We start from the raw sequence: 72,089 nt of genomic DNA on the forward strand, positions 1-72,089 counted from the left end.
TTCACGCTCTGTTCTAAGAGTCCAAGGTACATAATTAGAGGTGAGTGCGGGTAAGCAAACTTAGATCCGCACCCGCACAGTACCCGCGCGTGTGTGACCCGTACCCACAAGAATTTAATCTGGGCGACCCGCACCCGCAGTGCTGTCTGTATACCCGCATACCCGCATTAGGACCCGCATGGGGAAGTGAGCGGTATACACGCTCTCGTCCGCCAGCTCGAACCCCCGTTTTCTTGTTCACCCTCTGGGTGATGAAGATGACGATGCGGGCACACTACACCAGCCTTACCCCAAATCAATGGATGCGTTCCTTCTGTTCGTTATTGACATGGGTGTTGGGGATTGAATATCCCACTGAATTACAATTTCCTGGAACGTGTTGGCTACGTGTCTCGGACGACTTCAATCGTATGCCAATAAAGCTGCAATTCAACAGAGAGCCATATACAGGGTGTTTCACCTAAGGTGATAAAAAATTCTAACTGGCTACGTACTCGCCCGAGGATTGCCGGACAATTACGTTCGGCAATTACGTTCTGGAAACTTTTGCCACCATTGAGGAAGGCTTTGGACAATTTTTAATTGCGGGAAATTTATTTTTTTCAATTGAACTTTGAAAATTACCAAGCGAACCTCACTTTTTTTTGCAAAAATATGAAGTCCTCCACGGATAAACACACTCCCAACCGAAACTATGCACAGTATCGCAACAGAAATACAGTAGTCTTAAAAAATTAGTAAAAATTCGGCTTTAGCCCAGCCTGCTTGATTGTCGCAAAGAAAAGCGCACGGTATTTGTGGGGGGAGGGAAGTGTTCCTGCCTCTTGTTTTACCTTTCTTTGCGCCGCGTTGACCTTGATGCTGGTGACAACCGACTTATCACAAAGAAAACAAAACGACCGTCTTATCACAAAGAAGCCAAGACAAATGAAGGCGGGGACACTTTCTCGTCTACAGGTTTTCTCGCCCATTTTAGTCCATGTGCCACCTGATTTAATCCAGGTGTCATGTGAAATAATCCAGGCGTCATCTAGTTTAATCCGGGTGCCATCTGAAATAATCCATGGCATTGTTAAGCAACATAACCGTACATTCACACGAGGAGCATCATCGCATAATATTCTGGTAAAAAAAACTTGAAAAAGAAAAGAAAAAACTGCTGATATGACTGAAGTTCTGCCACGTCTTAGGCTGAGCATTCGCACGGCACCAAGGTATTGACGGTTGGAGCACGTGTACAGCGAACGACACCATTGGTGCTGTCGTCTGCTACAGAATGCCTTCTGACTGAGCTGCAGGATATTCCGCACGGTTAGAAGAGCAAGAGCGCGAAAGGACATGACGCGCATAGCAGACGGCACCATTGGCCCTGTCGTCTGCTACGGAATATTTTCTAACTGAGCTGCAGGATATTCGCCGCGGGCAGAAGAGCGCGAAAGGTCATGACGCACATAGCAGATGAAACCATTGGTCCTGTCGTCTGCTACGGAATATTTTGTAACTGAGCTGCAGGGTGTTCCGCGCGGTTAGAAGAGCGCGAGAAGACATGACACACATACCAAACGACACCGTTGGTCCTGTCGTCTGTTATGGAATATCTTGTGGTTGATCTGCAGGATATTCCACACTGCTAGAAGAGCACGAAAAGACATGACGCGTAATAGCAGGAGACACCATTCGTCCTGTCGGCTGCTACGGAATATCTTCTGACTCAGCTGAAGGTCATGTCTTTCCGTGTTCTAACCGCCGGGAATATTGTGCCGTTCAGATACAACATATTCCGTAGCAGACGACATGACCAATTGTGTCCTCTGCTATACTTCCGCTCCAACTCCCGATACCTCGGCGCCGTGCAAATGCTCTGCATAAGACGCAGCAGAACTTCAGTCCCGTCAGCAGGTTTTTACTTTTCCTTCCACTAGATGACTGTAGAATATTTCGCGGGGATGTCCCTCGTGTGAATACAAGGTCATGGTGCTTAAAAACACCATAGATTAATTCAGATGGCACCCAGATTAAATTGAATAGCACCTGGATCATTTCAGATGGCACCCGGATTATATTGAATGGCGCCTGTATTATTTCAAATGGCACCTGGACTAATTCAGATCGCGCTTGAACTATTATGGGCGGGAAAACCTGTAGACGCAGATTTCGCACGCGCTTCTCTGCGAACGTTAAGCAGGAGGGGCTAAAGCGTAGTTTTTAGTAATTTTTTTCGACTATTTCTGTTGCGATACTGTGCATAGTTTTTGTTGGGTCTGCGGTTTCCCGTGGAGGACATCATGTTTCGGTAAAAAAAAGTGAGGTTCGCTTGGCAATTTTCAAAGTTCAATTGAAAAAAATAAATTTACCGCAATTAAAAATTGTCCAAAGCCTTCCTCAGTGATGGCAAAAGTTTCCAGTGACAATTTGCAATCCTGGGGACGAGTATATGTCGGGGTTAAAGGATTAAAATGGGGAGTACTTGCAGTCTAGGGGACAAAAAGCTGCAATTACTCCCCATTTTACTCCTTTTTTCCTCTCCTTTTTTGAGTGTATTCGCTGGACTTTCTACCTGTTAGTATGTGAGCTTTTTATCAGGACACCACATCGTAATATTACATTCCGAGAAGACGTTCTGCAGGGCGCTCCGAGTTGTTTTCTTTGCACTACGAGACGTTGATTTATGAATACATCTATGACTGTCAAGGGCCGTCAGCCACGGATCTACCTGAGCGTCGAGGCTCGTGAAGCAGTAAATTGTGTGCATGTGACAGATGGTGAGTGACTAAGCCAGGTAGAACTGGTCCCTGGAACAATGCGGCTAGAGGAGACGCGCGATCGTCGACAGGGTGAAATCCAACATCGCGTTCTGTTAATGAAACGCGCGTACATCCACTGATTGTTCTTGAGCCATCTGAGCCTTACTTGTCAGGCACTGTCGCTGTATCATTGGGTTGCTGTGGGACCCACGTACTACCGGCAGTAGCGTGGTAGATGTGGACGTACACGATGGAACGTAAACTACTATAAAGTGTGTTTCTTCTTCAGCTGCACAATATTCGTTTCAAAAAGTTAACGTTGCTCTCATAATACCGCTTTTGCAGTTAAGCTATACGGCCAGGCGCACGTCCTCTCGAAGAGAGTATGTAACTACTGATTGACTAATGGCTTAAAATTAATTAATTAACTCTTCAATTGGGGGCTTTACGAGATAGCAGAATGGGAGGAGAATCCTTGTTGAAAGCCATTCTATTTTTAAAACCCTGAAACGAGCACGTGCGTTGCACCCAGAGTGGGTGTGATCAACTGGCCAGATCAACCGCTTTGCGGCCCAGATAAGCCGACGACTATGCCGACACACTAAACCTGATACCTTCTAGTAAAGGGTAAAAATTTCAAAATTTCAACATTTTTACCTTCTATTTCAGAAGTTACCTTGTAACCTATGGGCAATACTCTCTATAACCGTTACACTGATCACCTATAAATAGAGGTTACTGTCTCCTAACCGCCACACCGACGTAAAAGTTACAGTTACAGATGCTCGCCTCTTCACAGACGCTACAGAACAAATGGTGCTCAAAATGGGCTCTCATCAGTGCAGAACGCATACTGTTATTCGGAACATGTTGCTATAATATACGTAATTCATCTAAGGGCATCCAGTGGCGAAAAGTGAGTGATCACTACATGTACAGATTCACGTGCACAACAAAGGTAAGAAAGAAATAATTGAAACTGGAGCACATGTATTATTTAATTGGGGGGGGGGGGGCAAACCTGGAACTACAGTTGAGGCAAGAGCACGAGGACGTCTCAATACCAACACTTCAGCTGTGGTGAACGACATTCAGTTTCAAGGAGGTATAATCTTTGCAGTCCTCACGTTGTTGCAACTTCCTCTCCAGTACGCCGAAAACATTTATATTCCTTACTGATATGTCAGAATGACACATCAGCAACGCAGCTATGGTGAATCAGAAGCACATGAAGAAGTAAAACACAAGAATGACAAATGACTAAGCAAATAACGGACGTAAGACACACACGTACACACTGTGTTGAACCGTTCAACAGTGTTCGAGGGACAGACTGTGCTGTGATTAGTGTTCCTAGACTGTCCAGCAAAAACGTAACCACGTAAACTATGTAGTGAACATACCGTAGAAATACCCTGATAAAGTTCCGTCACTTGACACTTGTGCTTTCTTCACAGTTCTGAACACGATCCGCAGTTCGTACAGACGCAGAGACACAATAATGTAACGCACACTGATCCGACACTCGCGTACTGAATGATTGAATGTGCGGCTTGAACGAGAACACAGTGACTTTTGAGCAGTGCCTTTTATACAGGTTACCCTGCAAACAAACAAGAGAAACAAACGAAGTAAATTCAAACGTGGAATTCGTTTAGAAGTTACAACGTTCCTATAAAGGGTACATTTATAAGTTACGACGATTGCATTTCCGTTGAACACCGAAGTAACCTCTAGTGCTCCTCCAGTGTCTCGTTACAAGTCATGTTTAACCTCTAAATAAATGTATCGGTTGTGTAACCTCTACGATATTTGGAAATCTACGTCTATATAAAGGTTACACATTGCTAAAAGTTACAATAAAGGGTACCGAGTTAAGAATGTACCATTCAGTTATCTGATAACGAAGCGAAGGAGTGTCAGGTGTATCTCGTTCTTCCTTTTGCACTGGATCCATTGTACTCGGACAAAATAACACATGCGAATTAACCCAAGCTCGCGTTACTATCATCATCTAGATGTATTGCCAAGACGCGGAAGCGCTGAACACGCCAATGTGATAAGAAAGCGGAACTGGTTTGCCCGATAGCTCTATGAGTGCTGCTGCTGCATACCTTTCGTGTGGGACGCCTGTCTTTCCTGGTTGCAATTGCAGACCGGCGAAGTAGTGAGGGTGGACGTTACTATTGGTGAATTCCACTGGTCGTTTTCGTGCAGCGCAGTGTATAGTGTGCTGGTGTGGGTTCAGTGTAGAAACGAACGAAAGAGCGTGTGGAAGGACCAATAAAGCGCGAGGCACGTTGCACTGAAGGGATCAGTGTAGTGGGCTCTCTCCGACCTCCTTTTTTACTTGTTCACATAACAGCACCTCTAATCGCACGTCGCCTCCGAACGTTCCATACGAGGCCTATGAATCACAAGGCCCCGTGCTTTCCGTGCAGACGACTTCGACTCATTGAAAATAATCGTGGCATCAGAATTACGTATTAAAACTTTATGAAACAGTCTTCGAATAAAAGAGAACTCCTCTATTGATTTCACCCCGAATTAAAGCTGACAAAATAGCACCTATTTTCGCGCCTCGAATTTGTGAAATACATTAAACACGAAGTATGAGTAGAGATGCAAAATTTCCGGAAATTTTGAATCGCTCGAAAAAAAAAACTGCGTCTTTTTTTTTCCGAAAAATTGGAAAAATGGAAACAAACGCAGTTACTGCCGAGTCGAAGCATTGCCGGCCAAGCCACAACGTACAATGAGCTAGAAACTTTAGTAGTGTTCACAACCTAGGCATAAATGCAGAGCAGAGCATCCCGTGAGACTGCTGTCTACTCAGCGATAGGTAATTGGAACAACCCGCCCACCCCGACCAGAACTCCGACATATGTGAGCGCGACGGCGATCGCTTGGAGCAGCCAGACGGAGCTTTAAGTTGGTGGTTGTTGGCGGATTAGACGCACCCAAGGCACTGGTGGTGGGTTGGAACGCATCGAAGGCACGAAAATTTAAATTTTTGAATTTTGTCGCCTCGAAATTTTGGGCAATTTTTCTGGAGACGAGGAAAAAACTGAAAAAAAAAAACTTTTTTTTTGCAAACATTTCCAGGTTTTTTCCGGGGCTTCGCATCTCTAAGTATGAGACCCTAACAGCAGGGTATATGAGGTGAAGCAAGAATGAAACAATAGAGAGCTCTAGTGCATCGTGAGCCGTCAAATCAAAGATCACTTGATGTCTGCCATTTCGAACAAAGGAATAATGTGACTGGCTTGCCCTGTTTTCGGAATCGTTACAGTGATCGCCTTCCGATCTACGAAAACCCCTCTCATGTCACTTTCACAAAACTTTGTGACGCATAATGACTGTGTGAGCTTGATGTGAACGCACGATGTGACGCATCATATCGTTGCTCCCACTTAAACCGTGCGAACTTCGTAAACAGTTTACTGCACGTGAGTCTCCTCATCAGTGTGTACGCTGATGCTTGCACGGCTATAGCTTAGCATACGGTTTAGTGTTATGCATAGCTGGTCTCAACTCATATTGTGACTTTTATGCCTTGTGCAATGACATTATCCGACCATGAAGGGTTCCTGTGGCGGCTGTTGGGTTAGTGCCATGGATGTTACGAAACATGCGTACAATGACACAAGGACTTGGGTCATTATTTACCCATCATATCTCTTCATTTCATATCGCAGATTTCATTTGCTGACCACCCTGGGGTAGAGAGCCACAAACAGCCAAGGGAATAGCCAACAGGATCATCATCATCTAATTAAGCGGCAAATTCCCTCATTCATCGTCACTTCATGTGCATGTTGTTGTTGTTGCATGGCGCGTGTGTATTACCGTAGTATTTGTGTGCAAAACACCTTATCGAACGAAGACAGTGATTTTCAAGTGATGTCTGGTCAAGCGTGCAATCCTTACGTATAGAGAATAAGAAACTGAACAAAGCAGCAGCAAAGCAAGCGGTGAATCACCCCAGGCTATAGTCATGATTTATTTGTTGTTGTTGTTGTTGAACAAAGCACAATCGATTCCATTACGCACGTGCAGAACATTCTCTTGGTTTGTTTCAGATTTCCCGATATTGAATCTAGAAAGTATACATATGCATATTTAGGGTGTCCCACGGAACTTGAACCAAGGTTTTAAAATAATAACGACACTTCGAACGCGAATGGAAACCGGCCACACATTGTTAGATGTTGCCGTACGCAAGTCAGGATATTCTTCTATTGCCTTTAACATATTGAACAATCGATATCAATTATATAATCTTCCGGATATCAATTTTGGAAGCGAGTACATGCGAAAAGTCGCGCTATAGGCCATCTTCAAAAGCCCCAGATTCAGTTTCTTTTTTTTTTTTTTAAATCAAATACTGCCTACGTGGTTCTTTTTCTCAGACTACAACGAAAGTCTGTAAAATCTGAAAGAATACCACGTGATGAGGTGTCCACCCGCTGCGACAGTGGAGGTTCCGGAGGTTCCGCCGCGTCTTATGTTGGGCATTCACACGGCATCAGATTAACGGGATCGGCGTACTGGGAGCATAGCAGACGACTCTGTCGTCTTCCACAGGATATTCCGTAGCAGACGACTCTGTCATCTGCTACGGAATATCTTGTGGCTGCGCCGGAATGCGAAAGCTATGACGTTTTGTGCATCTTCCACTGCAGTATTCCGGGGATTGTCGCTCGTGTGTGTGTGTGGTGTGATATGTGAATACGGTGTAGCGCTCTCGTACACACTGATGAGAATGAACGAAAGGTGTACCTATACCTTCATTCCATTTTGACGGAGCAATATCTGAGTAAGACAAGGAGCGGACTTTATCCATGCACGATTGCTACAATTTGTATTTATTTACGCATATTGACGATAATAATAATGCGAGACGTCGCAATGGCAATTAAGAGCGGCGCCGCAGTGGTCGGTCGGTAAATTAATTTTGGTTACAAACATACAAAGATTTGGATGTTTTGGATGGAGCTGGGATCTTCGTCGCTTTCATACTCTGCGACTGTACTCCTCCGTGGAATCGTGTGTGTTCAGTATGCAACAAAAGAAGCGTCAACTGCTACGCACCTGCGTAAACCTATCCCTAGAGATCTTTCATTACGGCAAATTCAACGAGCACGTAGAGGATATTAGCTATGCACGGGCGATCAAGAAGGCTTTGTGCGGGAGCGTGGCTCACACTGAGGTCTGCAGTTCTGCACTAGTGACCTGTTATATTATACCCATGTAGTAGCTTTCATATTTTTTCTAGGCCAGGGACAGACACCAGGGACACGGCGCCGCTTGATATGGTATTGGGATGCTCGGAAATCGTGAGGCCGACCGGTAAACCATCCGCTCACACCAACAGTAAGCCGATAAAAACTATACGGTCCCGTATGAGGATGCAAATGTGTTGCACCCCGGTGCAGGAAAAAATGATGACCTTATGATGATGATGATGATGATAGGAGAAAAAAATGGAGATGTGAGCTCGCTCACTGCGGGACAAGCTACTCCAGGTCTAGTAAAGAAAAAAAAAACGTCTAAAAAGACGAGAGCTCTGCGATGCTCTTATGAGCGCTGTGCACCCTGACGATAAATCGCAAGTCATTCGCCCAGCACTTTCACGACGTCAAAGGGTCGGCTATCAAAACGGTCCGGGATCTCTGATCCCGTGCTCCCCGATGGTGCCTCCTGCGTTTATTGGAATATATGTGGGATAAAAAGAGTGGGAGGACAGCGAAGCTCATTTTAGAAGTTTCTAAGCTAATAGCCAAAATACAAATAAACCATGTCAAGTACCACGAAGGAGGTATACTCCGAATAAAACGCTGAATCTGCACTTCACCTGATGAAGTGGAGACTCTACACGAAAGCTGATTAAAACTAGGAGCTCCTAACCTTTTGAATTTTATTTCTAAGTTTGCGAGCTTCGTATTATAAAACACTACTACTGCACAGTTCACATTGTCCCAGAAGGACTCCGTCGGTAATATCTATACGGTAACTATATTTTAAATATTAAAAACGAATGAGCAAATTGCGAAATTTTTGTTTAATTTGGTGGGTGACTGCCCCATGGATGGCCTTAGAAAATTTTAGGTTCAGTACTGCTAAAAAAAAAAAAAAGCGTCGCCATACCTATAAACTGGGAAAAAAGCTGATATCAAAGTATCGTTCATTGAAGTCGTTACCTGTGACATGGAAAAACGAAGCTTCATGTGAACGGGACGGTTACGTCATAAATGTTGCTAAAAATGATTGGATTCGCCAGCATACGCCACCAAAAACCCAGACTTAAACAACAAAATTTATTGTATTTAAGAATTGTATGATACGCGTATGTTCCTTTATTACATATATGTATTGGTGCGTAGTACCATACAAAGCCATATATATGTTCTTATATATATTTCAGTTATTTCATTGCAATCAAAAATATTATTGTAGTAAATTTAGTAAATTTAGCCATTTTCAGTGGTAGCAGAAAAATGTGTGCTTGTCGTGGTGGGCTGTTGCTAGTTGAGGGGGGGGGGGGGGGGGGGCGAGTCCTCCGGTACGAAACAACCGGCTCATCTCCACCGCCCCCAATTCACCCGTCGCGTTTCACCCACCTTAGTGCAGTTACCCGCAAAGATCACAACACAAGAATGGCTTGGGAGGCTAAACGCTTTTTTCACCCATTGTTTTTAATTGGCGAGACTAAAGCGTGTCTAATTATTTTTTCTTTGCAAACAGGGGAAACTTCATTCAAGTCGGTTTTAAGAGGTAAGTGGAATGCATCCGTATAAAAAATAACATGTTTCGCACGAAATAAAAAGCGATTCGATGAAACGGTGGTCACCGATTAGACGAAGCGGCGTTCTTTGAAACGAATTTAATTTATTTATGTTTTGTGTACGGAATGTTCCTGGTGTACCAGTCGTTCGAACTTCGTCTCGCCCCGCGTTGTCTACATGGGCGCTCGCCACATGTCTACATGGAAGCGTTTACATGAACGAAATACAGTTCGCTCCAGTTTCCGGAAACACGTTCTCGAAAGCTCACAGGCCCTTGCCTCACATGCAAGGTGTTGTTCAGTCGTAAACACTTCACGATCCCGTACCTTGCAAACACAACCGAATGGAAAGTTGTTTAAACAGCCTCAGTTTTACGAGATGGACACGGTGCAGTGGCGATGCAAAGCGCCCGTTTTCGTTGGAAAGCTAAATGTTTCAAACAGTGTACGCGCAGGCAGAGCTAGATGTCTGACGTTTTCAGTCTAATAAATTTACGATGTCCCCGAAAAAATGTCAACGTTCCCAGACCCTCAGGTAGGATTATAGCGCAAAACAATGCACCGACTTTGATTTGATCATACCAAAGAAGGTATTTAAAATTCAACTACATACCTGCAACAGCGGGTGGAATAGAGTAAGTTACAAGAGCGAATAAAGGCATTCTCAATAGGCACGAAACAATGGTGAGGCGAGTAGAAGGAAATGCCGCCCATTATATTTTTTTTTCTGCAATTCTATATTTATTCACGTACTTCCTGATCCACATGTGTTCGACTGATGTTAAAACCGTATTTTTATGACGTTAAAACCGCATTAAAACCGTGTACTGCATACAAAGATTCCGATGCCGCACTTGCAGATTCACTGCCGTCAGCTTTACACGCTTTTTCGGCGGTATTCCTATTGCTTCTTCGTGAATTAAAGCAGACTTGTGAGTACCACCATGTAAATGCGACAGTAAATGAATCCTTAGACGGTAATTGTGAACACGTTGGCCCTTACTTGTCAGCACGTTGACCCCCATTTGACAGCACAGAATAACCATTAACAATGACAGGATGCTCAGACGTGCTGCAACAAACTGCCGTCTAAATACCATGCGATCCTAACCTCAACACTCTTATTTTGTTTCTTTCGGGAACTCCCGGTAGCCTTTGGACAGGGGACATTTTTTTCCGGGGACATTCTTTCCGGGGACATTTTTCCGGCTTCCCTTGTGGGTGATTGTCCCTTCTATGTTGTTCCAGCCTCGGAACATCAGTTGTCTCATAATAAATTTAGTTTAATCTGATCTTGCATAAAAGTAATCCAATCTATGTCAAGGGTAGCACATATTCTCGGAATACGCACTGGAACTCGACAAAAGAAAGGCACAGGGGATCTTCGAATTCTTCACGAATACCCAGAGCAGATGACCTTCAAAACAAAGGAAGCGACCTGTATATAATCCTCAGAGATCTCGTTTCGAGGTCAGATGCAAAGAATGACCGGGTGACCATAAAGACCACAGATAATTCTGTGTATGAACTTCGGGAAATCTAGGAGAGGGGAGAAGAGAACGATTGACAAGAGGATTACTAACAGGATTGCCCGTTTCCTCCTTTCCCTGCGATTTGTCGATATAGCTGTGCTGCTGTCGATGGACATGTTTACCATTTTTATGTTTATGCTGTACAAACATGAATAATGTGGGTAATCAGCAGCCACCAAATAAGCATATGTAAAAAAAAAAAAAAAAAAGAAGAGAGAGAGAAAGAAAAGAACGGAGGGGGCAAATATTACAGGCGGAACAATAAAATCCGCTAAAATTTTTGTATCCGGTCATGATCTTGTAGACAACGACGAAAGGTGCAAGAAACCATTTTTATTTGCACACAAGTATGTTGCGACTGCTTGAGCATCTCTTGAACTTTTGCAAACTGAACGATCTTAAATTTTGTATCAAGGATACAATACGATTCAAACACGGGAGTTGTATGCATTTCATACTAGACGTTACTAGTTTGACACAGAGAATACTGTGCTGAAATGAGTTTCCATGTTAACGAAATGCTCTTTGGTTACCTTGAAATTACTTTGCTACGAGACACACCGCAGTGCAAAATACAGCACTTCAGTTACGACGTAAAACAGCACTGAGCCCTGCTTCTCAACGTTTTCGTTCATTATGTTAACCTTTCGAACGCTTTCGTGTCACTGTGTTCAAATTCAAATAGAACCGCTGCAACCTGGCGCCACAACATTCAAATAATCGCTTTTCAGGCACATGCGTCATGCGCCACACAGTGAACCGAGGAACCGGCTTTCCCTAGCGTACTATCGATAGGGACAAATATAGGGAACAACAGGCACTCCGCGATTCCCCATGACGCGAACGCCGTCTGACTCAGGCAACACCCCCTCTGCTTTTTCGTTAGAGAGAAAGGAAAGGCGCCAGAATCGGCGCTGACGCTTCACACAGGGCGTACGCACGGATGTAGGTACGACGTACTGTCAAGATTCAAGAAATGTCCGAAGACGCAGGATGGGAGCCCATGCCTTCATATTTCGATGTGCTACGGGGCATGTACGGTATTTGCAAATATAGTGCTCAGTCGTACGCTTCGAACCAGAACTACAGTTTTCCCAAAGACGTGCTTGTGGATGTTAGCAACTTTTGTCAGATTCCCCTCGAGGATATCACAGTGGTGCTGGCATTCGCCGTTCTCTGGACTGTCATCAGGCAGCTACTCACAGACAATGTGTTTAAGGTAATATATGGCTTCGTATGTTTTCTATCAGGTGGAGTGCAGTGCAACGGCGTGTGGTTCCAGCGGTGGCATACCCACGGAGACGCCGCGACGACCCAGGATGACCCCCCCGGCGCTCGTGTGGTACAGAGCAGTGCCTGTGTGTGCGTGCGTCGTATTGCGAGCACGAGTGTCGTTTTGTGACGCTCAGGAATGTTACATGCTGTGTCTGTTTTCTCTAGACCGCATCGCGGGGTATATTTCTACGGAATCCCTTCCCTCTCAAAAGTGCATGGACGCCGTCGGTCATGACGGTAGTGGAGAGTGCAGGGTATCATGCACGCGACCAGTGGAGCGAAACCGCTCGGGAACTATCAATCCTAACGGCCTTTTCTTGTTATCTTATCAATTTCTAGAAACTCGCGACTTGACAGTGTGTAGATGGGCGTAAAATGAATCATTGTCAGTCCGATCTCGGGTTCTTGCGTGCCGGTGCAGTGTGGGATGTCGTGATGGCTACCGCACGCTATTTCAAAAGCTTCTGTGGGCGTTGGCATTCCCGATCTTTTATCATATTTCTCGCGAGTTTACTGAAATAGTTTCGGCCATTCCTTGGGGTATTAAATGTCCGTCGTCATGCAGCGTCTTATTGCTGCACACAGTTTCCCCCTTTGTGTGCGCGACACCCAGTACTTGATTGGGGAGCGCAGACACTACGATTAATCGGTGTAGCTGTGTAGTCATGCATGTGAGACCACGTGTGCGTCATTAACGCGGAACGTTATATGATACTTCTCACTTACATATTTCAGTTCCCATGCGAGGGATACAACCATGCCAGTCTGTGTAATGAGCATGATGCAGGCTGTTAACACTTGTTCTTATTTTTTTGTGTAGGTTTCTCCTAGTACTTTTACAAATTCATATTTGTCAAGAGAGTGGATTCTATGAAATTATAGCATTCAAAACATCATGTTCAGCCCGAGAACAACACGTTCTAGTATTTGCGCGTAGCAAGTCCTTATGCAAATCACACTTGCACAGCGTAAGCTAAGCACGACTAGACGTCACGTAGCAAATTTCTTTAAATATGCTGTTTTTCACGTGTTACGTATTGAACACTAGAAGGACGACTGCAGTGCTATTCTTAGGTTTAAAGGGCACTAGAGTAAAAAAATTTCTCTGTCTTATAAAAGATCCCGTCACCATGACAGTAACGCAAAGGAACGAGGTTCATCTGTTGTGCCATTTGTAATTGAAACATGATGAAAGGTGCCATTTTGGAGGTCACCCTTTCGTTCCTCTGAATCAACGAAAAACGTCAATGGTACGTCACCACATACAAACGTATTAAGAAATGTGTTGTGGGAACATCCCCTTCTCGTATTTCTTTGTTCAATCAACTCCGTAGGAGGGGAGCTCCGACTTGATTGACGCGTAGAGATACACCTCGCTGAGACGCATATTCTGTAGTAGCTGCAGCCAGAGCTCCTACCGTGGTCCTTTGATACCTGCTGGTCGTGCGGCTCTGCGTAAAAGCTTGCCTAGGGACACCAGGCCCTGCATGGTGGCACTGCAACTTGTTTGTGGGATAAAGTTTGGTTGACTTCTGCCTACCAATGGGCATTGAGATTTGTGTTTTTCATGAATCTGCTAAAGGTAGAAGATGCGTTCCTGTTTGCGTTATATTCCTGCACGGTACCTATGTACTCCATAACTTTATTTTTTTGCCTTGTGTGGGAGATCTCCTGCTGATCTCCATCTCTTCCCTGATCTGAAGTGATAATCGTTGTTTTGTGAAGGCAGGTGGTAAATGTAGCATCAGTTCCTAGCCATGAAACACTTTTAGTATTTTTTTTTCGCTGGTGGAAAAGCGCAGCCGGGTGACTGGCTATTCTATCAATCTCTCAGTATGTGTGTCCCCTCCAGTTTGCTGTGAGGGTGTTGCTACAATAGAGAAATGCGACACCGTGAGGCGTTATGTAAACTTTTATTCCAAGCCGTACATGCCCCTTCCTACCTAGTTGAGTGAGCAAGTGGAGGAAAAAACTTTTCTTACCTAGTGTGACCACCACATGCGAATTGACACAGTTTGTGCTTGCACCTATAGCATCTGAGCCACTGCCTGGGATATAAAAGCAAGAGTTGAGTGTGTTGTTTGCACGTAACCATCCCTACTCTTAAGTAGTGATATTCAAGCACGGTATGTATAGGATCAGACACATCCCCCATGCATCCGTCTCTGTGCCATGGATAGCTCGCACAAATTCAATAGGTGCTACCGCGTGGCTGCTCCAGGCCCTAGACGAAGCTCTCCCATAGAGTGACAGAGGAGCTGCATGACCAATAGTTACTGTAAAAGTAGAAATTTTTGCGATCAAACTTTTATCGAGAAATTAAGGTTCCGCGACATATAGGTAGCGGGGATGAAAAAGTATGGGCACTGGAGTTGGTGACGATATGAGCTCCACAAAGACAAATGGACTTACTTGACGACCTTCATTCTCACGAGTTTGTTCTTGTCAAACATTTCTATAATTGAAACGCCACTTCTGCATCAGTAGTTTATTCGCATACTGTGTCACTTGGCACTGCAGATACCTCCTTTCGCAAAACCAGTGTGCATGTCATTGTCACATGATTGGAGTTTGCGGCAAGCTTCTACAAGCCAACCGGCATCTAGAGGCTTCATGACAAGGTCGGCAGCCTTGCCTGTCCAAACCACCCTGTTGTCGTCACCTGTTCTACTGTAAAATATTGCTGTGTATCAACTAAACCCCCGCTTGTTCCATTAGTACTGATGGCAGTGTCGTGAACCCCCGACCTCCCTTATACCGTGATTTCCACTTTCGTCCGCTTCCACACGACTTCATGAAATTAAGGTGTGTTTCCACACGAACGTGTTTTTTTTCCAAAACGTGTTTCCACACGAATTCACGGATTTTTAAGACCACGAAATTAAACCACTTTTTTTCAGTCTCAAGGGACCATGCTACTACCCACGGGTGGGGCAGTATAAAGCCCGAATCCCATAACAAGCGACACGCGGCAGATACACGCGAGAAGCGACAAAATCGACGTCACTGCCGCCACACGAGCGTCAAAAAAGCTCAGTCGCGGCTGAATATTTCTGCATCTACTCCCAGTAGATATTTGTAGCATGTCGCTGAATTCGTTGCTTGTTGTTTGACAAAACCAGCTAGATTTGACGGCGTGAAACAAGAACTGAACGCGTAGCAGACAAAGTAGCAGACGAAGAAGTGGGCGGGGCGTTGGGAACTTCAACCGCAGCGCCACTGCGTTACGGTGAATATTACATAGCATCTTCATTACAAGTTCTCCTCGTTTTGACGAATGAAATACTATTTTTGGTATATTTATGGCAATTTACAACTTAGCTCGAATAAAATAAGCAATGCTTCTCCAAAAACATCATTTCTCGGCGACGAAATGTCGCTGCTCAAATGGACCAGGAAGTCGCGCCATGACCAGACGCGACAGCGACAAATTCTGCAGCGCGTCGCGTGTCGCTTGTTATGGGGTCCGCGCTTAAGTCAGATTTTTGGTGCATGTGCACAAGTAGCTAGAGCAGTTTTTGGACTGTTATAGTAGTGCTCTTGTGTGATTGCGAAGTCCATCTCTTGTATTGTATAGTTCTACAACGCTCTTCCTGACAAAAACAGAATTTAAAGTGGAACAATTCTCCATACGTCATCTTCATTGGCAGACAGGATATTTCGTCATTCTGACATATTCATTCATCATTTTGACATGCAACTCCTCGTTCCACACACAAAAGCAGGGTCTGCAAAGACAACAAAAGTAGACTACATGGCGTTATAAATGGAAACTCTGTGTAATAGTGGCTGCATTAGAGAGATCCCCGTGTTGTTCAGAATGTGCTCATGTCTGCTACTGTAACTAGATGTAGGTGTCGCACACAGTGCATATTAGCATTACTTTGGTTGTTTATATGAGGTTTGATCCACGATTTTTGGGACTAGCGTTGCCATTTGAACGCTAGTTGTAATAGCAGAATGCAATGCTAGATGGCAGCACTAGCTTAAGTTAAAAGTCATCCTGGAAAACCTGCACCCTGCTGAGCGGTGCGTTCACATGATACGTCTGTTTGTCGTACCGTGTACTCGACACTCAGCGTTTTTCATAATTGACATGAAGACTGAACAGAGAGTGCGCATCAAATTTTGTACAAAGCTAGGCAAACACGATATAGAGACCTTGGAGGTGACCCAGCAAGTGTTCAGGAAAGAGCTTATGAGCCGTACATGGGTGTTTGCATGGCACGCTCGGTTCAAGGCCGGCCGGACTTCTGTTGAGGACGACGAGCACGCAGGGAGGCCCCTCAGCTTCAGTATGTTGACGTCTGCACGGAACCTAGTTGGATCGTCTCAGAAGATGCAACCTTCTTGTCGAGAGCTATCCCTGGTGCCGAAACTTAGTGTTATGGGCATGACCCTAAGACAAAGCGACAATCCTCCCAATGAAAAACTCCAACCTCACCAAGACTGAAAAAGGTCGAGATGAGTGAAGAGCGAGTTAGGTGCATGGTCATCATTTTCTTCGATGTCAAGGGAATGGTCCGCAAAGAATTCATTCCGGCAGGCAAACCGTCAATTCCACGTGCTATTATGATGTTTTGTTGCCACAAAACATCATAATAGGCAGGCTGTGCGAAGGCTGTGTGAAGACATCATCCCAAACTTTGACGACAGCAGAACTGGCAGCTGGACTACAACAATGCACTGTCTTGCAAGTAATTGGTTGTGTTAAGTAGGCGCCCCACTTTTGGTGCGCTCAAATCGGGAGCATGAGATACTCGGAGCGGCCACTAAACAGCAAAAAGCAACTTTGGAGTGCTATACTGCTCGCTCACTGATGCTGCTTCCTGTTGTCTGCTCATGCAGTGCACAAACGGAGGACACGTTGCCTTAGTTTGAGCCTATAGCAACGTTGGAAGAGACGACGGTGGTGGTGAAGACTTTTTCTTGTAACCACGAACGAAATGGAGAAGATAGGTATTTGTAACAGACTCCATAGGAGCTGTTTAGTGTGAAGATGACTGCATGGCGTGAAGGTGTCTGCATTAAGGCACTGCATTTCACGCGAATAACCGCCGATATCCGTGTGGAAGTTGTCCACTAATAAGAAGGCATGATAACAGTTATAGAAATACTACACTTTACTGAAATCGAAGCATCGGGTAACATAATAAGTCCGTATTTTGCTTCCAAGCCCACACTTCGAAGGTCATCCTGTCAGTGCTCAACAAGAAGTACGTCACGAAAAATCTCTAGCACCCTGGCGCTTGTTGTCTGCTTCAAGGCCCCCATTTCAAAACTAGTGCGCGGGGAGCAGCTTGGAGTCTTGCACTGCTGGGTGCAAGAGAGGTGCTTGTGTCATGTTAAGTGAGTGCAGTCTGAAACAGTCGCCTACTTAACGCAACCATTGTTCACCAGGGACTTTTTCACCAGAAACAATATGAGCGTCGTCCTGCATCATCACACTTGCCTGACATGGCTCCCTGTGACTTTTCTGTATTCCCCCGACTAAAGTTGAAGATGAATGGCCCCAGTTTCGACACGAATGAGATGATTCATGCAGAAACGCAGGCAGCACTCTACACCCTCACCGAACATGACTTTCAGAACAAGTTCCAATAATGGCAGACACACTGTGACCAGTGTATGCACTGGTCACAGTGTGTCTGCCATTATTGGAACTTGTGCGGATGAGGCCTACTTCGAAGGTGGTGGCCACCAATAGGCAGAAGCTAGTATTTTGTAGAAGTGACTGTGCCAGTCCCAGAAATTTTTGATGCTGCCTTGTACATCCGACATTCCAAATGAACAGGAGCTGAACATGCTTATCCTCGAGGTGCTAGCTGTTGCTGATCATATTTAGTTTGCTTTATAATGTCTTCATGTGACCTCCTGTAACAGCAACAGATGTGTCTGTTACGAGGGACATAAGGTAACAGATTTCAATCCCTAGTGTTGCTGTTTGAAGCTACTTGGACAAGGTTAGTGACTTTTTAAAGCGAGGCTTCAAACCAAACTTTTTGCAGGATCTGTTCAGTCTTGGGGGATCAGCTGTTGTTTATAATGGTCAACCCATATTGTATTTATTCATTTTCAGTTCCTCTTGTCTTTATGTAGAACATTTTGGTTACTTTGTATTACCGTCAGATGTCACATTGAAATTCTAACGAAAGTTTCTCTCAGAGCGGTTATGCTTCACATTATGTTTTGCTTCCCCACACTTCCGTAGTCAGAGCTTATCTAGACAGAGCCCTTAAACACGTGGGCTTGTTTTGGACTTCGAGCTTGTTGTTGGCTTTCTGACGCTAGATTTTCCTATTGGAGGATCTTGTTTTCTGTCCTGGTAACACAGTTGAGAGGTCATTTTACTGTTGTCTGCACAAGATACCTAAAAAGTGAATGCTGATGTTTCTGAGTAAAAGTAGTTCTTTTTTTTTGTCAGGTGAGCACTTCTAACTCAGCTTTGTAAATTTTTTGTTTTGAAGAGTCATTTTTCGTATCAGCATTCTGCAGTATGCTGAGACCCTTGAGCTCTAGGGTTAAACTAGGTAAAACCAGTTTTTATCCCCAACTTGCATCATCATCTCTTAGGGAAAAAAAATGAAATACCCCAAAAACAAACTTTCCAAAGTGCAACTTCATCCACCAATAACAATGCTAGGCACAATGCGTCGTCGCGTGCTCGTATACAATGCATGAAGGGCTCTGTTTTATTTTCCACCTTCAGATCTGTTTTTCCACATGATATTGTCCCATTTTATGACTCCTGAAACAAAACCAATGTTTTGCCCCTGATTTAAAAACATGAAACCCTCAAACACAAGGTCTACAGGGTGTTTTGGTAACCATGTAAAAAAGTTTTAATGCAAGTATGCAACAGAAAAATTTGCGATCAGCAACATTTATCTGTAGTGAACTTTTGACAGGCAAGTGAGTTTATCAAATTTTAATTGAAATATTTTTGATTTCCTGGATTGAACTCTGAAATCTGCCTAGTCAACGTAACGTTTTTTTTGCCAGATACAGAAAGTGCATGTTGGATTTCCGTCATACATAATACATTCCTACTACAGTGGAAATAGCCAAAAAAGAAGTTGTAAAACTATAGTTTCCATATGCACAAGGTATCCGTCCTATACAGGGTACACCTCAAGAGGTGGGCCAAAATTTTTGTAAATATAAGTTGTGCCTTTTGTTTCAAAATTGTGCTGCATATGCCTGTTTGGGATGAAATCTACTAAGATCTAATATAATATAATTAATAAAAATGTACAATTGGTTGAAATTGCCAAGCTATAACAGAACAAAGCTATGGTGTGTGGAAGCCACAAAAAAGGAAACTGCAGTGAGCTCATGTGGCACAGCATGTCCATCATCGGTGCTGTTATTGTGCTACCCCCCATCCACAAGCAGGCTGCCCACAACATTTTCAAAGTGGCATGCACTAGATAGTGAGTGAGTATAAGATAAGGGACAAAAACACAGCTGTGTATGGGGTTAGACTGTTGCAAAGCCCGACTGTAGATAAGCTCCCCATGACCTTTCCTCTGAAGTATGATAGCACTTTTGGTGTTAGTTTCTGATAAGAGCTGTGCCTATGAGTCCTTATCTACCATGGCTGCATTTCATGTCAATACTATGTGTCCAGGAATACGCTGCCTCATATATTGAGTGGAATGCAGCAAGCTGCTGAACCGCACATTTGCTTTGATTGAGGTGTTGCAAATTATTCATGTCCTCTCTCTTACTCTCTCTTTGTGTTCTGGTTCATTGGTTTGTAGTTCTTGTAAAGAACATGCCATACCTTACAGATATCCTTGCGCCAGAAAACTCCAAACTCCAATGCCATACCTTACATGTTACATGATCAAGAGCTTATCTGTTTGAATATGAACTATACAAGTCAACATTGCTTAATGAGCTGTGCTAGTCATAATTAGAGCGCAGATCAATATGCACTAAAAACTCCCGAAATATGCATGCAACTATGCACTGAAAATCTTCAAAATATGCAGTAAAAAATCCTTATATGCAATGCTTTTTAATGTTCTTGGTATGAAAGTAATGCATCAAATTCCTATTTAAAAAAAGTATTTTATTAGGGATGGCACAGTAAAATAAAGCAGCCTTCATTCTGCAGCACACAACAATGAATACTTGCGCCACAGATATAAATCATGTAGCTGAACGCTTTGCGTTCATGATTGATAAAATAGCGCATACGCAGGCTAGCTGGTGGATGAAGCCCTTGATGAAACAAGCCTAAGCACGTGCAACATGACAAAAAAAACAAACAAAAAACGTACATACTATATGTTCTTGTTTTTCCTTTTACTGTTGACATCTGCAACCACCAGCAGTTCAAACGCAGTTTGAGACAGGCACAGAAAGGATGGTGCTGAGAATTCAGTCTGATTAAGTGATGAATGGTGCATATCAAGGAAGCGCAAAGTAACAGAACAAACACTACATGGTTGAGTCTTACCGCCACATTCTTGCTTAGCCCTGAGGGATCCCTAGCCCTTTTTAATAGCTTTGGCGGTGCTTCCTGTACGTACAGCGAGCGCGTGCCCGATGCATTGTCAAAGCTACTGAATGGGCCCCTCAAAGTGCAGGGATCCCTCAGGGCAGAGCCAGAATACGGCGGTAAGCTGCTGTTGCTGCAAGTTCTTTCTCTATTCAGCACGAAAAGAAAGGAAAAGGCAGTTGTTACACTGTATACAATATAATCTGAGCCTACTTCCCATGCTGACTTGTCAAAAGTGCTCTTTTTCTTGCTAAATTTTGTGCCTGACAACTTGCATGTCTATCAGGTATGTGACTGATCCCACATGAGGCATGAGCAAACATTGGGCTGCACGTAAAATATTGGACGTTCCCAAAAAGTCTGGTCAAGCTTTGTCAAATTTTTTGTGCACATTATTTTATGGCCAGTTCAGCTTTCTTCAATTGAGTTCACACACGATCCACATCGTTGATCTTTGCATTGATATGGAATGATGTGTTCCAGACATCCCAGCACACTCAAAATGACACAACTGCACACAGTGTGTTGTGATTCTGTGCTTCCTGTTTCCTGTATATGACTTCCCTCTACACAGTGATGCATTGTGTAAATCTGGCTGGCCATATTAACCATACCTTCATTTACTTCAGCAATTAATGCGGAACACTGGGTAACTTGGAAGAGTTGTTTAAACAGCTTTGAGAGATATGCAGAGAATGAAGCATAATAACTTTGTGGACTGATTTTATGGAACTTTCCTTGTATAAGTATTTCAGCATGGGCTCTGCATGCATTAGGCCCATTTTCTATTGGAAACAAGGAAACATGTCCGTAGAAAAAGGCAAAGGACACAACAAGCAGATACTGTAAAACCCTTTTATTACGCGAGCCCTTAATTTTCGTGAATTGAGAAAATCCGCGAACTCTAAGGGCATGCGAAAATTTCAAAACGGAGGAGGAGGAGCTCGAGGAGCTCGCGAATTTTAGTGGTTGTGAATATATCCCTGTTACATGATTTGCAAAAATTTAGGACCACGAAATTAAAGGGTTTTACAGTACGTTTTGGCATTTATTCTTCCTTGTTATAGTGACTATGACCAAGACTATTCTGTGGCAACGTTGATGTCATTCAGCTATTACTTGACCCAATGTAATCCCTTTCTGGACAAGAAAGTTTGCCAGCTGAAGGAAAGGCGCCTGAAATACAAAAAAAGAAAAAAAGAAAAACCTTCGGTTTTTTTTTAGCAGTTTCCATGCTGTCATTGGAACGCTGAGGCACTGCATGGTCAATATCGTGAACACTTTCATTGCATCACAAAATACAAGATGACACATAACTCGCCTCAAACTTTGCAGTCTGATAGAAATTTCTTTGTAGTCCTAGCATTTGCCTAGCATAAGCCGGCTGCTGAGAAAGTGAGCTGTGAAAAATCATTAGCTTCTAGACGCCCAGAAATGTGCTCATCTCATTTAAAAGCAGTGACAGCTATTATTCAAGCTAGCCAGTTGAGTGGAATGCAGGTGTTATGCAAGATACTGTAGTGCCATTTTTGTACATTCTTTAATGCAACTTTTAATGGTAGCTTCTAGTACATTACATTGTTGAAATTTGTCTGATGTTCTCTTTCTGATGTTGTGGAGCTACTGTAATGTGGAACATAATTCAGCTATCATGTGCTGTTAACATAGCTGCTGTGCACAGAAGCACCCTGAGTGCTTATACAACGAGCAGCTATGCATCTTCATTAGTACCATAAGGCGTATGACTAAAGCAGGAGCACCCCTGTGTATATTTATGTACTTAAACCATACCAGCTGGATGTGATGAAGCAACGCTGTAAATATGGTGCATCGATTGATTAAGCCATCCTTCAACAATAACAGCATGTGGTGTAGGTCATCCTGGTGCTCACTGTAAACAAATTACCTTCATCTTACAAAACTGGGAACGGATATCCTAATTTAACTCATAGGAGCACAAGTTATTCTTGATACTCAGAGGACATCGTCTTTCATTAGTGGCCTGCTTTTGGTGACAGTATAACAGCTTTTGCCATAAATACTTGTACCAACAGCATTACATCACTTATGATATGCACACAGGCAATACAGAGCAGAGGGAAGTGAAATTTGCTTCTAAGACATTCATTCCTAGTGGCTGCCAAAGCGTTGCATTGACCATGTGTTATCTCATTTATTTGGAAAATTTCCATGAACAATGTTTTTGCACATTTCTTCATTCTTTTTACTACTTCCTACAATGTTTGTTTTAAAAGACGCAGTTTGGTGTTGCCTCTGAGAGCAGTTCAGACTTCTATTTGGTATAAGAATCGTGCTGTTTTTCAATCTGTAATTCATGATGAAACTGATGTTATTGATACGTTTGGGTATTATCGGGTTAACCCGAAAGAGTTGGACCATAATTATAACGTGTGATTTTAATGAATAAGCCATCATCTTAAGAAAGTGCATAGCATCTTTCTGTCAACAGTTTTGAGGTGAAAACAAACAGGTATCAGCTGTTGGCACTATCCACAAAAAATAATCTATTGCTTTTCATGCTAAAATTTCTAGAGCACTTTCTTGTTATGGATGTTTGGTTGTGGTGTGTTGATTGAGGCCACCCATCTTAGTGAATATACAATGCTGACATGGCAAGAATCAGAAAAAGGGGCTGCACTGTACATTACAATACTATGTGGGAAAGTTCCGTTTCACCATATTGTGCCACCCTTATGCCTACTAAATGCATGCCTTATGCATGTTGTGAGCTACGTTCATTCCACAACGGCCAGTACATTGCAGCGATGCAAGGGGATGTGTTACTAAAACAGCTGTCTGCATATAGCAAATTCAGCAGGTACTGTGGTTTTATGTAATTAATGTTCAGCGCTGTCATGTGATTGTCAACACTCTATCCGCAGTGTTGAAAGTGGAACCAGCCTTGCAGACAGTAAACAATACGGCTGTTTATGCCACTCAAGCTTATACATGGGAACCAAGATACCCAACCAAATACAGATTGTCGTTTTGTTCTTTTCTTTTTCAGCCCCTGGGTCGAAATCTGCAAATTCTCCCGGAAAATGTCCATAAGCTCCCAGAAAGCGCATGGAAGCTGTTGTACTACTTTTCCGTCTGGTCCTACACTGTATATGTGGTGGTCCTCAAGGGAAAATATCGGTTCTTTCAGCAGCCTAGCACTGTGTGGGATGGTAAGGCTCTCCTCTTTTGTTGTTTGAAATGAGCAGCCCTGTATGACACATAACACACAGTTAAATGAGGATGAGGTTTGTAAATTTTGGAAAACAAAACAAATTTTGTAGTTCATAAAGCACACACAATTTCAAATGAAAATGTTGCACCTACAGAATCAAGAAAGATGGTACAGCTTTGAACAAAAGTTTACGGAACACGGCACTGTCGTATTTCTCCATCACAGCAGCCCCCTGCTAGATATAAAGAAGAGACCGAATAAGAAACGGGTGATCGCCTATTCCGTCTGTCTCTCAGTTTGCCTGTCTGCCCCTGTTTGCTGCTAGGCTGTCCCTCTAATGTAGAAATACAGCACTCCAGTGTTTCGTAAACTTTTGGCCCAAGGTGTACAAGGCAACAAAAGCATTCTGTAAAGTTATGTGCAATATTTGGTAGAGCAAAGTCTTCAAGAAGCATGACAAGCATACATCTTGTAAAATTAACGGGATCATGATAGTAGTGTCAGTCGGTGCCGTTATGAGCATCTAACGTACCGGCTCGCAGTAAACAGGTGAGCTTGTGTGACTTCAGAAACTTTTGAGTTTCTCGTCAGATTTGGCAAGTTTCCAAAGGCCGTTCTGGATTTGGACCATTTGGCCCCATATTCCATGAAACAGTGTGTATGCGTGTGCCACTGTAGTCATAGAAGGTGCCGCTGCAACCAATTGAGTGTGCAAACCTGTACACACCTGGGCACGAATGGTGAGGAAATTCCTCAGTGTCGTCCTCAGTAGCTCTGGCAGTGCTCTGCGCACAAGTAGTGTTGAGAACAGTAACAATTGCCTGAGGCACTACAACAGTATGTAATAGAATGTTACGACTATGTACGATGCACTGGAATATACACATATAGTTTGTAAAATGTCATCTTCCACCCTACCAGCAGAGCTCGTTGAATGTCATCCATAACAGGACGGGTGCTGCAAGTTGCCACCTGCTACGAAGGGGAAAAGCCACAGTATCTGTCCATCCATCCATCCATCCGTCCGTTCGTTGAGGTTTTCTTTGGTGCTAACAGAGGATCAAATAAACATGTACACAGAGCAAGAGTTTAACAGTTTCATAATCTATGCATAAAACCAATACGGAGTGGATTTTTCAGTCGTACAACATAAAACATGCGCTTTCCTCATAAGCTCTGCTTCCATGACACTGAAGAAGTGCCTCAGATGTCTTTGGTCTGCTGCCCCGACTGGTGTCATGGTTCTTTGAGCATGTTAATGAACCTGTGTTGACTTTGAAGCCACATGATTTTGTTTTTATTGTTTCCTTGCGCATTTATAAAAATATATATTCAGAGTTGCTGAAAAGCACACATGTTTCCAGTACTCATAGGGGATAGGTAAGAATTCCCAATGACAGGTCAAAATTTGCAGGCTTCGTACATAGGCATGTGCAAGGATCGTTCAAGGTTGGCAGAGATTCTTGCTTGCGAAAAATCAGCGAGTAAATGTAATTGAATAAAGCTTTCGGAGGCCGAAGTGCAATCCTTCTCTGGTCAGCGGCACGTGCGGCAGCAGCAGCTATCGTGGCAGCGGGTAGCGGGTCTGTAGCTGTGGAACAGCGGTGCATAATGTGAAAGTGGTTAAATTAGTGTGGAGCCAGGCTCATACAATTATTCCGGGATTGTTAAATTCGCGGTACCGCTGTGCGTCAACCCTGCATCAGGCGTCTTAGGGGCCTTCCACCTTGAGCTTTCAGGAAGAAGTTAACAAAAGATATCACAACTGGGTAATAACTAGGGTTCCGGGTTTTCGGATTTACGTAAACGTACGTAAACATACTCCGGTAAAATTTTAAGCAATTCAGATTAATCCGAAAAACTCCGCTTGGCAGATGTTTTCCCTAATAACCGGGTTATTGTTCTTGGCCTCCTTTTGTGTCCTTGGTTTCTTCTGACCTCGGATACTGACCCCACCGCAACATAACAATGGTTTCTGTGACCTAGCGTTTCCTTCGACGGTTATCTCGACCACTTGAGGATTCACCGGCCGGGTTTTTTGCCTAGCCTGTTTTCCGATTTCCTTGTCCTACATGTGACATAAGCACTAAAATAAGCATCGAAGCGTGGTCACACAGAGTTGTCTTTTTGAAATTGCAAATAGTTACAGTGCTGACGACAAGATGGGATGCAAGCCAAAGGTGCCCTGCGACTACGTCAAGTAGTACCCTGATTTCGAGTTCACATCGTCCCTCGATCGCGATGCAGAGGTTGTCCTATGTAAGTATTGCCGCGTAACAGTGAGCACACGAAAAGGGTACTTTCGAAATAGCGGAACACCTCAGTGTGCGTCGCACGAAATGTATTGTTAAGGTTATGTCTATTTAGTGTTGAAGCAATAAATGTGACAACTGCGTTTTCGCTGCACAACTGTGTGTGCGTCGTCAGGTGCTCTCCGAATTTCGGATATTAACTGAGCTGTAAATGATACACTCTGAAAAAATCAATTTTTTGAAAATAGAATAAACTCCGAAAAACATCCTCCGGTAACACCCAGAAATAAACTCCGAAATCCCGGAACTCTAGTAATAACGCATTGCATTTGTCTTCCTTTTGAGCCCTTCTGACTGAGACGGCTGGAATTAGGGGGTCCCTACTCGGCTGGTATCTGAGTCATTGCCTTCCTGTCTTCCATCCTTCTTGTCACTACATTGAGCAGGTACGGTTGGCACTGAATAGTGATGCGGCAGCTTTTCCAAAGGCTGATCAGTGTGGCAGTGTGCTTCAACACATACACGCGTGCTGGATGATCCAGGCTTACAAGGAACTGGGATGACTGGATGCTGACATCCGTGCAGGATTCGTGACGGCTGGTCTACTGTCTCCACTTGCAGCGGAGAAGAACTGAGCACTTCGTGAGGAAGTGCAGTGTAATAGCAAAAGAAACAGCATACATAAGTTGCATCAACATCCTGGGTCAAATTTCTTGCATATTTGTTTCGTATATTTTTCTGTAATTGGTTCGAATATTTCACGGAGAAAAGGGAGCTCGTGAATTTCAGGAAATTAGTTCCTAGCGAAATTACTACTTGCACAGTAATCAAGTTCCTTGTTACTTTCTTCCAAGAACCACAGCAGACTTCTGAGAAAGAGCGCTGCAGTAGCACTGTGTTATGTCAGCAGAGGTGTTCTTACCACTCTACTGTGGGACATGTGCAACCTCCTACAGCGTCATGTAGGACGATGGGAACTGGTTAGAGAGTCGTATTCTCAAGAGCCACCAGCAGATTTTTGTTTTCCTCCCCTGTTAGTCTTGTGTCTTGGCACTATTTGGCCTTAGTCGCTCTTGTGCCATAAAGCACCAAAACACCAAAACACCCTGTTAGTCTGCCTCTCGTAGACTACTTATTCATAGCTATAGATACCCTTCTCGGCATACAGCTGTCAATTTCTTTTGTTGACTATTACCTCAAATATTCTGCTCATATTATATTTACACATTTTTCAACACGTTTGCTTCACCCTGAGAAAATACAGCTTGCCTGCAGCAAACATTGCCACCTCTATAGCATTACCCAAATGACAAAACCTCGCAGTTAGGAATCCACTGATGTGAAGTGCATTTTATACACCATGGTATATCACCGTTGCTTCTAGCGTGAGCATTCACAGTTTATCTGATAACTGATAGCCAGTGCCTTCGATGTCTCTAGAAAACTACACAAAGAAAAATGCTAGGAAATATAAACCCCAGCAATCAAGTTTCTGTATCACACTTGTCTCAGCAACTCTGAGAGGTTGTAATTGGGCTTATGCTTGTTCCCAATCTATCCTATAATCGTGTTTACAATTCTGGATTGGCAAATGTCCTTTTACAGGGTGGAGTACAGAGGCTGTGGTACCATGGGACATCTACAGCATCTACATAGTGCAGTTCAGCTATTATGTTCATGGGATGTATGCAGTACTCTACCAAGACATATGGAGGAAAGACTCTATTGTGATGCTTCTACATCATTCTCTTACTATAGCCCTCCTATGGATGTCTTATGTTTTCAAGTGAGTTTTTCACACGACAATACTTGTGTTTCTTCGTGAGGTAGAGTAACATGTCGTGCAATACTTGTTGTTGTGACAGGATACAAAGTGAATGCTGCAAAAGCTTGTCATTAGTACAACTATCACCACACCTTGCTTTGCAAGGTTTTGTTTGTGCCAGCTGCAGCCAGCCACTGCAACAGCTGGTAGCTAGCAAAACTTCCAGCTATAGTGCTCTTAAACATTGTTGGATGATTGGCTGTTATCTTCTTGTCTCGGTAAAGAATAGATTTATGTCCAAAAGTGGATACATACATATGAATGGTCACCTGCTCCAGAGTGGTAGGAACTGTGGTGACTTGGAATGTCTCAGGAGCACATCTCTCTGGAGCACATCCTCCTTCGTTGTCACCGTCACTAGGGGAGTGCGCAGGTGCGGTTATAGCCGCATACCCACACACATGTCCACACTACATCCTGGTTTGCGGATAGAAATCGAAAGTTCTGAAATCTGCATCGATAAAAGAAAACGCAGAAACAACCACCCATGTTCCCATCCACAAGTAAGCATTATGGTCTCTGCTGATGTCTCCAGCTGTCACAGCAAACTCATGGGCTAGCTGCACTAGGGAATCGAGACAGATTCCAGTTAAAGGGGCACTAAAGTGCAAAAAATTTCTCTTCACGATATGAAAGATTCACTCATCATGGCAATAATGCAGAAGGAATCAGTTTCACTCGTTGTGCAGTTTGTAATTAAAACTTGAATAAAGGTGCCAATTTGGAGGTTCCTCTTCCCTTCCTCCCAAGCGGCGCAAAACGTCAAGGGGACGTCACCCCCAGCACATCCAATTGTCGAAGGAAATATTGCGGGAACTGCCGCTTCCCGCATTTCTTTGTCCAATCAACGCGGTACGAGGGGAGCTCCGTCTTGGTTGTGGCGCATAGGGATACACCTCGCCGGGACGCATATCGTACGCATATCATGTAGTAGCAGAAGCTTTCGCTAGTACGTATCGCCATACAAGGTAACAGGAACAGAATCAGCACATTAACGTGATCCAACATACAAATTATAGCAAACTCTCTAAAAATGAAACTTTAGGAAACAGAGGCTACGCAGTCACCGCGAGAAGCCCTACCAACTGCAAGCGGAGCAGTATGGATCAGATTGCAGATTTGTGCACAACAGAAGCTAGAGCAGTGCTGGGACGGTTATAATAGCGTCGCTATATGATTATGATGTCCATCTCTTGTATTGCATCTTCCACAATGCTATTCCTTACAAAAAATATGGTTTTAGTCAGACAATTTTTGAAAAAACATTCATACGTTATCGTCGTTGGCAGATGGGACATTTCGTCATTACGACGAATCCACTCGTCATTTTGACATGAAACTCCTCATTACGCACACCTCAAAATCAGCGTGCACTTGTTATTCTTCCTGCGTTGCATTGCGAGAATATAAAAAATAATGAGCATTGGGTACAAAATATACCTGCTTTCAGTAGGCTATGAGGCCCACAAACACCAACCCCTTGAGAGCCCCTTTAAGGGTACAGTCTTGCGACGAAAGCATGTAGTGTAAGGTGCATTTCGTCATTTCCGTGTACCCAGGATGTTGCTTTCTGAGCTGAGAGGTACGCATGTCCTTTTGTCCTCTTAAGGTACAGCTCCTGTCAACCTTAATAATAACACTGGAAAAAATATGGTCTCGTCCCCGAGCGCGATTACAGCAACCTTTGGGGCCATGAGGAAAGCCTAATTGAACAAAATTATTCTGCTAGTTTAACGCAAGGATTTTGTTCGCGTAACATTCCCCCAGTGCCCTTAGGGTGGCTCTTATCGCACTCGGAAATGAGACCGATTTTTTTTTTCAGTGTTATTATTATGATTGATGGGAAGTGTACCAGTCTGGTGCATGCCCAATGCCTGTGTTTTTGTATAGAAAATCTCGGCCGGCAGTTTTCAGTTTCATCTGACGCTCATTTTAGCATACTTGATAGCATAAACATTGCAACCCCTTTCATACTGTTCTTTTCTGTGCCTCATTCGTTTTTCCTCCTTGCACGATCAGTTTAGTTAGCCGTTGATGTGATGAATTTTATTGGTGCTCTAGCTTCGCGATATGTCTCAGCCAGTCTGCGATGGGTACATAGCTGCCTCTTGGCAGATGAGGGGAAAAGACTGAGAGTAGAGGCAGAGAACTTGTCGCACACCTGTAAAGGGTTGCTTTAATTATTTCTGTTACCTGACTGAAAGGCTTGTGCCTCCAATAGCAGTGCAGCTGCGACAGGTGTAACAGCACTATAGACATCATGTTGTGAAAAAGGAAAGTCCAAGCTTCAGTACGCTTTTTATTTCGTATGCACACACACGGCAGTAATCGCAATCGCTGATACTCACTCTGGGCTGACCCCTCGGAAGCAGTGATCCTAGTTCGGACTCTGAGCTTCCTGAGCTCGCACCTGTGAATGAGTCTATAAAGGATAAAAGTACTAAAAATACACAGGACATGAACAGAAAAAAGTGACATACACACACCTAGCACACACTGCAACATACCGTATTCCTTTAGATTACTTCTGGAGGAATACGTTGCAGTGTGTGCTTGGTGTGTATGTGTGTCGCTTCTTCGTGTTCATGTCCTGTGTATTTTTAGCGCTTTTACCTTTTTTAATATGTCAGACCAATAGGCCCAATGAGATGTTTTATGTGTCCCTAAAGGAATTGTGTTCCAGACAGCTTAATACTGAAAAGGAATGTGAGAAGTGCTCATTCCAATACGTCGGAGAGTGATCACTCCCTTGCGAGGCTCTTCAACGGCAAATTTGGGAAGCTGCACCAGCATGGCTTCGCAAACTTTTCCTTCCAGTGGTAGCCGCGCCAGTAGGCGTCGAGGAGGAACTTCCATCACTGCACTGTTGGAAGGCCGTGGATGACATAACATTCCTAAGCAGTTTGTACGCTCAAAAGTGAACGCATTGGTCACATAACATTTTCATCATGTACGAGACATATGAATGAAAAAGGAGGCTGAAAAGGCTTTTTCCTACAAATGCATGTGCAAATGTGCTCCATACCTGCATGGTGAGTATGCATATATGCACCTACTCCCGATTGATATGAGCTCCCGATTGAAGTTCTCCGTGAACGGGAAACGGCTCGGCACTACCTCCGTTCGCGTGCTCACATTCCCCGCCACCCGCTACTCAGGAAAATTCGATACCGCCCTGGAAGCTACTTCTATCGAGTAGAGCAGAGGACACGCCAGACTCTCACTGGCTTCATAACTAAGGACACTATACCGCCGGAAGCCCCCTGGTCTCTACCTGTACCGCCCACTTTTGTACGCCTCCCAAACCTTCTGCAAAGAAGAGATCAGGTCCTCCCTCAAGTCCTCCGAGCCCATTTTCATGCTCTGGTAGACGAGAAGTTTTCTACGTTTACGGCAGCATATACTGATGGCGCATCCCGAAACAACAAGTCCGCCTCAGCCTTCGTCATTCCATCCGAAGGCGTCGTGCACGGAAGACGCCTTTCACATCCAACCTCCTCCACAGCTGCAGAACTCTATGCCATCCTTTTCTTTCTACAACACATCGCTGATTTTCCACCACGGGAATGGGCAGTCTTTACAGACTCCAAATCTGCACTTCAAGCAATTGAAAATTCCGGCATACGAGGCCCATCCGCACCCCTAGTCACAGACGTGTTAATGGCTTACCACACTATCTATGCCGCAGGCCACAGGCTAGTTCTCCAGTGGGTTCCAGCCCATTGTGGTGTCGTGGGGAACGAGCAGGCCGACAGCGCCGCAGAAGCAGCACTCTCGTATCGGAACCGGACCCGTATTGTTCTGCTCAGAGGAGACCGCCGTTCAATTCTGCGACGTCTAGTCACACTCCTGGCTTCCCGCCAACGGACAACCGACATTCTTCCCCCCTCTATGTTGAACAGAGTTGATCCCACGCTCGCTTTCCGCATGCCACGAAACACATCTCGTCAGGATGCTGCATTAATCCACCGCATGCGCCTCGATGTGGCCTTTACAGCTCAGTGGCGTTACCGCTTGAGACAAATTGATTCTCCCACCTGCTGCCACTGTGGTGCTCTTGAGGATCTGGAGCACATTCTTCTTCATTGCCCTCACTACGAACCTTCCCGAACCACACTCTCAGAGTCTCTTCGTCAGCTGGACTCTCGCCCTTTCTCCCTACCGAAATTGCTTGGTCCCTGGCCCAATGCAGCCCAGCAACGCTCTGCGCTCAAAGCTCTTCTGACATCTCTGGACACCATCGGACTTCGATTGTTATTGTGAAGGGGCTCGTTATTTTATTCCCCCCCATTCCACCCAGCAATGGGGTAGAGTATCGCCTGTTGCGATGAAACTCCCCACTCTCCAAGGCCGAAAATAAAGTTGTTGTTGTTGTTATGCACCTACTCCAACTAACGTGGCTACGGATACTGTCAATGTTAGCCACACTTGCCTATTACCAAACTTTCGAAGTTACAATATCTTACTTGCAATATCTCTAAATCAGCTAAACTCTCGATCTCGCGGTATGACTAAATTACTTGGCCCATGGTCAACACTCAGGTCACCCGCACACTGTCCTCAAAGCACTGCCTACCTTCCAGGACAGTGTGAGACCTTGGTCCTTACTATGAGGTTCATCATCATACCTCTCAACAGATTACCCCCTAGCAACGTGATGGAGTAATACCTGTACCAATGACCTTGCAGTAATACAATAGACTTCCGATAATTCGTTTTTTTTGCTTAATTCGATCTAATTCGAAGGTCTCGTCAAATGCCCGTATGTTTCTATTGATAGAAAGAGTTTGTTATTTCGAACGTGAAAGCAGTCCACATCGTATAATTCGACCAATGCGTCCGTGAACGAGGCAACGCGTTGCACTGCACATAGCAACAAACAAGTACGTCCTAAAGCTCAGGTAGGAGATGGCGACTGAACAGTACCGATCCGTACCGATGACCACGAGTTTTAGTGCACCGTACGCTATCGCCTTTGCGTACATAAGCAATAGTGTTGGTGGTTCTGCGCACGCGCAAAACATAGAGAGAGCTTCGTGCATTGCGCAGAACCATTCGCTAACCCTTTACTTACGCAAAGGCAATAGCGTACGATGCACTAAAACTCAATCCCTTTCATGGCAGTGTCAGTTCTGGCGAGTCCCGGGCTAGGAAGAAACGCCTCCTTTCTCGTTTTCTCTCTCTCCGTTTTTTTTTTTTTTTTTTCACGTTTCACCGGGCTTTCGTTTCGGAATTTGTCGATGCAACAAGAGTCTGATATACAACGTGCGCTTGGTGAGGTTCGATGATTTTGTGGAAGTGGACAACAACATTGTCGGACACCGATATTGTGGGCAACGAGTCCTGCTGCACGCAAGATGGCGGAAGCGAAACTGAAGACTATTTTGCCGAGAGTGTGCAGTATGACGCCCTGGAACTCTATTTTTCTTGTGGAGACAACACCGAAAGGGCGTTTCATCACATCAACACTCTATATGGCATGTTTTCAGATGCGCGTTTCAAGCGCCAGCGACTGTAGAGGAAGTGACATTGACCTCGTTCATTTTTCCGCCTATTCTTTAATTCGACCTTCGGATAATTCGATCATATTTTGTGTTCAAGGGTTCCCTTCAGGGTCGAATTCACGGAAGTTTACTGTAGTCACCAAAATAAAGTTTGTTGTTGTTTGGTCCTTTCTCTAATGTCTCTGCATACAATGAATTTTTCTGTTGCTTCCTTTCAGCTCGCTGCATAAATTGCTGTGTTGCTATTTCCAGTCTTCTGTTCATAAACTGCTCTTTTTCACAGGTGCCATAACATAGGGGTTCTGGTGCTGGTGCTTCATGACCTGTGTGATATTCTGCTGGAGTTCTCCAAGCTGAACGTCTACCTCAAGGTGCGCGCAGGAAAGGTGTACATAATCCACGACTATGTAGCCACTGTGGCATTTGCGTGCCTTGCTGTCACGTGGTAAGTCTTTTTTGCATAATCACATTTATTTCTTTATTTAGTAGCATCGCTCAGGGGACAGGGAGAGTAAATAGCAATCGACAGATCAAAGAAAACAAAAATACTCTGACAGAAACGTAAGTACAGTGAAACACCACTTGAATAAACTATTCAGATTAACGAACCTTGATAGAATCCCCAGCCGAGACACTATTGTATGCAATGCAAATAATTTCCAGTTGAACAAACTCCAGCGTGACACAAATTTCAGTTTTACGAATATTTTCTAGTGCCTCACTGTGTGCATCTTAGTTCATGCTGGCCGCCGCCTTGTTGGCTTCAAACTAGAATGGCCAGCTGGCTCTTTCCTATCAGGAACTACATAACTGCTTCGCTTGGCTTGCTTGTTAAATTTTGGCCATAGCCATAGCCAGATTGCAGTCAACTAACCCAAAACTTAAGGTACACGTAATTCCCATTTTCTATCGAGGTATCCATGGCGATCTCCCCGGAATCAAAAGTCGCGACTCTGCCTTATCGCCGCGGTTTATTCCGAGATATCTGCGGCGATCTCTCTGGAATAGAACATCGCGATTCTGCCTCATCATCGCACTTTATTGTGAGATGTTCACGACGATCTCCCCGGAATAGAACGTTGCGACTCTCCCACGTCAAGCGCAGACGAAATACTCCTTGATGTTTGTCGCATTCGTCGTTCATCACTCAGACACTACTTCTCGTTGATTACGCGATACGACTGGCGGGCGCTGCGTGAGATGATCCGGCCGTGCTACTAATGTCCGGGTGCGTTTAATGTGCGGGGAACAAAAAGTACCAGTGTATCGGCGCTCAAGTTGTGGTGAGAGTTCAGCCCCCCCCCCCATTTTGTACGCTTATGCTAGAATTGGGTAAATCTGGAATGCGCTTTGTTTCTAACAAAAAACGTTACATTGATTCTGCAAATTGCGGAGTTCAATTGATGAGATTGATCAAATTTTAATTGAAATTAATTTAATCTAATTGCAATACATGGCGAAAGCTCCCAACAGATGAATGTCGTTGATTGCATATTTTCCCCTAGCATAAAATGCAAGTATTGCGCACTTGCGAATGAGGTGTGTCGCGGGAACACGACACCCTGACCAAGATAAAATCTCCGCACTGCCTCCTTGGAGCAGAGCCAGTTTCATAAATTGCCACCATGATGAGAAGCAAAAGGCGAAACCAAAACTGAATGTGTAGTGACAGCGAATAATTGAATCACAACACTGGCTTAACTTAACAAACTTACAGCTTTACTGTGATGTTTCGACGCCCATACAGGCATCATCATCAGACAAAACAAACAATCAGCATACTACCTGGGGCTCGCCTTTAACGCCTCAAAATTTCTTTGTAACACTCAGGGAGAGGCCCCTTGTGGCAGTTTCATGCGCTACCTTCGGCAAGAATGCGCCAAGATTCAGTGAACCTCTTTACCCCTCAATGTATGCTCACGTGCCAAGGTAGTCTAATCATGAGAGTTGTAAGAATGTCCTGTTTTTAGTACATGTTTTACAAATTCTGTGCAGTGCTTATCAGCGAGGGGCTTTCCAATCTCTTACTGGTGTTCCTTCAGACGTGTAGCCTTCATACTTCCGGTTTCACCCACGTAGCGTGTGTCACTTTGTCCACATTGTAGTCTGTGCACAACACCCGACTGAATATGTGGGGCACAGGGTCCTTGGGATGGCATAATATCTGGTATAATGTACGACTTGGTTTTGTGTGGATATAAGTGTCCCACAAGAGAGGAGGGAGCAGAGCGGCCAGTTCAGGTGTCCAAAGAGGGACGAGCGTACACCAACCAGGAAGCAGAGCTTGCCGGAATGAGGCGCACGCTGATGTGGCCCTTTGTCTTTACCATCCGCTATAGTTTAAACACAGTGCGAATGCAAAGTGACTCCAGAACCCTTCGTACCGATTCATATAGACCTCGGATATATGGTATACAGTGAAACCCGCGTATAACGATATTGACGGTAATCACGAATTCCATCGTTATACGGGGTACATCGTTAAACGAGGGCTGACCTAAATAGCGCGTCCCGGAAAAGTTGCGCGCCACCCCGCGTGTAGCAAAAAAAAGAAAAAGAAAAAAGAAACAGATGCTAACAAAAAATAAAAAACGCGAAGCTGTGTGACATCGCAGTGGCTTCGGAGAATGGCGATCAGAACTCGTGGAAGGAACCAGACAACATAGCAGGACAACTTCTGGCAACACTACACGTCACCATTCCGCAAGTCGGCTTCACCTAACGCCTGCGTGCTTTAGGAGAAGCTCGCTTTAGAACACTGTCTCGCGACTCGCGGGAGGAAAGCACGAGCTAGGCCTTTTGAATCATCTCGCGAATTTGAGCAGCATTAGCCGAATACGGAGACATAAAAGCGTTACCACCTACCTTTTCACTGGCAGTATTGGAAAATGAACAGTCGCTGTCTGTTTTCTTGCCTCAATTTTTATTTTGGTTTAATTCTTTTGATGTGAATATCGGATGATACAAATTTTTTCCGCTACCCCATGAGATTAGTAGCATCGAGACTCTACTGTATCTTATCGCGGCGAAAATCGCCGCGTGGTTACGCGCTCGGGACAGCGTCCAACATCGTTTTACGAGTACTCGGAACCGCGGTCTCCATCGCTATACGCGGGTCGTTTCCCCATAGAACCAATGTATATTTTGACGGTAAATCATGAACCATCGTTTTACGAGGGAGATCGTTATACGCGATATCGCTATCCGCGGGTTTTGCTGTAATACTATATTGTCAGGAGGTGGGGTCTTTTCGCGAACACAAGACATTCTGTTGATTGTGTCCTTAACGAAGTACTGAGGGTAATGATTACTAATGAGGATGTCACTTGACACATTATGTTTAGGGAGTGACTTTTTCGGGCTGAACCCGATTCCGCCCGGTTATTCCCCCCCGAACTGGCCTCCGACCAATTCGGGTTAAACCCGATTTCTCCCCGAATTCCAGTCACTATGAAATCCTCAAGTGACGTTTCCACTGAAGCCAAACAAAGGTCGCCACGTGTAACACATGTAAGAATGGGTCACTTATATGTTCCCAGCATTACACCCATGTGTGTCAACGCTGTCTATGCCTTCAGGGATTACCGCTGGAAGGTCACGATCCCACAAAAAAAAAAAAAAGAGGGAGAGAGAGAGATTAGGAAAGAACTTAATAGACAAGAGGAGAAACAAAAACACCCGATAACAATTATAGCCAGATTTCTCCCCGAATTACAGATTTAAAGATAGCGCCCGATTTTTACCCCCCGAATCTGAGAAAGGCATTTAACCTGAAAAAGTCAATCCCTAATTATGTTCTGTGTGCTTGGCTTTGTCAGTACTGCATGCAGACAATTCTGAAGGGACCATACTGCTGCTCGTTCTTGTTCAGCTGTGTGATAAGAATAAAAGTTATAGTCGTGTTCAACTGAAGAAGGAAAAGAAATCTAGTCAGTCAGCTCTCAAAATATTAAATCGCTGCAGCTAGGATGGCTGGATGCCGAGAGGTCACTCTCTCCCTGTGCCACATAATGTCATCCGTCATAACTCACTCTGCTTTCGTATTTGCTGTAAAGACTGGCCACATAACACTATATGCTGCAGCAAAAAGTGCGCTCTCCTACTGATGGAGCATGGTGGCGCTGCAGTATTCATCCTGGCACACTGTTGCGTGTCCTCATCTCCAACGGCGTACGTAGCTGATGGACAACATTTCTTTTCCCTCTTAAGTTGAACACCACTATAGGATCAATCCAGTGTCACATGGTTTGCGGTAGACAGACGTGTCTACACGTCCGGAGTTATTACGAGTCAATAAAACATCTAGGAAAGGGGGCTTGCAATTGCTCGCTTTATCTATTTTCCTATAGTCCTACAGTCTCTTTCATAGGTGCCCCAACCTCAAATTCCTAGTGGAACTGCTCAGTCTTGTCATGTACAAAAACGGACATTCTGTGAAAAACTAGTCAGTTCTGTTCCGCAGTACATTCTGCAGTACGTAACGTTGTGATTGAGCATGATGAAATAATGGTATCTTTCTATGTTTTCTCTTTTCACGAATGCACCTGTCTGTCTTGCTGCCGACATCGCCAGGTATCGTCTATCTTTGGACGATAACCTGGCTGACCGCTCTGCTTTGTCAGTGGATAAAATCTGCTCCCTGCTTTCATTTTGCCTAACGGAAACATGTTTTAAATTCAACGACCATGTATACAAGCAAACAGAAGGGTGTCCTATTGTAAGTCCGGTTTCAGTTGTGACTGCTAACTTTGTCATGGAATACATCGAACAGCAGGTTTTTAATTCTGACAGTGTCATGATCACATTTTAGCAGGGCTGTGCGAATACCAAAATTTGGAATGCGAATAGTTTTCGAATAATTTAAACTCACTGCGTATATTTTCCGAATAGTTGAAATTCACTGTGAGTCGAATACGAATACTGAGGCTAGGAATTCGAATAATTCCGAGTAGTACAGTGCAAGAGTTCTTCTATACAGCTGTTCTTTATTCATCAAATTGTACAGCTTGCAATAAATGTATCAAGGTAACATATCAAGTACACCTTTGTAAACACTAGTGTTACGCTATGACCTGTAGTGGCTAGAGGTTGTCATGGAGGAACATTAGCTGCCTCACATCCAGCTACTGAAAAGGCCCTTTCACTTGAGGCTGATGTGGCAGGGATGCTAAGGTACTTTCGGGTCAATTTTGCTACAGAAGGAAATCTGTGCTGACCAACTTCTTCCCACCACTTACATGGATCAGTGCTCCCGTTTATTGTCCCTTCAGCCATATATGAGCCACTTTTTGCACTGTCAATTGCCAACTGCAGAGAGTGAGCAAAGCATGCTCTTTCAGTCCACAGTAACCCGCGAGCAGCCGCTCTAAAGTTTCTAGCATTGTCGGTCACAATAAAAATGGGGAACTCATCCAGCGGTATCTTCCAGCCATCTACAGTGTCTTGGAGGGTGGACGCTATTTGAGCTGCCGTGTGCCGTCCGGAAAAACTAACTGTATCCAGGTTGTATCTCTTAACTTTGAAGTCCTCACCAACAAAGTGACACGTGAGGCTGGTGTAAGAGTTGTTGCTGCATGACGTCCACATATCGGAAGTGAATGACATCGCCTCCAGCCCATGTTGCGAAGCAATTTCCAGTTCCCTTTGTACCATACTTCTTGTGTCATGGTACCATCTTGGCACAAGGGACCTCGAAAGCGTTGTCCTCGAAGGAGGGTGGTAGTCAGGCAATGCTTCGGCTCACAGCTCTTTAAAGCCGCGGTCTTTGACGATGCTGTACGGTTGAAAGCCTAAAGCAACCATTCGCGCGATTTTCATGTCTAGAGCTTCTTTCCGTGCACGTGGCAGAACTCCTTTTCTTACGAAATGGTCAAGTTTCCCCTGTCCTTTCTTCGATTCATTCAACTTTCGAAACTCCCCGTAGAGAGCCACGTGCCGCTTCAGGTGGTTGACGAGGGTGGTCGTGGTTCCAGTAGGGGTCTTGATGCGTGAAGAACACTTGTTGCATATTGCGACGGTCACAGACTCTCGCCAAAAGTACTCCCACACGGCGCTTCTATTCGCTCTATAGTGTGCCTTATTGTCGTCGCCAACTTGTGCTGCGTCGACATCCATCGTCCGCCTCCTTCCACGTGCTCTCGGGTACAGCCGGCAGGGTTAACAGACGTCAAAGCCGTAGCCCGCCGAGTGAAGGCCAGAAAGTAGCCAAAAAACAGCCATGTCAGATAATTTGAATATAGCCAAAATAGCTAAACACCTTACGGTCAATTTATTGGTGTATTTATATTAGGTGCGGTCGCAGGGCAGTCTTGCATGCCTTGCAGAAAGCAGAGCTCGATGTTGATGAGGCGGCAAGCCATCCTGCAGGAATACCGAGAGGGATGCCCGTGTAGCGAAGGCAAAATTGGCTGCAGGTCTCAAAAGCCCATACGTAACATAGCAAAACCACTGTGGCATATCAGAATGGTATCAGTTTAATTTACCTTTAAAGTCTGCATCTTCCTCCCATTCCTTTCTGTATCGCCGTGGGTACTTTCCGCACTTCCCCATTACAAATTGGCCACTTGCCGGTGTCCGAAACGTGAGTGCTAAGAAAAAGATGAGGGCAGCTGTCCACATGCTTCAGTCTTGTAGTAATGCCAGCACCAATAGTGATGCACGCGCGCGCGTAGTTTTTATTTTATTTTTCTTCTTTTTATTCTTGTGTTTTGCACACGTATATCTTCCAGAAAGAGCGAGGGGCTGCTCCAGGCTTCAGAAGATATTGGCCACACACCGTACGCTGATCATAACGTGTATTTGGTCTTTTGAGTTTGTTGCCTTTCTGGTACGTTAAGGTACTCTTTAAAGTACTTTAGTATTGCCAGTAAGTGAAACGTGTGTTCTGAATGTGGCCATACAAATGAAAAATAAACTTGGAATATAACTTGGTTGGGACCCTTTCTTTCTGTATCTCTCTACGAAATGTGACCTTCAGCAGACAGCAGCTTTGTGGAAACAGAAAAACGCACACTATGCCCGGAAAATATTGAAATAGCCCCAAAATAGCCAAATAGCCAAGCTTGAAAATTTCCCGCCAGACCCAACGAAAAGTAGCCAAATTTGGCGGTTTATAGCCAAATCTGGCACCCCTGACAGCCGGAGAAAACAGGAAACCAGGAAACTCCCTAGCACGTGACTACTAGCCGGCAGGCGCGCAAGTCCGACTTGGGTTGCATTAGCTCGGCTCGGCTCGGTACTTGACCCCAATGGCTGCGTGTTATGTTTCTTGCACATTTCTCGGATTCTTGATTTTTGCATTGTTTTTTTTCCTTCTTTTTTTTGCATGCTGGTATTCGAAAAATATTCAGACTTTCGAGTAATGCATTTTATATGCGAATAACAACCGAATAGCACCAACTTTATATTCGAATATTCGCACAGCCCTGCATTTCAGTATAAGTGTATGTGGATGACACCTTCTCTATTTTAAAATGCGTGGATGTCACCTCATTTCATGAATTTCTTAACAGCCTTCACTCTAACATACCGTTTACAATGGAAAAGGAGAGCGGTTGCAAACTCTCTTTTCTAGATGTTTTATGGGCTCGTAATAACTCCGGACTCTACCCCAAACCATGTGACACTGGATTGATCCTAGAATTTTATTCTTATCACACACCTGAACACAAACGAGCAGCAGTATGGTCTAGAGCTGAGCGAATCGCAAAATTTTCATTGCAAATAGTTTCCGTATATTTCACTTACACTAGCTGTGAATCGAATCCGAATGATTTCTTCAGATAGCGAACAGAATTCCAATAACCAGAAAAGGCCCAATTTGAATAATTTTGAATACCTCATGGTGAAATATTTTGTGGTGTTATGCACACTAGATGATGTCTGCTCCAAACATGTGAGCCTTTTCAACATGTCGTGAGAAAAGGGTCCCTCTGTGTTGTGTATGGTAGAATGCATTAGTGTGATAAACTGCATTGAGAGTTAGTCAACATGTTCCATGCAGCCTGCTTTGTGTGCATCTCCTCATTTCTGTGTTTTCATTGTGAATTTCCTGTACTTTTCTTAGAAACTGCGCATATTTCTGTCTATTACTGAAGATAACTCTCAAAGTTGGAAGTACATTTACTGGAACCTGCAACGCCCAGATCCCACAATATTTGGAGTCTTTAATAACACTAGTGTCTTTAGTGTCACTAGTGTCTTCTAAACAGTGTAAAACGGGATTCACCTAACGCTCGAGAGTAATGAGGTGAAGCCTACTTCCACAATGGAGCCGCACACTAAAAGAACAATGGCAGTAACGTGAAGTAAGCTTCACCTAACCCTTGGATGTAATGAGGCGAAGGCCACTTGCAGAATGGCGATAACGATACCTCGCTTCAGTACTATTGGTGCCGAGAAGTTTGGGAGTCGCCCCCTGGTGTTCACTAAACTAACCGTATCGTGGGGATATTCGCGGGCAGTATTCGCACATTGCATTGCACGTGTAAGATGCTGTCCAGCGTTGATCTTTCCTGATAATCCATGACGAAAACGACATATACTGTTCCAAGACATATGTGTTCCAAGTAAGTCGCATTTTCATTCCATATGACAGTTTCTACTGTAAGTAACAGAAACGAAACCGAAACGAGGATCCCCACCAAGAAGCGGCACAGTGGCGCCCCTAGTGAGGGTCGCGCCACCAATTCGAAAACTATTCGAAAAATTCGAATGCTGAAAATAGCAGAAGGGCAAGGGAACAGACGAGCTGGTAGATGGCTGAAAATTGGTTGTGAATAGCATTCAAATAGCATCAGGTATTCGTTTCATATTCGAAATTTCGAATATTTGCACAGCTCTAGTACGGTTCCTTCACAACATTCTGCATGCAATTTCCGGTACTGACGAAGCCAAGCTGACGGAACATAAAGTGTCGAGTGACATCATCACTAGTAATCATTACCCTCAGTACCTTGTTGAGGACACAATCAATAGGATGTCTCATGTTTGTGAAAAGACCCCACCTCCTGACTATACCATAGGCCCAAGGTCTATCTGAATCTGTACGAAGGGTTCTGAAGCCACTTGGCATTTGCATTATGTTTAAACCAAGTCGTACATTATACCAGATATTATGCCATCCCAAGGACCCCGTGCCCCACATGATTCACTCTGGTGTTGTGTACAGACCACAATGTGAACAATGCGACACATGCTACGTGGGTGCAACCGGGCATAAGAAGGCTACCTGTCTGAAGGAACACCAACAACAGATTGCAAAGCGGAGCATTGGTAGAACACTTACTAAAAACAGGACGTTCCTTCAACTTTCAATTCGACTACAGTCATGTCTCTATTATCCGGACACCTCGTGAGTCATCCCTTTTCGTCCGGATAACGAATTTCCGGATAACCGGACCAAGCAAACTCCCAGGGAAACCCGAAAAATTTGGGAGACCTCTTTATAGCCCCCGAAAAGAAAACAAGGAAAAGATTGTTACCTTAAATGTCTCAGAAAGTTTGTCCCGTGCACATGTTTTTGTCTTTTTGCAAATGCCTTTGGCATAGGCCAAAGACGGGGATGCTTTCAGACGACCTGGGCAGACGTTCACATGTGGATTTCTTGCGCCCAGTGGGTACAGGGCACCTCTTCCGCTTATCGTCTACCATCTCTATCTTGCGCTCGCATACACCAAAAGGGAGTGACCTTTGAGGAAAGGGGAGTCAAGCAGTACAAGATGACCCCATGAGATGTGATGCTTTTCCGGAATAATGCCAACACACAACATGCCACTGAGAGGGGACGTTGACACTTTTCCGGATAAGCGAATCGTAATGACCTAGGTCCTGGAAGATTGTTCCCCGTACTTGCTGTCCGGATACGGATAACGAATTCTGGATAACCGAGACAAAATCCAATGGTAGCAGTTTCGTTCCCGGTAATGTAGTCTGGATAACGAGTTTTCCGGATATCTGAACTCCGGATAAGTGAGACATGACTGTACCTTGGCATGCGAACATAGATGGGTGGGTAAGGAGCTTTACTGAACCTTGTCACATTTTTGCCAAAGATAACGCATGAAACAGCAACAAGGTGCCTCTCCCTGAGTGTTACAAAGAAATTTTGAAGCTTTAAAGGCGAGTCTTGGGTAGTATGCTGACTGTTTGTTTTGTTTTGTTTTGTTTGTTTGATGATGATGATGGTGGTGATGGTGATGATGATGATGATGATGATGCCTGTATGGATGTCACAGTAAAGCTGTTAGTTTTGTTACGTTAAGCCAGTGTTGTGCTTCAATTATTCATGATGTCTCTTGGCTTGTGGTCTATCTATCTTCAGTGTTTATAGTGTCTAGTAGATGTGGCCACTTCTCTATATGTGCCCTGGAGGATGCGCAGCGTAGCTCGCTAACCGTCGATCACCGGTGATCAAAGTTGTATGGGTGCGGTAAGGAAAGAGTTAAGACATAGCCTCCTGACACGCAATGGTGCTGGTGTGAGTCCCATGACAGGTGCCTTTTCATAGAGTACTGTTCTTTTATGCCACTGCATAAATCGCAGTACACCTGGAGTTATTTTCACGGTAGTGTTTTTAAAGCATTTTACTATGTCACACCCGTTGTAATTATGTGTTTGAAAATAATTCTCATTGCAGGTTTATTACCCGCTTGTATTACTACCCAAGGAAAGTGATGTACGCTGCCACTCTGGCTCTCTTCGAGAGGCAGGTGTTCCCGTCTTACTACTTCTTCTTTGATGTCCTCCTCACGGTTCTCCTTCTTATGAACTTCTACTGGTTTGTTGTGAGTATTGCTAGTGACCTACTTTTTTGAGGCAATAACTTAAGTTTGTGATGCTGCTGCATTTGAGCCCACTTGTAATGGTCCAACGTACACGCTTGCTTGTTGTGAACAGAGACAGCAAAGCATTGCACTTTCAGAACTGTCAAAAATGTGAGACAGACAGATAAGCTGCAAGAAGAATTGCTGTGACAACTACTGTCTGTGTACGATCCTAATACAGTACAATCCTGTTATTTTGAAATCTCTTAATTCGTACTTCGGGATTATTTGAAGTGACGCTTGGGTCTCGGCAAAGCCATGTGTTTCGATGAGGGGAAAGCACCTGGTAACTCTGAACTGCGGCACTGGCGAGACAAAACACTGGAACCACCACGAGGCAAAGCAAGGCGAAACACCGGCGCCGGCAAGATTGCAGTGCTGTGTATGTCTCCTGACTACCGTAATTTCACGTGTATTAGCCGCGGCTTATGCGCAATTTTTTTTTTCCTCGTGGGCGCTCTGCGGCTTATCTCCTGACTATTTTTACCTGGCATTTTCCCCATACGCCGGTTTTAATGAAAAGGCGGACACTTTCTCAACAGCTTTTTCGTGAAATACAAGCATAAAGGACTGGACTTCCGGCGCGTTTTATAATAATATGATAGCTGTTTTTCTCAATAGTTCAGTGTGTATTTTTACATACCTTTCGTGCTTTTTCATGTTTTGCTTCTAACTTGCGCTGCTCGGCTGCACCCTCATGTGCAGTGCGGGTTCGCAGTTTTACCCGCACAACCTGCGGGTGTGAGTGCGGGTAGTTCTATCGAAACTTGTGCGGGTATGGGTGCGGAATGAGAGACCTTGTCTGCAGGAGCGGTGTGGGTGTGGATCAAGATTTAAATACCCGCGCAGACCTCTAGTCATGACTATGATCGTCATGTGCCATAGCTACAGAAAGAAATTGAGCATGGAAATTCTGCATTCTCATGAGGGGTTTTATCATGCATTCAGAATTTTGAGTGTGCCAAATGCGCAGTCAGACTAGCTCGATAATATTGACAGAAAAAGTTAATGGCAGAAAATTTTCTTTCGGGCTGCCTTTGATGCTTTAAACTTGACAAAATTGGGTGGAAGCCTACCATGTCGATCCTAAGATGTATATTTGAATGTCAGTGAGGAATGCGACCTCAAAAAATCCCTCTTGCTTAAGTTCTCTAGTTCCTACTCGTGCACAACCCATTCCAGTAATATGTTGTCTTTCATCATGTAAGCCCCAGCTTATGGAATGTTTTCTCTCTCAACAGCTGATTGTGCTGTTTGCGATACGAGTGCTGATAGGTGACATAAAAGAACTGGATGACACACGAGAATATGATGTTGCTGCAAAGCTGGACTGTAGCAAGAAGAAGAATGGAGCCATCAAAGGCAAAAATGCCTTGAATACAGTGTGAGTTTCTGTTTGAAAAATGCAGTTATTCTTCATCATATCAGATATGACAAACCCACCTGGTTGCTGCACTTTTGACGTCTCGTATAAGCATGTAAAGTTTTCAGTTTCTACATATTGGAACTTAAAGGAGTACAGAGGGGCTTCCAAAAATTTCTCGTCCAAAAAAGACGTCTGATGAAAGTGTGTGTATCATTTTACTGAATGGCGCTAAAGGTTTTGATGTGTGCAATTTGTTTCCCAGAAAAAACTCATAAACATGGGTCCGCGCCTTCACCCTTAACTAGCTACTTCAGGTATTACGAGGAGGAGAAGGTATGATGCCACGTCCCCGATGACGTTATAAGGAGAACTCGTTCTGGTTCGCCGGTCAGCGGGGGTCAGCGCCTTGTCTCTTTGCCGCCGTAAACCAGTTTTGCCAGTTCTATCAGAGAATTGGGGATAGAAGGAGCGGCCGAATCATTACCGAGCCCGGAGAAAGGCTTTTTCGGAGCCCCGAACAGCCGAGTAGCAGACGACAGAGGGGTAGCAGACATTTTTCTAGACCAGTCAGCGAGCGCTCTCCTTATAGTGTCAGCGCGAGGCTCCAGGCAGATCACAGGCTCACTGCTCTTCACCGCCGTTGCGCACGGTCGCTTTTTGCGGCGTACTTTAAATTCAATTTCTGCGATAATTATGACACTGTGGTGTGAATTACTTCACATGGTGCATCTTACTGGCATACCTAACAGTTTTATAGGAAGAAAACAGGGTGTTATAAATAGGGCCTGACTTTTTAGGGTTAAACCCGTATCCGCCCGATATTTACCCCCCGAACGAAATCTGTAAAATTCGGGTTTAACCCGAATCTACCCGAAAACATCCGGGTCGCGTGGCACACTCATAAGCGTGCATTAAAATAAAGTTTGATAACATTGCTAAACATTAGTTCCATGTTAAGACAAATTTTTATTAAACAAAAAAAAATCACCCGAATACACCCGAATTCCTGACGACAGAATATGCCGTAACGGGATTTAGCCCGAATTTTCAAATAAAAAATATCACCCGATATTTACCCCCCGAATTTGGCCAAAAATAAAACCCGAAAAAGTCAGGCCCTAGTTATAAATGACTTTTGTGCTGCTTTAAAACTAAGGTTTCTGACGTGCAGTTTTACAAGTGAGGGCGAGAAAACAAAAATTCTCGGTATGTCTAGACTAACAAAAAATGTGAATGAGAGCTTGCCTTTTATGGGCACATCTTTCTTGCATTGCATTTATAAGACTTCATTGAAGAGACTTCTGCTGGTCTTCAATCAGACTTCCGAGCAGTTTCTTGCACGTGTAGTGACGGCTTATTCTGTCACAGGGGTATCGCAACCTTTTTGGCCAGCTATCCTGAGAGCCTATCCTGAGATACACCTTAATCACTCACCATGAGAAATTTCTGTCCAATCTTGAGTATTTTTGGCTTATAAGAAAGTAAATCCAACGTTGTCATTGCAATAGTAACAAAGTAAAAGGTGAAATAACGATGTCGCTTTACTGTGTAACAATATGTTACACATTTTTCGTATTGCACGGGATCAGGTGCTCATATAGTAGATGTCTGTTAACTTGAGGCCAGTTAATTTGGTTTTTTCGTGTATTTCAATTGCATTCGAAGGTTCTGGTGAGCTCCATACATTTTTATGGACCGAAAGCTAGTTAACTCTAGTGTAGAAGCAAGTCGCCACCCAGCTGCTCAACCTGAGCGTTAACCTGAGTGCATAAACATTGTTGTCAGCGTAAACTTGGTCAGGGGCATATTGTGCCCATGGGCCAGGGCTCCTACATTGTGTATTGTCATTCAGCCAAGTGACAAATCCCAAAGGCTCTTAATGACTGTTTGAAAAATGTGTGTAATGGCTTGTGAAGCCGAGGGCCCACGGAATGCAGACTTCATGCCTCAAGCGCTCGAGTTTAAACTAAGCCTAACGAAAAAATAGACAAACAAATAAATAAAATAAATACGGAAAAGCTGAAATCTTATATCTCCTGCAGGGCTTCTTCCATTGAGCAGAATGGAAATGGATGGCAGAATGGAACCGTCGTGCATCACAAGACCACTCACAAGGAAGTGGGAACACTAAGGGAGCGCCTTGTGCATGCCTGAAGCTCATCATCATCTGCTGTCTCCGCTGCTGCTGCTGCTGCTGCTGCTAGTCACGGTAACTGTTGCCGTGGTAACTGTCCCGTGGTTGCACTTTGCCTGAAACGTGCATACTGTGCTTCAGATGCTCCAGGTCGTCAGCTGGACAATATCTGCTTCTTCTTTGGCTTCCAATAGTTGCACACTCAGTGCCCTTTGTGCATTATTCTGATGCACAGATCACCCTACAGCAAGGTGTGTGTGTGTGTGTTCCTTTTCATTGTAGCTTCATGGCAAGACAGTGTTGAAAAGCAAATTGCTATCATTGATAATGGAGGAAAATCACTTGAAATAGTCTGTGGGGACACTGGGTTTCGAGGTTAGTGTGAAAAACTCTTCTCTCTGAAACATGGTAGTATAAACTATTTTAAAAAGAATATGGATGTACCATTCAAAATGTACAGAACACATTTGAGTCTGCAAGCTTGAGTGTGTGATTAGAAACAATCATGTGCAGAGCCTCTCGAACTTCCTGAAAAAAAAAAAAATAAATAAAAAATGGTTTCCATGGAAGCTGAGCAAAGTAGCAAACATTTGCCTACAGTATGTAGGCTCAAAGTCGAGTAGCAAAATTGACTTTATCCACAGGGTTATTAATGCAGGAAATAGGACCAAAACCTTTAACCTTTGGCACAGTTTCTGAAAACTCGTTGGTTGATATCAGTAGTAGCAAGGCCTTTTGGTTCTTAACGTTTCTTATGTTATGTGAATTTTTAACGTTGTAGTGTGTGCATGTCATTGGGTGGTTCAATCAGGGTGGATGGGGCAGAGATGAAGTATTGGGGTTTTGGAAATGCTAGAAAAAGCTTAAATGGAAATCTTTATGGGAGGAAGGTGGTGTGCTCCTATGTCTTTGTCTGGACCTGCCTGTGGCACATGTATGGTAGTTGTCATGGAGACAGCATCATACCATGGCCACAAAAACATTTACTATTTGACTCCTTTTTATACCATGTGGTCTGTAGTGATGGTTGTATTAAGCAAATATGTTTGCAAGGGTGTCATCGCTTGAAATATTGCAAAATGTGGCATCAGCCAACCAAGAGTTATGGCATGTATTCTTGAGCAGCGAGTCACAACATAACACCTTTTATTAGTCACTGATGTAAGATGATGCAGTTTGTCTGTGTATAAAGTGAAATTCCATACAGTGATCAATTTACGTGTCAGCGTTTTAGCAACTCTGTGAATTACACTACCATTTACCCCCGCAACGAAACTACTACACTGGTGGTCCCGGCAGCATCAAAGTCCAATAATAATGCTATCGTGTATCTCTTAAGTATTTCAAAACCTAGTGCAGATTGCTGAGAAACCATTACCACTACTGCATTTTTATTGTCGTCTCCATGCTGAGCACGTTGATACACATAAGAAGTGACAGAGTTAATTCAGAAGCACTGCAAGATTGGAATGTTGCAGTTGTCCAAAAAGCCAGGCAACGGAGAGTCCCGCTGCTGTCTGGCCTTTTCGACGACTGGCATACCGTAATTTCATGTGTATAAGCCGCACCGCAGATAATCCGCAGGACCCGTTTTTAGGAACGTTTGGAAACTTTTCAGGCAGATAAGCCACATTCACAAATAAGCCGCGACTAATTTGTGCGACAAAGGAGGCCATAGAGAAGACCTGTGGTCCATACTCCGAGGTCTGCACGGTGTACAACAAAGGAGATCAGTTCTAGTGTTCTACCAAGAAAGGATTGTGCCCTTGTTGTGGGTTTTTCATGCATCAACGGGTCAGTGGCCTTCCAGAAGACAGGAATCACTGTCACCACTTTCGTTAAATCTTCTTGTGAGAAGGCACCTGGAAGGTCAGTCTACTCGAATGTGGATGTGCCCCTGTTACGCATTGTTCGTGCATTGGTAGGGCGGTGCTGTTCCAGAGACACTGTCGGCCCTTTGGTTGAAACCGGCATATGGGGAAAATACTGTGGAAAAATAGTCATCAGATAAGCTGCAGAGCATCCGTGAGAGAAAATCTGCGCATAAGCTGCGGCTAATACGCGTGAAATTACGATACTTCGGTCTTTCAGTGTCCGTAGGCATTGGAGGAATTGTGTTGTCTGCTTGTGTGCCAGCCTCAGCTCTGTTACCTACCATAACCTTAAAGTGTCCTGCGTAAAAAATTGTTGCTCAGTGTATGCAATGCGAGATTAAATGCTGATGGAAGCGTCTATCCAGTGTAACTTGCAAAATCTTCAAGGTTTGCATGATGCTCCAGCTGCTTGAACTGCTGCAAACATAGCTGCTTTCATTCGTGCTTGGCAATCAGCTTTGTGCCGTTTAAGACGTGCACAAGCATATGTGTACTGGAATGTGCGAACCTGCCTGTTTTATGTGTCTGTATTAGTACACCATATGTGGACGTCCTTATTGCAGTCATGTTTCAGGAGAGAGGATGTGGCAGTTTCATGGCAATAAGAGTAAAGTTCAAGAGCTGTGCTTCTAATAACACTAATAGCATTAATTCAGTTTTTTTTTTTTTGCTCATGAGTAAGTCTACAAGTCTGTCCTCTATATGGTATTTATTCAGCAGGTGTCTAAAAATTCTGATGGTATGCATTGGAATCCTTTTTGTTGCATCCCATTAACGTGAAAACCTGACTGACATAAGATGACGCTCTTCAGTTGAGGAACCCCTTCTAGTTGGTGTAGTGCCATTATGTAAGGCAGCTTCAAAAGTCGACAAAAAAAAAAAAAGAAAATGAGAAAAAGTGTGCGAAGGAGCAAGTCATTTAGAAATTTAAAATGCTTGGCAAAAAAAACTTTTCCTACCAAACTGAGGGACAAAACAAAAGGCTGTTGTTTGCCCTTTAGAGGAGGATGTATTGAGAAAGAGAGATTACCTGTTCCTGTTTGCTGATATCACACTGTGCAGGTCGCTGCACACTGTAATTTATACAAAGTCAAGTAAGTTGTGTACTGTAACCATTTATTTCTTGACCAAGACTATCCTGTGTTATGCCATAAACCTGCAGGCATGCATAAAAACAGACACCTCTGTTGCAAACGCTTGGGTGGCACCACGGGGCAGAAGTGCAGCAGCAACGAAGTTTAATTCACAAGACGAAGAGAAAGGGATCTTCGTAGGAAGAAAAAACAACAAAAAAAGAAACAACAAATTATGCAACACTTAGTGAATATGTGATTGCATGCAATCAGTACACTCGCTATGCTGACTGTGCATTACGTCACTCAGATATCGATAAGCTGAGATATTGATATTTGTTTTAAGTGTAGCCATCTTGAAATAGTTTCAGAGTTTCCAGAGAGATGTGCAGTTGTAATATACCAAATGTACATTTTGTGAAATCAAGTTTCTTTGTTTATTGCATTTGTAAACAGTGTTCTCTATATACACACACACACACACCCTAGGGCAGGTTGCCAGTGCCGGAATTTTCAAATTAAAGTGGTTTCAAAAATAGCATAATTGAAAAGAATCGCATACTTTCACCATTTGTTGACAAAACATGTTGTGCAGAACTCCCTGCATCATTCCTCATGGAATGAACCATAATGCCATGGCACATAAAAAGATTAGGACACTAATTAACACTTGTATGCAAGTTAGATCCTTAGTGGAACTTACTGCACAAAATTATCAGAAGGAAAATGTTGGTACTACAGATGCTAGAACTTTGAGATGTATTGCCTTGGCTTTGAGATATGGCAACTAGGCTCTTTGGGGATAATATTGCTTGTACACTTGTTTAACTGGAGAAGGGCATATTTAATTTTTTTCTTCTATGTGTTGAACCTAATTTTTTACTCAAGTATACTCAAAATCAATCAGGTGGCCGCATCTTTGTAGGCAGTCTTGTTGGGCCACATGCATGTGTGTTGGAATAATGCTGGAGAGGTGAAGCAGATGCATGATGTGGAAGGAACAAATGACCAATTCATTTTCTGCTTCTTTTGATGTGATTTCTGAATGTTCTGAGAATAGAACTTTAACACAGCAGGTTATTGTATTTCAAGCTTTTATATCCCTGCATTTAGACACATTAGGAAATTTATAATACATTTCGGTTACTTTGACCAACATTTTCTATTTTTAGAAGTTTTATCTCAATTAGTGTTGATTAGTATGCTTTGTTGGTTAGCCTTCTAACTTTTTGTGTTTATATGACACGGGTTGTACCCCAAGGATCATCAACAAAATGTTTGAATGCATATCACTTTTTCCTAGATATAACAACATTAAATTACTTTTAGTTTCCAACTGTTTGCAGCTTGCTTTTTGGAATTTATTCCCTTTGTCAGTTGAACAATGTAACCAAATGAGACATGATCTTGGCAATGCTTCAGAAGGGCACAGAAAGCACTATTGCACTTGGTTAAAATTGTCTCCTGTAAGATGTGCACTTAAATGATGAGAGTTGTGGGTTGATTGAAAGCTGTGAAAGCTACGTCAGTATTAAGACATCCTTCCCAGGGCTTCTTCCTCTTGACAGGTCTCTTTTAGTGATATAGACTAAACTTATTTGCTTTTTTCTTTTGGGCACAGAATACACTGAGTGCCTCATCAGTGGACTTTTATAGGACAGGCATGTTGCAATTGAAATAAATCTACACTGGCAAATAAGCATGGAACCATACCTTATGGACTCTTATGGACCACATTACTAGAGAACTAGATGAAGAATTCATGTTATACAGTGACAGTATTTCCAACCAGAGAGCAACAATAATATATGCTTTAGTTAGCCTGCATGCAAAGATGCCTGGAAATGACTGCATGGGCTGTAGTGTTTTGTGCTTGAGTATGTCAGCGTGATTGTGACATATTGCAATGCTTTAGATTCTGTATGGTGCACATTTGCCTGTTGGTGAATAACTAATTTTTTTTTCAATATTTATTTGATAACATCCTATTTTGTAACAGTTCAACACATTTGTTAGATATGGTGCCGATGGAGTAACTTGGTTCCGTAAGAGCCAAGAGTGACAAGAACAGTTGTGTCCGCTTCTTTCGAGGCCAGACATATGGCCAGAAATTCGAACAATGCTCCCCTAATGATGCAACACTTATTTTCTCAAGCTCAATAAAGTCCTCACTAAAAGTAATCAAGTATGATATAAACTCTGAGCAAAGTCCTCCCTTTTTTTCCTCTGATGGAAGAGATATCTTGATGCAGAGCATATTTCTTTGTGTTTCTGATGTACTTTTTGTTTTCTGGTTATGGTATATCAAGAATCTCTGCATGTTTTATATTTTTAATATCATACTTAATTAAAGGATGTGTGACTTAAAACTGGCATTTATAAAATCTGCTTCATGATTTTATGTCACATAAGACAGGGGTCCTACTGACCTTGTGGATTCCTATTTTGATATATTTTGAAACCTTTCATATGTGATGCTAATTGGTAGTGGAACCATAGTTTTGACTCAGTAGTTCTTGCATCAAAAAGGCTGCATTTAAAGATAAAAATTGTAATGTTTATCCATACAAATATCCCATAAACCTTAAGACATTGATGAAGAACTTCGTTGTATGTTATCACACCATTGTGAGCACTGTCACTGTAAACTTCTATACATGTGTGCATGAATAATATGGAAAAATTTTGTCTTTCACATTGTACACATTTTTATCTGGTCGTCGCATGTGGGGCTTATGAAATACTGAATTTTTGTAGTCTCAATAATTCATTTCAAGTCTATTAAATTACTGTGCTTGTACCGCCCTTTTATTCACTATATCTATTATGTGAACCTTTTTGGGTTGTCGATGAAACAAAAATGTTTGCACTTTTTCCAAAATTACAAAGATTTTGCACATCTGACTCTCAAAAATTCTGATTTTATCTGTTTGTCAAGGATATTTTTGTGACAGAGAATGTACCCTTGTGAGGATCACTCGCTAGCTATATCTAGCTATATTTGGGCCATCATATCGTGAACTGATGCATATGTGACAGAAGAGGGCAAAAAATTGAAACCCATTGGAGTAAGGTCGAGAGAGACCAAAAAAGAAAATCTCAACAATGTCAAAATATATATATATATATATATATATAATGAAGGGAAAAAAAGCTTATAATACACTGGCTTGCACTGTGGCATTGAGGAGTGCTCAGTCACCCTCCCAGGTGCATATCGCTCGCTGAGTGACCCCAGGTTTGCCAATTCCGAACGATGCGCAGCTACCCAGAGCTGACGAGCCGCAAACACGGCGAAACACGTGTTCTCTGGTGCTGTCGCATCGTTCCATGAGTATCTGTTTCTCTGCGTGCAGCCATAGAAGCCACCTTAATCTGTAATTTTGAATTTCAAACACGTCTAGTGTCATTTACTTGTTTCTTTAATGGCTTTTTTCCCCAGATTATATATATATATATATATATATATGACAACAATATATATATATATATATTGACATTGTTGAGATTTTCGCAATATATCTTATCTTATATCTCTTGAATATATATATGGATGTTCAAAAGTGTTTGGAACAGATACTACTCGCACAAATTTGTTACTTGAACCACCATTTGGCATCACACACTATAGGCTTCCAAATATACACATAGAATGAAACTCCACAAGGTGTATAGCACATATTTGCATGATCTGAAATGAAATTGCTCAGTTATAGCATAGTATGAGTTGAATTAATTGGAAAAGTCAAAACTAAATATTGTTCAATTGAGTAATACTAGTATGTTGCACCCCCTCTCTAACAAAATAAGATGTCACTGTTCATATTCCATCACGCATTCAAGCAGTACGTGCAGTGTTGAATTCCCTATAGGCTTCTGTGGCATTGGGTTCTACGCATAACTTGCTCTCCACCACCAGTAGGACTTAGGAGTTACTTAAAGGTTTTGTTTGGAATGGGCTTAAATTGTTTTAGCAGCCCAACATGTGCAAAGACAGAGAATGGAGCTTGTGGTTTATCGAAAAAACTACAGGGATTTATTCCGCCTTTGAGATGTCTCTGACTGCGAGCACTCAATCGAGCTTAACAGTTTCGTACACCTGTGGGTGAGCTTGCGTAGTTCTTACAGCATTTTGAAAGAGTTTACACGTTTTTGTAACCAGAGTTCGGAAGTCTAGAATTGGCGTAACTAGTGTACCACGTGTTCTCTGCGTGGTACTTCTGTGCAGTACGCCCCGCTATAGTGCAGAAATGTGTAATACTAGGAACTGGCAACAATGTTGTCCATCTGTGCTAATTCAAAGGCCTAATAGAGCTACATAGCTATAGGATGCAGCACTGAAAAAAATATTCTAAGGCCTCACGATAATTTCAACACAAAAGCTGCAGAGAAATGACAATAAGAAGCTTCTTCTTGTTGGCATTTTTTGTGCCGAGTACCACCGATAATCTGGTACATTTACCCTCAGTCCATTCTCGTGAAGAATGCAGATGTTGAAAATGTATATTTAGACAAGGTACCACAAAGTCGTTTGCACATAGGTACTTTCTTAGTAGGGCATACATTATGGGCAGTATATTCAAAAAGTTCATGAAAAAAGCGCCTTCACTAAAACTGTACAGACATGGTAATCACATCTTGATCTGTCAAGAATCGAGGTTTCACTCATATGCGGCATGCTACAGGTCCTGCGTTCTTTATTCCGGTGTGTGCAGCTGCACATAGCTTACGTCATGTCTGTTTCGTTGCACAAGAAAGGACAAAGCTCATCAGATATTATGTAATTTGCACAGCTAGGAGAAGAGGCTGGATGTATATTCATTTCTGAACGCAGTATTGATGTACTGTATTGATAAAGCAAGCCAGTAAGATCTGCGAGAAGTTATGTTGACTAACATGGAAACTCACTTGTGATGTGAAACTGTATCGGGAGGAACTTGTCCTTTTGCAAATTGCAAAACATATTCAAGAAAACATTGTGACAAAAGAATTCTTGATCTGATATTTGTTTGGAAGCGATAAAATAGTGATGCAGATGTGTTTCTGTCGCACTGAGTGATCACCAGAATTACATGTTCAGTACTGGAATATTTGCTTAGAAAGTCATAGATGTGCAAAGGGTTTTGTTTGTCCTGCTCATCACAGAGTTTCTCTTGATTGCATGAAGTTTGTTTTGTCCATAGTAACATTGGAAGCTGTGGAATAATGACATTTTTGTATGCGACACTTGTTGAAGTGTGTTCTCTACAACACCCCATTAGATGTAGCAGTGCCTTAAATGTCATATTGTCTCTATTATTTCATTTTCTACTTCAGGTGTAACACAGTGGTTGGTACTATAGTACACTGCAATGTTGTACTCTAATGGCACCATGACCTCATATGCCTTTTTCATTGTGCCCTACTCTTGTATTACTGTGGAAGCCTTTTTCTGTAAATGGGAGTGAGTGTACGGTGGATTGCATGAAGGGCCTGCTGAATCGTTACTCAACATTATTTTCAGGTGAGGTGATGCAGGTTAATAGCATCGCACTTTCCTCCCTTTACGAGTATAATTTCTAGATGCATGACAAGTTATGAACACATGATTTACATATACAGGCCCCAAGGTGTCTCTCCTGAATATTGAAGATATGTGTAGAACAAGCTTTTGACCCCCATTGATTCGGCTTGCATACTTATGGCGGTGCATCTGGAGCAACACGTATGGCTCCATCTTTGCTAAACCACTTTTTTCCCTTTTTTTTCTTCTTTGAGCCAGTGAGTCAGTACTATTATTTGAGGACTCACTTGTTTATAACACCATGCTTATTGCTGTAATAGTCACTGGAGATATGTCCCTCACGAGGGTTTATGCACTTGTAACTCATGGAATCTACTTTTGTTCACACACGCTTTTTGTGTAAATCACATAATTGTGGTTCACAGTACCTGTTGTCTTTGATAAGAGAGGTTATGGTTATACATACATAGAGGTATATTAGATTTTGTACTAGTCTCTTCTGTTATTATTGCTGGAAATGTAGGCAGTAAGAGTGCTTTAAATTGCAAGAGCTTTGCTTTAATTGCTGTGAGAAATTTTTGCTGCAGTGAATGTAAGCGGATGGTCGCACGTTGAAAAACAGTATTTCTGCAACTTACTCAAGCTTCTGCCATGGCCTGTTTTTAACCTGTTATAACCGGTTCGCTGATTATTAGCCAATTTTTTTAACCTTAGGTTTTGAAAGCAACCCTTGATATCCAAGTAATATCTGCTTCTGCATTCGAGTTAAGTTTCTATGGAATGCTATATTGAGACAGATTGCCCCTTGCAAGAACACTTGCTATAAATCCTTGAAACATGTCTGTGCAGAGAGTGATTGTGTAAAATATACGACCTCTAATCGTTGGCCTGCGGTAGCCCATTCTGAAAATTTCTTTTCCTATTTTTTAAGATTCATTTTATCTTGTCATGCTTAATGTGTTGTAAGGCAAATGACATGCGTGAGTTATCCCATTGCTCTTGGCGATATCAAGGTTTTTTTGCTAGTAATATTTTTCTTGAAGAGCTTGTTTTTACGAGACCATTGCAGTCCTTCAGAGATCATGCATACAGTGTAAGATATGTAATTTTCATTTAATGAGAGGGCATTTGGCTTAACCTGTGTATAATAAACAACTCGGATTCATGCTTGTGAAAATAAAATGAGGAATGGTTTTCAGAGTGAAGGCTTGGTTACGTGTTACGAATTTCATTCCCACAAGCTTTAATGAACAATCGCGCTATTGTTAAAGTCATAGAAGCTAGAGCAAAAGGGCACAAAAGGGGAAGATGGATGGGTGGGAGAAAATGTCCTGTCCTGCATTTCTGCTGGAGGGCTGCCCCCTGGCACATATGGTGACAAGCCAGATTTCTGCGCGGGCCTAGATTTAGCGGCCCGACCCGGCCTGGCCACGAAGACATGCCGGTCGCGAAGACTTGCCTAACACGGCTGCCGAGAACTCAACCAGGCCCAGATCCGGCACGCGGCTCAATAGCCCTTCCGTACCTGAACCCGGCCTGGAAGATTTATGTGCTCCGTCCAACCAGTCTGATGCGGACAGACTCTTAGTCGACATGCGCTCCCGTGTCATAGAGGTTCAGAATAGGGTTTGGACCCCGCATTTCTTCGTGTCCCGAAATCCCAGGATTTCGCGAGGCAAAATTTCGGGACTGGCAGCAAACGGGAACGGACACATCTACTGAGAGATGGACAGAATAGCCGATCACCTGTTTCTTATTCCATCTCTTCCTAATAGCTGGCAGGTGCCACTCCGATGAAGAAATACGCCAGTGCCGTGTTTCGTAAACTTTTGTCCCAACCTGTATGTGCGAAAAAGAATGGTCGGTAACATAGCGACCTTCGTTTGCAGGCGTCCCTTCCGCGAAAAATATCCGCTGCTATCCGAAACCGGACCAACTGCGCCGTCCACGATTAAGAGGGCATACAAGCTCTCCGTCCCAATGTATTTCCTATGGAACATATTTTATGCTTTTTCTCGGTAACCACCGCGCAGATTTTAACGCGGGTGGTTTCACTATGCAGAGGAAGACGAGATGAATCTGATAACGTTTATACATTTCTGATACATATCGTATATATTTTACGGCGACGTCACGAATGTGAAAACAAAAAAATTTCCTCCTCACTCTTTGAACAGACCGCCACATTGCCGGTCACAAGAGAACTTCATATCGTTCCGCGGAATGCAGTCACTGTTCTTGCACCCTTTCCCAGAAGGGGTTTCCCCGGCGTGACGGGTGCGCATGTGCATTTCCATTTGTTGTGTTGTATAAAGTCTGTATGCGCTCGTCACCAACGAAAAGTTCATATCTTTCTTCGTTTTTGTTTAATAATGACAGAAAAGCACCGCGGAACAACGCGCTTCACCGCGTACAGTTCTGCGCGGATCGCCGCCTCGTATGCGTGAGAGTGGCGCGCTTTTCGAAGCGTCGTCAGAGGCACCATACAATCAATGTTCTTGCAACGTGTGCACACAAAAAACTCATCAAAGTTCAGTTTGCTGAGTAAAACTATCAACACTCATTTGCGGTACCACTACCACCCCCACAGCTCACGAGCAAAAGAAGCATAAATGCCACTTATCATTTCGTATATCGAACACACTAACACACAGAGAAATACATAAAAAAATGCTCATAAATAAAGCTCAAGATTTAAAGCACGAATGCCCTCAGCGCCATCTCACGGGCACATACCGCATTATCAATGCCAAGTACACACAAACAGCGCTGACACACAAACATTGCCGTCTTGCACACCTGTACGTCATAAAAAATGACAAACATCAAAAAAGGAAATTATGAGCGTGCTTTTTCGCGCTTTTTCCACGAAATTTAGTCTTAGCCGGTAGATCTTTCCGTTTCCGACACCAAAGAACAACAACGCAGGGCGGGCAGATCACAGGTGTGGCCTTCGGATTCTCAGGAGGAAACACCGATAAGGCGGGTCGCTTTCCAAGATAACACGTTGGGCCATTGGTTGATAAAAGGTGTCAACCACTTTTAATATTCACGCCTCTTTCGATTGTGCACCAATGACAGAAGAGATTTAAAGTATAATCGAGGTCGATTACTTACCAGGATAGGGCCCGGAGTGGTGTTATCATTCGCTCTCCTGATGTGTTGAAATTGAAAGACAGTTTCCTTTCTTTCTTTCTTTTTTTAATGAGGTAATATCAAACAGTCGAAGACTGGATTATGGAAAGGCCGAAAAACAAGGAATTCCAAGAGGATGTCTACGAAATAAATTAAGAATAAAATGTTGAAAAAGAGTCCGCGTAGAAATTCACTTTTTAAAATAACCTTTTCAAAAGAAGCTCTTTCTCTATCCACAGCTGTAAGATCAACCCCAGTACACGAGGGATTGTGCCAAAAAGTGGCATGCGCTGGACAAAGTCATACAAAGTTATTTTAAATGCATAAAAAGCATTTAGCACATTAATTCTCAAAACCTGCCCTGAGCACAGCGTTGTGGAACTACATTATGTAGCAGATGTAACTTTTCAAATATATATTTTTCATTTCTTGATGGCTTCTGGCTTTCGATAGTTCGGTCTTCCGAGCTCTCGGCCTCTTTAGTTTTTAGCCTACAGAGTGAAGTATGTAGTATCACACACAAACATGTCGTTAGATTAATGTCTTAGATCAATATCTCATAAGTGCTCGTAAGTGTCCCAGGCTCGGGCGGGTCCAGGAAAAAATGTAAAAAAAAAAAAAATGTCCCCGGAAAAAATGTTCCCTGAAGAAACGTGCCCTGGAAAAAATGTCTCTTGCACAATATTTTTTTTACACTCCTATGAGTGTAAAATGAGTGTTAGATAACTCCCACCCACATGACGTGAGATCCCTGCATCTCAATAGTCATGACTATGTTTGGTTTTAACTGACTATTCTGCTTTAGTGTATTTACTTTGCGTCTGTGTGCAAGTGGATCTAAATTTATTTGTCGCTACAAACATTAACCGAATAAACCGGAAGAAACCAAGCCAAATGTCATGCCAAGCCGGAGCATGGGCAGACCACGATGATGATGATGATGATGATGATGATCCTATCGGCTGTGCCCTTTGTATTAGGCGGACAACGCTGATGAGGCGCGTCCTAGCCAAGTACGATTTAAACAAAAACAAACAAAAAAATTAAACGAAACAGCGTCCTTTAACGGAATTTCTCTGCACTTTCAGTCCACCACAGGTCCAATCTTCTCTTAGTTGTTTGAACATGTCTGTCCGTCCCAAATCCAAGGGCCTCCCTAAATGAATTGGTTTCTGTTGCGGGCGTCAGCTTCTTGCACTGCATGACAACATGTTCCACAGTCTCGCGGCACTCTCCACAGATGGCGCACTTCCGACGAGTCTTGGCCCCCCATTCTCTTGTTCGCAGTGCTCCCGCTCGTGCCTCAAACAACAGTTTGCTGCCTACGGAGTTATCGTACATCTGCTCTACCGTTGGTTCTTGTCTTTCCTGCTCCATAGATCTGTAATGATGATTTGGATCGGATCTCTTCTCGCCAGTTTTTGGTTTCCTATTCCCTAATTTTGTCTCGCACTTCTCGTCTACTCTGGATGCTATTATCCACCAAGGTCTTCTCGTCGACACAGGGTTTGCGGGCCACAAGACGGATTGCTAGTGAAACTAAAAATTCACTTTTTCGAAAAACCGCGAGGAATTTGGCATTTTGCACACATAATCAGTGTCCCCTTATGAACACAACGTGTGAGTACCATTCTATTCTGTAACACTCGAAAATCGGCGTAGAGAGACTCCGGAACAATCTGGAACTATTATAATGACTATGTAAATAAGCTCGATACATCCTTCCGAAATGAGAAATACAGTTGGTTTGGCAATCGGGGACTCGTTAGTTGCCAAAAGAGCTGGGAAGCTCAAAACGAAACCGAAACTTCTCCTACCACCTCCTGTACGACGTGTGACGTCACCGGTAGTCTCGTGTGGGCCACCGGCTGTTTTTCGGGCACGCGCTTCGTAACTTCTTCGTGTCGCGTGGATGACCAGTCGTCTGCTTCCTCGATTTCGCTCTAAGATATTCGCCAGCGGTAACTGCAAAACCTACAGAAAGCCGTACACGAGGAATACCGGTGAGGTGAAGCACAGTGTTGCTGGACTGCTTTTCCGTGGAGGGGCGCCTAATCACTCGAAGGAAAATATTCATTTTCAAATCATCTGGGCCACTTGGGGATGTGAAATTGTGTTCACTGAAATATCATACGGTACGGATTGATGTCGCACTGTTACCTCAACACGTTTTTGGTGCGGAGTCTCCCTAGTGAGGCGGCATCTCCGATTCACGTTTTTCGCGTGTAGATGGCGCCACACGAACATACGGGTCTCAGCCTGGCGGAAGCTGTAACCATTACCCTTAGTACAAATAACTCTCTCCTCCACAAAATTGTGTAGTCCCATAAACACGTGTGAGCCCTTGGGTATGCGGACCTTTCGGTACAGGACGTTTCGGTACGGACATTTCGGTACACGGACATTTCGGTACAAGGAGGTTTCGCTAGGGCTGTGTAGACAGTAAAACTCACGATTGTCTAGATCGAAACCGCACATCTGGTCGGGAGCATCTTTATTTTTCGACTGGTTCTCCTCTTTCGAGGATGTACGTGGTATGTATCCGTTTATATAAACATCAGTCAGGTATGAAATTTTTTTTTTCTTCTCTCTCTTGATCAGTCAGGTGTTGGGGGGCCTCTGGCCTCGTCTGAATCAAGTGGCGGATTGGCGCCGTGCTTTTGTTTTGTCTTCGGGTCGAAATGCTGGAGTTCGCATGTTTACAGCTGTCTACACGTTGTCACATCGCTTCCGTGGTAGTGATAAATTGATGAGATGCTATCGCGTCTTCGGACGCTCCGGTACAAGTCGCCGGCAACATTCAGACCTACTACGCTTGTCGATGTTTTTTGACCACTGTTACAGTTCGCGTTTTCTTGGAGGAATCGCTGCATGCTGTGGTCACGGACTGGCGAAAGTGTGGTGGTTCATGAGGGCAGATAAGTCCAATGACATAAAGAAAAGAAAAAGAGAAGGTGGAAATATCAGCCTCTACAAACGGCTTGCTGTTCCCAAGAAAAGGAAAGAAACGAGAGGAAAATGTTGCAAAAGAGAAAAAATACAAATAAGCAGAAAGAAATGCAGCAAGACAGACGACTTTATTCAATCAATACACCACATTTTTTCTGTCATTATACAGCAATTTACTTTGCGAGAACATTCATCCGCAAAATGTTTTAGTGTGAGAACTCCGAGACAAAGAAAAATCAGCAGGTGTAATGTGCGTGTGTACGTGTGTGCGTGTACTTGTGCGTATGTACGTGTGTATGTGTACGTGTAATGTGCCGCCATTCTACCCAGGCAGACAGCTCGTCTACCCAACGTAGAGCGGACAATTCATGAACAATGGACATTCAAGTGGACAATCTCATTATTTATCTTCCGCGCTATATCACATGGTTTTAAAAAAATCAGATTCGAAAACAACGTGAGCGGAGCCACGGTCAAAAATTCGGGAGATAAATAATTTAAACCTCACGCCGGCGTTGAAGATTTCGAGGAAAGGGTGTGGACATAAAAAAAGGATCGCCTGCTTTCTGAAATTTTATTTTTGTTGTCATCAAAAGCTTTGATGAGGAAGTCGACTGATAAATTGTAATCAGTTAGTATTCGAATTAGAACAAAAAAAAAAAAAAAACCTCGTTGTGGGGGATATGTTTATTAGGAAAAAAGAAAGGAAAGGTCAGCCAGACGGAGGTCGGCTTGCTATTCCAAAAAATGAAAAATGGGGGAAGAAAAGAAAAGGAAAGAAAGAAAAGGGGGAAGACAAAGAAGAAGAAAAACGAAAAGGAAAAGAAGAAAAGAAAAGAAAAGGGGAAGACAAAGAAGAGAACAAAAGAAAAGGAAAAGACAAAGAAAAGGAAAGGAAGAACACAAAACTAAAACTGAAAAGTCACACACAGGGTCACGCAATCACAAGGCGTGGGATTTCCGCCATGGCATGCGAAAACGTGGAGCGAAAAGTACGGCTCGCGTAGCTTTATACCAATGCATTATTCATCAGTATCCCACTAACTGGCAATATTGTTGAGTATATATACAGTCGACCCGCGTTTATCCGGACGACTTCGTTTCCTATGAAAATGTCCGGATAGCGGGGGAACCGGATAAGTGAAACACGAAAATCCAGAGTGATCCCAAAAGGACATCTTTATTGACCATTACACAGAAAACTATCCATTGTCATCTGTTTCATTCTAATATACGCATGCAGTTATTGCAAACCTTTGCGAATGACATTGACTTGCGAAATATTGTTCTGTTGCCCGAAAAATAATAGCGCTGTTCTCAGTGCCGCCCGCGCATTTTCTACCGTTACAGCTGGTGCCATCCACGCTTTCATCATCAGATTCTTCTTGAACACTATCGGAAGCGACGACACTGACGATGTCGTCATCTATGATTGCAGCGCAGGGGTCCTCGTTGCGGACCTTCTCAGTCCGAAATGACCAGACTGCTCAGTGGATTTTGTGTAACGTGCAAAGTCGGAAAGGGAGAAAGTTCTTCCTAGCAACACCGTCTTTGTGTCAGTAAAAAGAAGGCCACGACCACGGTTCTCGACCTCGCTTGACTAGGTGTGGGCCATTTGTCATTCCTGGACAATGACCGGATAACTGAAGCCGATTGTCGGGTATTAGTCACTTCTGTTCCCTGGAATTCCCGTCCGAGTCCGGAAGCTGAAGTCCGGATAAACGAGGGCGAAATACATGGGGAGAAATCCGTCCCCATGCTTTTTTTGTCCGGATAGTGCAGGATCCGGATAAATGAAGTCCGGATAAACGCGAGTCGACTGTATATAGGCTCCGAAGAGGCGATAGCATCTTATCAATTTATCACTACCACGGAAGCGACGTGACAACGTGTGGACAGCCATAGCGAAACGTCCTTGTACCGAAATGTCCGTGTACCAAAATGTCCGTACCGAAACGTCCTGTACCGGAACGTCCTGTACCGAAATTTCCTAGAGCCCCGAAAATCAGAAGGGTGAAAATGGAAAGGCCAAAGAGGCACAGGCAGACTTGTACAAAATACTGCGCAAAAGTATTTAAAATAAGATACTAAATACTCTACGGAAAAAGTATTTAAAATAGAGTACAAAATACTCAAAACTGAAAGTAATTTGAGTAGAGTACTAAATACTCTAAGAAGTATTTAAGATACTATTTAAAGTACTTTAGTATTAGCAGTAAGTGAAACGCGTATTCTGAACGTGGCCTTACAAATGAAAGGAATAAACTTCATCAGCCATGCATATCTTTCATTTGCAACGTCTTGGTGCAATGTTTGGTGAACTTTGGTGAACCCAAGTAAACTTTGTTGATGTTCTGACCCAAAACTTCGTAATCCCTCCTGTATGTCGGTTCGGGTCTTTCAACCTCTGGCACGTGTTTATTGCTTTGATGACCAAGGAAATAAATGCCGGGATTATCTTGTACCTAATCCTCTGGTGATTCACCTGGCAATATGAATAGGAACGGTTTTCTGACGAAGCTGGCTATTGAGAAGCAAGGCCAGGCTTGGGACCAGCCTATTGTACAAGAGGATAAATGACAGATTCGCGAATTACCGAAAAAAAGAAAACGAAGAAAAAGGGGGTTAAATTCCAGTGAGCTGAAAATCTCGGCACGGCGGGAAGCATGCTGGATGGCTTGACGAGGAAGGAAAGTATTTTGAGTACTGAGTAGCAAATACCGAAAAAAGTATTTTAAATACATTAAAAATACTTGTCGCAAAAAAGTATTGAGTAGAGTACCAAAATACCCGAAAACGTATTTAAAATACTGTATTTTGAGTACGTACTCAAGATACGTACAAGTCTGGGCACAGGGTGGACACCCCAGTGAATGACCACTGAATGGGACGGTGCAGATTATGAAAAAGTTGTGGGTCTAATATTACAAATCAAATAGATGGAATGCATAGCATTTGGTGCTCGGAAATAGACTAGCCAGAGAAGATAAAAAAAGAAAAACAATAACATGCGTCATGTTTACTACGAAAAGAAAGTGTGTGGTGCGTAAAGTGCGGACAATTGTGCACTAAAAGCCCTTGAAATATAGATGCAACTATGAACTGAAATCTACATAGCCGAAGAAGCACATCACAGCCGACTGAGCGTTATCATTCGCTTTGCGAATTTGTTGAAGTTGGGAGACATGGAGTTCTTTTTAATTTTTTTCTTGTGTTAATGAATAATTAAATTTACATTCCATTCAACGAGCAACATAAAATGGATATAATTCGCTGCATTAGTTTGCTAACGATGTCGTTCGCTGGATGCTAGTATTTCTCTACTGTTGGTCAGACACAGGTTTTACAGGGGATCCGGACAAAACGTCCCCAGACTACCCCCCCCCCCCCCCCACCTCACTACGAAATGAAAGTTCCTCTTGCACAGTTGATGCTAGCTTCCGTGACTTCTTTGCCGTAGATTTTTTAATGTTCTATTTGAAAAGATTTATTTCGGCGTACAGCCCTATCCACAGCTGGCACGCCCGCTATGCTACGCCGTTTGACGAAGACTCCCTTCGTGGGGATCCGGACATTTCGGTGCACGGACATTTTGGTGCAAAACGTTGCTGAGGGGTCCCGAAAGAATGGTCCCGGGAATGGCTGTCACAATGTCGACATACCGTAATAAAACAAAGGGAAGAGGGCGGTTGGCATCGAAGGTAGTGTTGTCAAGAAATTTGGTTTACATAGAGAAGAACGTGCGTTATGTATTTTTTGTGCACTATTATAGATTTAAGACCTGATCTGCATGCGTTCGTGGTCTATCGTGGATTTTAAACTTTTGGGGAATTTTCTTTTTAAATGTTTTGCGCCCCATGTTCTGGTCGATGCTGTACAGAAATTCATTTTTTTTTCGTTTTTCAAGAGTAGATGAAGGATTGCGTTTTAATTTTGTAGTGAGTATTATCTCGAAGGGGGCATCTTCAGGGTACGGATATTATGCAATTTGAATTTCATTTGTTGAGGACGCGCCGGTTACATCTTTGGTGAAAGCATTTGATTAAACGTTATTCCCATTGTATTTCTACATAATTTTTCCTCGGTGATGGCCGCTTATTTTCAAAGCCTATAAACAAGCATATAATATTACCGTGGTGCCCCTCCAAAAGTTGTTGGACTCGCTAGCCATAAACTGGTCGTCTTTTCAACACTAAAAACAGTGCTTTTCATAGGCACTTATGCTTCATAGGTATGTCGAAGAGGCGGTTGTGGAAAGTATTGCTAAAGTAAGATGCGATAGTCATAAATTTATAATATATATATTTATAATATAATATTAAGAAGAAAATGCCCCCAAAGTTTAAAATCCACGAGAGACCACGAGCACATGCAGATCATGTCCTAAATCTATAATAGTGCACAAAAATAGGCTCGTTCTTCTCTATGTAAACCAAATTTCCTGACAACACTACTTTTGATGCCAAGCCGACCTGTTCCTTTTGTTTTATTACGATACGTCGACATCGTTACAGCCATTCCCGGGACTATTTTTCCCGGAACCCACGTTGCAGTGATCCCCCGCCGCTGGAGCGCTTTGCACCGAAATGTCCGTGCACCGAAACGTCCGCACCCACTAACTACTTTTAGATTGAGTAGTTTAACTAGTAGTTCAACTACTTTTCAGGGGAGTAGTTAAAACTACTTCTTTAACTACTGCAATGTAGTTTAACTACATCTACAACTACTTAACGTTGTCCATCAACACCAATCCCTTGTAGTGTTCTTGGACACCTAAATATGAATCACAAGCAATGATAAACTTTGGCTCAAGCCATTGCTACTATCGTCAAATACAAAGCTTGCGGCGAGATTCTTTCTGTGTCTACGCGATAAACTAAGTTGCAGAATTATTTCACAGCAAATGAGGCTTCACTAGACAAGCATTAAAAGTGAAGATTTAGTACACATGCACGACACAATTGCTCTGCACCTCCGTCCTCATCAAACAAGTAGCTCAAGGTAAAAGTCGGAACCACAATCGTGCCGTAAAGATTGCGGCAAAATCGGAAGTAGTTGGCACCTTCAGTAACCTAACTACTGTAGTTAACTACTTAGAATAGTAGTTTAACTAGTAGTTGCCACTACATTTCTGCAAGTAGTTGATAACTACTTTTTTACAATCAAGTAGTTTAACTACATGTAGTTAACTACTGGCCATCACTGGGTAAGACTCATTCATAAAAGCGCACTTTTTTGCGTATATACGAGGTTATACGGTGGTTCCATAAGTTTCCGGCCCGACCAACTTTTAATAGTCATAGAGATGAAACAGGTGTATCACTTTTCGACATAGTCACCCTTAACTTCGATGCACTTTTGACACCTTTCAACCAGCATTCTTATACCCTTGAAAAAATAGTCCGAATTTTTGTCCGCAAAATGCTGGAAAACTGCCTCTTGCACCTCACTATCGTTTTGAAATCTCCGTCATCTGAGATCCCTCTTCAAGTAGTAGTCACTCGGTGCCAAGTCTGGACTGTAGGGTGAGTGGTGGATTTCTTCAAAGCCGCACTCCTTCAGTGCAGCCTTGGCAACAGAAGCCGTGTGGACAGGGGCATTGTCCTGGAGCAACCGGACACCTCGACTCAACCTTCCGCGCCTCTTTTCCTTGATGGTGTCTCGCAGTCGCTGCAGGAGGAGGAGGAGTGTCGTTTGGAGGAACCCGAGAGGGTTGCCTGCCTGCCTGATTAGGCGGCATGTTTCTCGGGAAGGGAAGGGTGGTGGAGAGGAGGAGAGGAAAGGGTGAAGTGGAAGACCGAGCGGAATCCGCTCGGGGGGAGGATAGCTGCGTCCATGGGCCGACTTCAGGGGAACTGTGCCGGCATACGCCTATTACACATCTGAGGGAAACCCAGGAAAAACCCCAGACGGCACAGCCGGCCCGCGGATTCGAACCGCGGACCTCCCAGTCTCCAAGCGCACGCGTTACCGCTGCGCCACCGGAGCTGGTCGGTGCAGGAGTGAAGCATAATAAGTCGCATTCACTGTGGTGTTCCTCTCTTTGAAGTCGATGAGGAGGATCCCGTGACAATCCCAAAATATTGTTGCCATGATCTTCTTTGTGGATTGTGTGACCTTGGCTTTTCTTGACGGTGCTTGAGGGTGCTGGTTTGCGCCATTCCATCGACTCCTTTTTCGAAAGGGGATCATAGTAGAGTACCATAATCTCATCCCCTGCGACAATTGACTTCAATCTTTCTTCTTCGTTCTCTTGGCAGAGCTCCAAAAAACTCTTCGGCACAGACGACGCGCTGTTGCTTTTGAACTGACGAGAGAAGTCGTGGCACCCATCTCGCACTGACCTTTTTCATGTGAAGGCCCTCGCCGATGATGCAAAAAACGGTTGTTTTGGAAAGCCCCAGCCTTTCTGAGATTTCCTTCACCTTCAGACGCCTGTCGCTCAGCACTTCCTCCTCGACATGGATCATCTTCAATGGACTCTCGCCCCAGTCGAAACTTCTTAGCCCAGTCTTTTACCGTTGTGTACGACGGAGAGGCTTCCCTGTACACGTTGTCCAGTCGCGCTTTAATTTCCTTAGGCGAAAGTCCCTCTTTTGTCAAGAATTTTATCACAGCGCGGTACTCGACTTTTTCCATTTTAACTGAAGAGTGCACCTTGGCTGTTTGAAATGCTGCTCTCCAACCGACAAAAGCATGGAGAGGGTTGAGGGTGGTGCACCGGCCCTCCAACAGATGGAGCCACGCTTCCTTAATCACATTTTCAAATTCGCGCGCATTTTCTACCTCGGGCCGGAAACTTATGGAACTAGAGCCCTGCACGGGCCTGGGCCCGACCCGGCCAGCGGGCCGAGCCGAGCTTGTTATTGGCTGTGTGCTCCGGGCCGGGCCGACAAAATACGCTAGCACCGCGGGCCGGGCCGGGCCCGGGCTGACAAATATGTTTCCGAGAGTCAGGCCCGGCCGGGCCACGCAGCTAATTCCACACAATGGAGATGCATTAGTTCATATCATCATGTGCTTCCGTCATTCCTGGGCATATTTTGCAAAGACAAGCAAGGGATACTGCATTAGGCATATGATTCGACCCTCTAGAACATTCTGAAAGCCACTTTACATTGCTCGTCACTCCTCACGTATTTCACAATCACTTGGCATAGCTTGGTGAGAGGGGTATGGACTGGGAGAAGGATTTTGTCGACATCATCCTCTACCTCCGCAAAATCTTGACAGTGTAACGATAACGCCCATGCCTGCGTACGTTCTGGATTTAATTTGGTCTGGTGCTGTTATGGTGTTAAACCGCCATCACTTGTATGTTTGTCTTCTCTCCTTATAAAATTACTGATAAATTTGTTTGATAACCGCCAGAAACGCGTACGTCGCGGCTGGAAATACTATGCCGGGATCTACTCGACGGGTCACCGGGCCGGGTCGGGCCGCATAAGAATATGAAGGTCCGGGCCCGGGTTGGGCGGGGCCATTTTTCGATGCGCCCGGGCCGGGTTGGGCCCGGAAAAGTCGGCCCGTGCAGGACTCCATATGGAACCACCCTCGTATGTTTCCGCCTGATCGTGACACCATTCTAAATTGTACAAACATTGCAGGTGTGTGTGAAGCCACTGCCCGCTGCAGGGGCCTGACGAGTATATATGCTGCATGACTGTAGACAGGGTAGCAGCTCTTGCTGTTGACGCCGGTGTACGCTGCATCACCCAACATGTGCTGTTCCCTGATTTTTGCACACGCCGGGAACTGTTGATCGTCGGCGCTCTGTATCGGCGACACAGCCGTCAGCTACGGCCACTGGATCCGAACGATAACAGGTGTAAACGATGAAAGATGGAAGCCACTGAAAAGGTTAGCCAGCTGAAGGACTCGAACCCGCATCTTTTGGATTGCCGGTCCTGGGCTCTACCAATTGAGCTAAGCTAACACACCTCCCCAGCGACTTCCAAGGGTGCGTCATCTGAAGGGACAAACAAACCACTTGTGATTCTGAACTTGCACTATTGTTCATAGCAGAGACGAGCTGACTACTTTTTAGTAGTTTAACTATAACGACTAACTACTGTGTCAATTTTAGTTTAATTGCTAGCTTAACTGCATCACATGCACACTAGCTGTGTAGCAAGCACGTAGTGAAAGCGACATTCGCTGGTTGGAGTGCACTACACGAAGACGACAGTAAATCATTCCGTGTGACTGGGGTGTAATAAGCAAAAGGAGAACTGAGTGAACTGAGTTTGAGTGAACGTAAGTGCGGAAACTGAAAACTGAGCGAAGAGTGATTGACCATGAGTGGGCAAACGGAATAGCTGAAATGAGCGGTAGAGAAAGGCTCCAGATTATTGGGGGCGCGGATCAGTCGACACGACGACCTACCCCTCTTCTACTGTCATCCTAGCCGTCATAACGGCCCAATCATAGGTTCTTCTCGATATCCTGACCAGTTACAACTGACGTGCAGATGATGATGTAACAATGAGGAAGATGAACCATAAAGCTTGCAGATCCGCAGGAAACGCTGAATCCCAATTAAGAACCACGGTGTTAAGGGCGAAACACGTGTACGGCAAAATGTACGACACGTCGTGCGACAAGTATCACAGTTTCGCGGCGCACTTGTCGCACGCTACATTTGCAGACACGTAAACGGCGACATCCCTACGACATGTCACTCTGCACCGCAGATGTTGCTTGAACAGCGCGGCGTTCCTTATTTCATTCTTCTTTCAATATACGTAACACGACGAAATAAGCCATTCGAATGCCGATTGCCCGCCATTTTTTCTCGGACCCACCCCATCTGCAGGAGAGGCAGCATCATTGGCAGCTTGGTTCGTGACGTCATCAGCACTGCACGACAAACCGCCGACGCGAGCGGATATATCCGAGCAGTTTTGTCGCGCTATAAGACGTGTCGTGGAGAATTGCAGCGATGACCTATTTCGCCAGAATCCGTCCCAGGATGCTTTGCGTCGCGACGCGTCACGTATTTTGTCGTACATGAGTCTCACCATATAAGGTAACGTACAAGCGAAGTAAACCCGCAAAAGTTAAGGTAATTACGGCGGGCAACTTCTGCAAACAAAGGCTTTTTGAAATGTGAGGTATTGCACCGGAATGGCTCGTCTGACCGACGCTCTTTTCATAAACGGACGCATTAGTTTCCCCCGAATAAGCTCCGGAAGAAGCAAAAATGAAAAGCACCACTGAACGAAAACGCCAAGAATCTTATATTACACGCACCACCGTCCGCAGGACCCCCATACTAGCCGCCACAAAAGTGCTTTATAATTGATTCCGCTCGCGTGATCAAGCCTTGGTCGCCGTACAAAACAAGTAATCCGAATAGCGGGCTTCCAATCGCGAAGAGCACCAATGCTTTCCGAGCGCCAGCAATTATTACTTGCACGATCACCGCTAAATACCTGCACCCATTCCTTCAGTGCCGCGCTTATGTTCGCCCAAGAAACAAAACGGCAAAGAAACAAAAGTAAGCAGCACAATGACACATAGAACATTCTTCGAGCACCAAAAGAACGAACGAATCAACATGCTGCGGGCACAAAATAATGACTCGTCATTTCTGCCCTTTTTCTTCAACA

At 43.8% G+C, this 72,089-nt stretch overlaps 1 protein-coding gene across 2 annotated transcripts; it reads left to right on the top strand.

Annotated features, from left to right (window-relative positions):
• The first annotated feature begins 11,908 nt into the window (after positions 1-11,908).
• Positions 11,909-57,599, top strand: LOC135385846 (ceramide synthase 1-like). 2 transcript variants are annotated; one of them, XR_010420515.1, is made up of 8 exons: positions 11,909-12,282; positions 23,876-24,038; positions 27,898-28,078; positions 33,905-34,066; positions 44,258-44,405; positions 45,686-45,828; positions 47,853-48,195; positions 50,981-57,599. XR_010420515.1 is itself a non-coding variant. In XM_064615412.1 (7 exons), the coding sequence occupies exons 1-7, from the start codon at positions 12,040-12,042 to the stop codon at positions 47,962-47,964; spliced, it is 1,152 nt and encodes a 383-aa protein (XP_064471482.1). In that variant the 5' UTR covers positions 11,909-12,039; the 3' UTR covers positions 47,965-57,599. The 2 variants fall into 2 exon arrangements, 1 of the variants encoding a protein (XP_064471482.1); XM_064615412.1 differs by having other exon boundaries at positions 47,853-57,599.
• The last annotated feature ends 14,490 nt before the right edge of the window (positions 57,600-72,089 follow it).

This window comes from Ornithodoros turicata, chromosome 2 (genome assembly GCF_037126465.1).
Source record: "Ornithodoros turicata isolate Travis chromosome 2, ASM3712646v1, whole genome shotgun sequence".
NCBI lineage: Eukaryota > Metazoa > Arthropoda > Arachnida > Ixodida > Argasidae > Ornithodoros > Ornithodoros turicata.

Excerpts from the sequence above, each read along its gene's own strand:
- LOC135385846 (XM_064615412.1), top strand. The coding sequence starts at position 12,040 with ATGTCCGAAGACGCAGGATGGGAGCCCATGCCTTCATATTTCGATGTG. Across the intron at positions 12,283-23,875 it reads TCACAGACAATGTGTTTAAG|CCCCTGGGTCGAAATCTGCA; the intron begins GTAATATATGGC and ends TTTCTTTTTCAG. Across the intron at positions 24,039-27,897 it reads GCCTAGCACTGTGTGGGATG|GGTGGAGTACAGAGGCTGTG; the intron begins GTAAGGCTCTCC and ends GTCCTTTTACAG.